The sequence below is a fragment of the Glycine soja genome, chromosome 13, assembly GCF_004193775.1.
Source record: "Glycine soja cultivar W05 chromosome 13, ASM419377v2, whole genome shotgun sequence".
Classification (NCBI taxonomy): domain Eukaryota; kingdom Viridiplantae; phylum Streptophyta; class Magnoliopsida; order Fabales; family Fabaceae; genus Glycine; species Glycine soja.
The window spans coordinates 28,697,608-28,769,696 of record NC_041014.1 but is presented as its reverse complement, the minus strand read 5'-3'; the positions used below and the strand labels follow the sequence as shown (position 1 = coordinate 28,769,696).

General features: G+C 31.0%; 5 protein-coding genes across 6 annotated transcripts; 3 read left to right on the top strand and 2 right to left on the bottom strand.

The window, feature by feature from the left end:
- Positions 1-1,112: 1,112 nt before the first annotated feature.
- LOC114380926 lies at positions 1,113-1,684 on the top strand. Its single transcript, XM_028340057.1, has one exon. It carries the CDS (start codon positions 1,169-1,171, stop codon positions 1,502-1,504), a length of 336 nt encoding a protein of 111 aa, XP_028195858.1. The 5' UTR covers positions 1,113-1,168; the 3' UTR covers positions 1,505-1,684.
- Positions 1,685-5,078: 3,394 nt separating this feature from the next.
- On the top strand, positions 5,079-5,414 carry LOC114381761. Its single transcript, XM_028340979.1, has one exon. The coding sequence runs from the start codon at positions 5,079-5,081 to the stop codon at positions 5,412-5,414; it is 336 nt and encodes a 111-aa protein (XP_028196780.1).
- A 3,508-nt stretch (positions 5,415-8,922) lies between these two features.
- On the bottom strand, positions 8,923-12,587 carry LOC114381893. The gene is made up of 6 exons (XM_028341117.1): positions 12,108-12,587; positions 11,300-11,357; positions 10,925-11,109; positions 10,003-10,081; positions 9,813-9,872; positions 8,923-9,321 (listed from the first exon to the last, which is right to left on the bottom strand). The coding sequence occupies exons 1-5, from the start codon at positions 12,258-12,260 to the stop codon at positions 9,856-9,858; spliced, it is 492 nt and encodes a 163-aa protein (XP_028196918.1). The 5' UTR covers positions 12,261-12,587; the 3' UTR covers positions 8,923-9,321; positions 9,813-9,855.
- Positions 12,588-35,423: 22,836 nt separating this feature from the next.
- On the bottom strand, positions 35,424-40,212 carry LOC114382379 (cucumisin-like). 2 transcript variants are annotated; one of them, XM_028341756.1, is made up of 10 exons: positions 39,955-40,205; positions 39,707-39,795; positions 38,860-38,954; positions 38,515-38,758; positions 37,877-38,390; positions 37,435-37,538; positions 37,066-37,284; positions 36,858-36,969; positions 36,243-36,456; positions 35,424-36,140 (listed from the first exon to the last, which is right to left on the bottom strand). In XM_028341756.1, the coding sequence occupies exons 1-10, from the start codon at positions 40,048-40,050 to the stop codon at positions 35,611-35,613; spliced, it is 2,217 nt and encodes a 738-aa protein (XP_028197557.1). In that variant the 5' UTR covers positions 40,051-40,205; the 3' UTR covers positions 35,424-35,610. The 2 variants fall into 2 exon arrangements, with proteins under 2 accessions (XP_028197557.1, XP_028197556.1); XM_028341755.1 differs by having other exon boundaries at positions 36,858-37,284; positions 39,955-40,212.
- Positions 40,213-55,707: 15,495 nt separating this feature from the next.
- Positions 55,708-58,666, top strand: LOC114381190 (protein NRT1/ PTR FAMILY 5.6-like). Its single transcript, XM_028340383.1, has 4 exons — positions 55,708-55,972; positions 56,478-56,695; positions 56,888-57,432; positions 57,709-58,666. The coding sequence occupies exons 1-4, from the start codon at positions 55,828-55,830 to the stop codon at positions 58,553-58,555; spliced, it is 1,755 nt and encodes a 584-aa protein (XP_028196184.1). The 5' UTR covers positions 55,708-55,827; the 3' UTR covers positions 58,556-58,666.
- The last annotated feature ends 13,423 nt before the right edge of the window (positions 58,667-72,089 follow it).

Sequence of the window (72,089 nt, the reverse complement as noted above, 5' to 3'; positions counted from 1 at the left end):
ACGTTAATCCAAAAGGTAAAAAAACTTTCCAGACAGAGTGCATGAAATAACTCGAGAAGTGCAGAAAGCTACTACCGTTAAACATTCAAGTTAAATGCAAATTCACAAATCAATCTGTTTATTTGCATGATTTTTTAACTACTAAAATCATTTTAATATAAAACAAAATGTTAGTTTGGGATGTCTTTGGGATGCACAAAATTCATTTATATAAAAACAACATGCGGACCAATCCAGGAACTAGTTTGTTTAATTTTGGACTCACGTGAGCTTGTTAAATATATTAGTAAATACGGCCCATGCAGATTAATTTGTTTAATTGGAATGAAATTTTTTTTATCCGTAAGACTTGGTTGGCTCTATTTTTCTAAATTAGGAATAATGCTTTCAATATCTGTTTATTAAAGTTTAAAATTTACACAATGTTTGCTTGATTATATATTAAAAAAAATGGAGAAAAGGATGATAGGATAAAAATATTAAATTTTTAATATTTATTAAGAGAAAAAAAATAAGGATAGATAACTTTTTGTGGACCTCCAAATTTGAGTGAAATGGAGGAGTAAAGTTAATTCTTTTTCATTTTTTTTTTGTTTTAGAGTATTTTTAGAAAATTAAACAACTCTTTAGAAGATAAAAATAATAAAGAAAAAATTATGGAGTAACAAAAAATTGAAGTTTAATTTATTTTTTAATCAACATAAAATTATTTTAATGTGATATTTTTTTCTACATATTCAAATAAGTGGAGAGATTTTTTTTGCAGTTCCTTCTTATTTCTCTCAATTCAAACATCACACACACAGATATATATATATATATATATATATATATATATATATATATATATATATATATATATATATATATATATTCTAATACCAAGTATATAGACCCGTGCTTCCTGATTCAAAATATTCCCAGGCCTGCTTCTTCTCTTCAGTAAGAATCTGCGGGCATGAAGCTGTAATCCTTCTTCCATGAAATTAAAGAATGCGGGCAGAAACCAAATGCTTTGGAACGAGGTTTTGTACATAGTTGCCTGTTTATTTTTCCAATCTAGCAATATATATAGACCATAGTGCTAGACAATTTTAATATGTGAGTTGCATTATTCCAAGCTTTAAGCTACTTAAAAAGAGGAAATAATAAAATCCATTCAGTTAAGATGAGTAAGTTCGTTGGGTTGTTCCTGCTGGTTTTGGTCAGTGTGGCCGTTGCTGCTGAATTCGACCATGGTCCTGTGTATCCTCCTGAACACGACAAACAGGGTCCATGTGGAAAGTTCAGCACCCTTAGAATTTTGACGCATAAGCTGCGTCACTGTGAAAAGCCTGCACGAAACCTGAGGGCTCCTGTTTCTTCACAATGCTGCAATGACCTTTTAAATGTCAGCATCCCTTGCCTCTATGCTGTTTTCTCCTCTGATGCTTTCAAGAAAGTTGGTGTTGATCCCAAAATCGCAATCACCATTCCCCATCGTTGCCATTTCATCAAGCCATAGAGCACTAGTTAGTTACCAATCTAGCATACATGCCAATATATATATGTATATATTTACAGTATGCTTCTGTATTGCATGTTGTCGTTAATAATTTGAGCTCTTTATAAAGACTCATAAATAAGTTACATTGTAACAACTTCTTTATTATCTATCAAATAAATTTTATATCTTTCTGCAAAATATCCTTTTGGGTTGTTCAAAATTTAATTTTAATTGGATGGGAGTATCGTATCTGTGATGTTGGTTTGCGACAATGCTTTATACATATCGAACTGTTTGCAATATAGCTTCTTGGCCATGCTACATAAAACAAACTTGTCTAAGAAACATTTCTCTAATTGAATTTAATTATCGTATAGTTTCCTTGACCTTTTGACTACGCTCTTGATCACTGCGTTAGCGACACAATATCAGAGTATGCGTTGTGGTTGCTACAAATTTCTATAAAACGTAATACTACAAAAAGAAGAAAAATGTTCAAGAGAATTCTATAACCGTGTATGCATATAACATGATTTCTCTAGATAATAAATTCCTGGAAAGTTAAAGGTATATAGTCGGTGGAAAATCAATACAACTTTTGCAGATGAAATTGCTCTTAGCTAGCTTTTGCGAACTTGAGTGGTACGAGTAGTGGAACATGAAGGTGGATGTCTTGGCATCAATCTTATGATTTATGAAGATGTCTCTGAACCTACGCTATAGGAGGCTGTTTTGCAGCTCAGACTCGAGGACAATTGTTGACTTGATCATTAAGTGTGCGTTTGGTTTGAGATTATAGAATTAATTATGGATTTGAAATTAATTTTTAAATACATTTACATATGTTTAGTTTTCTTTAGAGAGGAATTTAAAATTAATTCTTGACTAAATCAACTTTGAGTAATTTTTATGTTAAATTCAAAATTTTGTATTAAATTTTACTCAACTTAATTTTATAATAAAACATCTAAACATAAACTACATTATTTCAGAATTAATTTTAATCAAAATCAATTATATAAACCCCATCAAAGACACACTATGACACTTCCCACGTTATGCCATTAAGCTACGTTGGTGAACCAATTCACAAAAACTATTTAGATCAATTCATAAAAATTCAATTTTTTATATGAATAAACAAAAACTAAATGCAACTGGCCTGGTTATTATTCTTGAACTCACGAACTCATTGAATATATAGGCTCATTCAAATGCAACCTATGCAAACTGATTAGTTTAACCAAGAATTTAAACGGGGTAACTCTTATTTTACGAATAATTTTTTTTAAAGTATATATTCTTCTTATATAAGTAGGATTTCGTGTTTTAACTTTATGTCTATCTTTTCCTTGATGACATCAAATAAATAGGAAATTAATCAACATCTTGAAACAAGGTTGAGCTGATGAAATGCCTTACTATGAATGGTTTAATTTCCTAATTAATGAGGTTGCACATGTATTATATGAGGATCTTATTCCTCCAAAATGAGTAACTCATTTTAGAGCATTTCCAAATCTCAAAGAGTTACTTAATTATTTTCAAATACCGTTACTTTTTTTTTTTTTTTTTATCATTGGAGGTGATCTATGTGTTATATTAGATTGCTTTGAGCATGTTTAATGGGTGAAATTTAAGTAACCTATTTTAAATTTCTTATCTTATGTTAATCGATTCTTACAATGTGACATCATAATTAAACAACTCATATATTTTGTTCTAATGTTATAATTTTAAGCAACTCTTAAATTATTCCCTTAAATGAACCTTAATGGCAATAAAATGTTTTTTCCCAATAGAAACCGTTGCTTATATAAGCAAGAGAGACTTATTTAAACAACCTAATATGATACATAAATCATTTCCAATGGTAAAAAAAATTAAGCAACAATATCTAAAAATAAGCAATTCGTTAAGCAACCAGCATTAGAGATGTTCTTATATAAGCAATGGTTACTTATGAGTGAAAAAATATTTTATTACTATTTAAAGATCATTTAAGGAGAATAATTTAAGCGTTGCTTAAAACTTACAACTATATGTACCATTGAAACAAAATATGAGTTACTTATGTATGATGTAGTAATATAGGAATCAATTAACATAAAGTAAAAAATCCAAAATGAGTTATTTAAATTTCATCCATTAGAGATGCAGTTAGTAATTTAAATAATTAATCTCAACATTGATGAAAAAACTACTTTTCCTCTTATTTACTTTAGAAAAAGAAAATTACATCCATTACACGCAATGGAGACTGGACTGTAATTGAGTGTTACGAGCTACAAAGCCAATAAAGTTAAAGTTTGACAACATTTAGCACACGCTGAACTTATTTACAGCCCAATCCAATGGCCCTAAAACAACGAAAAGTTGGCAAACTATACTTTTGTGTAACGTGTAGGTTTTAAAATAGAATAATATTTCAGTTTTATGATACCGCGGCTAATTAATTTAGCAATTTCCTTTGAAAAATTAAAAATTTTCTTTATTAAGAAGTTAGAGAATATAAATACAATTTTTTTTAATCAACGTGACATTAATACGAAATATTTCTTTTTGCTTATGAGTAATGTTCCTAAAGAATTTAATTGATCATCTATTTTTCTTAATTTATATATATATATATATATATATATATATATATATATATATATAAAATTAGTATATGAGATCTTATTTAAAAATATGAAGTTAAATTTCACTCGAATCAATGTGTTGGAGTATAATAATTTTTTTCGTCAACTATATGAGACTCTTGTTTTTTAAATAATATACAGAAACTAAAAGTTTATTTTTAATGAAAAACATAGAAGGGGTGTCGGTATCAAAAGGACAACCAATCAGATTTTGACTATTTTTTTATCCATTTAAATTCGTACGATTAAACATTTTTCTTGATTTATTATGACCTTCTTATAATTTGTTATGAATTTATTTCAATAAATCTCAGAATTAAATTTATGAATAAAATTCTCTTATGATAAGCATCCTCCTTAAACAAAGGTTAGAACACATTTGAGATCAACTTTCGAGCGTATCCCTAGTTTGACTTCCGCATGCATGTGGCAACCTCCAAGGTATGCCTTCACTTATCTTATTAATAAACCATGGACTGTCTAAGTATATATAGCATGACGTTTCACAAAATAGCATCGTTGAAAAAGTATATTTATTTTTCGATTCTTTATATATATATATATATATATATATATATATATAAAAGAGAAAGCCTCCATAATAAGTAAGACATGTATACAGGGTGTGCATTAAGATATTGTAAAACCAACTACGTACCAAAGCTGTGCAGTGCTTCCTGATTCAAAATATTCCCAGCGCCTGTTTTCTTTTCTACGGTAAGAATCTGCGGGCATGAAGCTGTAACCCTAGCTATACCTTCTCCCATGAAATTAAAGAATGCAAAATCCAGATGCTTGTGAACATAGTTTACTTGTTTATTTTGCTAATCTAGCAATATATATAGAGCATAGAGCTAGGCAATTTTTTGTGAGTTGTATTCCAAAGCTTGAAGCTACTTACAAAAAAGAAAAAAAAAAAAGAAAACCAAATTCTTCATTTAATTAAGATGATGAACAACTTCGTTGGTTTCTTCCTGCTTCTTTTGATCACTGTGGCCGTTGCTGAATACGATCATGGTCCTAAATATCCTGAATCTGAACACGAGAAACATGGTCCATGCGGAAAGTTCAGCACACTTAGAATTTTGACGCATAAACTGCGTCACTGTGAAAAGGCTGCACGAGATGTGAGGGCTCCTGTTTCTTCACAGTGTTGCAAAGACCTTGTAAATGTCAGCATCCCTTGCCTCTATGATGTCTTCTCTTCCGATGCTTTCAAGAAAGTTGGTGTTGATCCCAAAATCGCAATCACCATTCCCCATCGTTGCCATTTCGCCAAGCCATAGAGCACAAGTTATCACTAATTACCTATCATAAATGTCCACATATTAATCAGGTATATATATGAACATCTCTATGAAGTATAATTATTTATTTTTCACAAACTTTATCTAGAAGCTGATAAATGGTTATATTTCTAAACTGAACTAATTAAATTAAACATGTATATACTCATCACATTTGGCTGTTATAAAGTATACCATGTGCTCATTGTTTTTCTCTAATGTAATTGCAGCTCTTACAAGGCTGAAAAAGTCTGTTAGGCAACCTGAGGATTTTACAAGTCGTCAAAGCTTCAGGAAATACATTGTGTGTTGTCGTTAATAATTTGAGCATGTTATAAAGCCTCATAAATAAGTTACGTACCTTGTAACAATTTTATTATCTAAATTCACGTTTTCTTAAAACATTTTGGTTGTTTCTAATTTAATTTTATTTGGATGGGCGCCTGTATCGTAAAGATTACGAGTATGTTTGAGTAAACATTGGAAAACATCAAATTTTTGTTTGTAAATGAATCTCTCGACCCTTATTTTTGCAATATTAATCCGCTAGATATGTATTGAAACAAGTATTGTCGCCTTTTCCACAACAACTCAAACATGCCCTATATTGTTGGTTTGCCACAGTACTAATGCGGAGGACATACTTTCTATATTGAACTGTTCACCATTTAGCTTCCTCGGCTTAGCTGCATAAATCTTCTGCATATGCAGTCATTCACAGTACGAGAGTTTCTATAGTATCTCATAAATTTAGGTTTTTTGGCGTAGTTAACTTTTAGACTTACTATTATTTGGTGGACTCTACAATATTACATGAGATTTAAGAATTTTAATAAGTATTTTCACTTATGCATATGCAGATCATTCACAGTACTAGAGTTTTTACGGTATCTCATAAATTTAGGTTTTTTGATCGAATTAAAAAGTTGGGATAAAAAATATAATTAAGTCAAATAAATAATTTTTATCAAGAAAATATAATGGAATAGAAAAATAGTTTTTGGAGTTAAGTTTATTTTTTAATCAATATAAAAAATATTTTAACTAGTCAGTCAACACCTCTACCATCAACATCTCCACATCAACCTTCTCCTCCACAAGCATGACATGTTTTTGAGTCATCTAGTAAAAATGGATGTGTCAACTTTTTAATTTCTGTATTGATGAGGTTAGGATGTGTGGAAAGCCTACGAAAGAGAATGTGCACATGAGACGCTTTTAGCGAGATTTTGGTGATGGTGAGGAGGATGCTGGTGATGATGTTGCAGTTGAGAAGGCCAAGCCCTCATTGATGAGGAAGAGAATTGTAGTAGATGAGTTGCCAAAACTCTTTTCCAGAAAAGTCAAGAGGTGTACAGCATTTAACATAAATTTGGAACTTATTCAGATGTCCAATGTAATTTTTGATGGACAAAGATTTAAGTTAATAATAAAATTATTCTTTTTTTTTTTCCCAAGTAGACTAAGCAAACATTATTATTAAAGAAAAAGGAAAATTTTAGTAATGATTCTAACTGCACCAAAAGGGCGCCTCTTTATATAGGCTAAGTGTGGAAGCCAAAAGGAAAGGAAGACCCTCCCAACGAGGGACTTGGGTGTAAGACTTCAAATATCTATATCTTCATAGGGCCGGAGATGCTCACTGAAGAGTGATCTGATTCAAACACATAAATTGAGTAAGCTTTTTATTTTATTTAACATTTCATACCATTCAATTTATTATTAGTATTATTATTCTAAAATAAATGTTGCAAATTAATGAGATATACTCTTTTCGTATCTTATTACGATGGGAGAAGATAAGTAACAATTAGCTAGCTGAGAAACAATTTAGTGAAAAAGAAAGATGATTAATTTAAAAATTAATTAAGATAATTTTTGAAAGAATGTTATAAATTATTGATAAATTTAATGTTATTAACTTAATTAATTAATTTTTTAAAGAGTAAAAATTAGTTGAATGGACCTTATAAAAAGGGATGGAGAGAGCATATAGTTAAATATTTTTTATTTTATTTTATTTTATTATAATCTTTATATAACTTTTTACTAATTTATTTCATATATATATATAGTCAAACTTCATCTAATTAACAAATATATATATATATATATATATATATATATATATATATATATATATATTAGGTTAATTAGATGAAGTTTGACTTATGTGATAATCAACCAACCAGTAGAAGATAGAACCTGCATTTATCTTATCTTCTTCTTATAAATAAACCACAGAACGTCCATGTATAGCATGACGTGTCACAAGATAGCAAAGTTGAAAAATGAAAATGTAGTAGCTTTTATATTCTTTTAATGCAAGAGAAAGCCTCCATTGATCCAGTATTTGTTTCCAGATAAGATATACAGTCTGCAGTTAATTACCAAGACCCTGTGCTTCCTGATTCAATATATATATATATATATATATATATATATATATATATATGGGTGCTTCTTTGGTAAGAACCTGCGTGCACAAAACTAGCTTGTCCCGAGAAATTAAAGAATGCATAATTCACATGCTTCCTAACGTGGTTTTGTGAATGGTTGCTTGTTTATTTTGCTGATCTATGAATATATAGAGAGCATTGCGCTAGGCAATTTTTGTGAGTTGCATTCAAAGCCTTAGAAAACAGAAATTAATTTTAGTCACGAAGATGAGCAAGTTCGTAGGGTTGCTCCTGCTGCTTTTGATCACTGTGGCCGTTGGGTATCCTGAACATGAGGAACGTGGTCCATGTGGGAAGTTCAGCACATAAGGGCTTCTGTTTCTTCACAGTGATGCAAAGAGCTTTCTAAGGTCAGCATCCCTTACTTGCATGCTGTCTTCTCTTCCCACGCCTTCAAGAAAGTCGACGTTGATCCCAAAATCGCAATCACAATTCCCTATCGTTGCCATTTCTTCAAGCCCTAATACATCAGCTTAATGTAATGATTAGTCTCATGACTCATTTGTGTTGCAAACTTGCAATGAACGTGCTTGGGCAATAGTGGTTGACGTCGCTGGACCGGAGATCAAGAGAAAAGAGAAAGTAATTTTTTTTTTGTTTTAATTTGGATCGAGAGAAAAAGAAAAAATAAAATTTCTCTCTATTCATTTGGTGGAATAAAAAGGTAAAATATAGTATTTTAATAAAAATAAAAAAGACTTTTTAGCCTTATGTGAACTAATAAATAATGTTATAAATTCTTAATAAACTAAAAATTAAAAATTATTATTTAACATTGTTAAAACTTAAAATTGTTAAAGTCTAATTTTAAATGTAATGAACAACATTATAATCGATTATTGATAATAATATATTTTATGTTTTTAGTAAAAGTTTTTTTTCCCTTAACTTGAATTTCAAAATCTTATTAGGATTATGATATGTCTTAAGTTTAAATTATTCATTAATAAAATTCTTACCTGAGAATAAAAAATACATCTTTTTGGATATGATCGAGTTCATTCCTTGTCAACACCAACATTTGTTGGTTGTTTTTAGTAAAGTGAACCTTAGAAATATATAACTCTTATTTATAAGTCACAGTATGCATGCTACATGCTACAGCGGGTAGAACGGGAACCATAAAGTACATTTAACAAGATCACATGATTCTAAAACACTAATACTAAAAGTCAGTTACCCACACCAAACTTTTTCTATGAAATAAAAGCACAACAGGGAGTAATTATGGCTTCAAGCTACTACTAATTAAATAGAAGGGTTGACTTATATATATGTTCTACTAACTTTATATATATATATATATGCGCGCGAGCGAGCTGTGACAAAAAGGACCCAACACATGCTGAAGAGTACTAGTGTCCGCTACCATGTCTTTATTTCCGTAGTTAATTAGAGTACTGCTACTGCGTACAACGTACGTGGTCGATGATCATATCATTATCATCCTGCAACGTGAACAAAGTCCATGTTTGAAAGCTGAGTTAAAGAGTGAATCAATTAATATACATATAATTCCACCAGGGTGTGTGCCAAAGAATTTTATTCAATTTGTTTGTATATGAGAATTTGGATATAAAGTAGCAATGTTTCTCCTTGCACGCCAAAGAAATGAGGACAGAAAGTGGAGCTTAGAAGAAGGACGTGATGCATTAATTATAATTGTAAATACAAATACACAGAATTTGACTACTCTGCGGTAGCTATATATTAATCTTTGAGAGAAAAATAAAAACACAAATTGTAATTGTTACTTATGCAATCTGCAATTGAAAATTTTATAAAATGCATACGTACACGTATTAGGTTATTAATTTTTGTTTTGCTAATTTTTTAATCAATCATATAATTATATATTTTTCTTTAAAATGCATTCTTCGCTTTACTTCTGTTTAATTAGCAGGAAAAGATACAGAAGTTATATTTAAATTTCAAATACCTGCTATAATACAGGATGGCGAGGTTGCATATTTTGGCAGACGTTAATAATAAAGAGAACCTGCGGAAACCGAAAATAATATAGGTATAATAAAGTCAGTAAACTTTGTGCTTCAGTAATTAGAATGTCTGTTTTTATTTTTATTTTTATTATTATTGTTTTTGCTACTAGGCAACCAAGATTATCCTACCTTGCCACCAGTTCCCTCTTGAAGCACTGTTTGAATCATTACCATTTGGATCATCATCATCCTTCTTGTCTTTCTTAAACTGCAAAGATTCCAGATATGATTTTATTAAAAAAAAAACACAACACGCATATATGTATGTCAACTAAAAACAATTAATAAAGTTTTAATTTATTCATCAATGCGCGCGCGCGCATATATATATATATATATATATATATATATATATATATATATATATATATATATATATATATATATATATATATAGCCAATGAGCCTTGCTGCATAAATGAAAAATATAAATCATGTATATGCCAGTAGTTAAATTTCCATGGTTTCTCGTTAAACTTCTATATGTTATTTTTTATATTTTCTCTCCTTTTGCTACAAATAACCATAAAAATTTATATTCAAATAATGGTAATCAATTTAAGTAGAATTTTAGAGTATTGGTTAAGAAAATATCATATCATTTTAGACTTGACTTTATCTAGCTACTTTGCTTTTTTACATTTATCTTTTAAGTAAAAAGGAAAGATAAAAAAAGTTTAATTTTGTCTCTTTCTTTAGCATATAAAAGCAAGCTTATGAGCTACTAAAACATACTAGTATGTGTTACCAAAGAAATGCTTTGAACACATTAATTTTTATTATTTAAAATTTATTGAAAATCATAAATTTTAATTTGATGGATCTCATATCTTATTTAATAATTTTTTAATTTTTAATAAATTTTAACCAATAAAAAAATGTATTCAGATGAAGAGTGTTCATGACCCTTCTCGTATCACTAAATGTAATTGAATTCAAACTGTGGGAGGTTGTACTTAATAATAATATTATATATTAGGTAATTATCCTTTTGGCAAAACAAGAGCATGCATGGACCATCATGATAAAGGATAGGAATTAAGGCACTCACACTATGGTGGGATTCAGTGGTCCTGGTTCTTGGGGAATAATTTTCTTGACCACCATAATAGATTGATGAACTGTAGTAGCTGGGCTCCACTGTCTCATTCTGATGATGATAATTGGTACTAGTAGTATTCTTGCTGTTGGAGACGACACCGCTAGCGCTGCTTTCACCTTTGTAACTGTAATTTCCTGAAACGTATAATCCAACTACTCAAGCTTTACTAAATAAGCCTAGACATTTAAAATTTTGATTGAAAAAAGCCACATGCATGTTCCCTGTATATAGACAAGATTTGAGTTGAGATGAACTGAAGAAAGAGAAGGGCATATTTAGTACTCTAGTCAAAGTGGTATATATATATATATATATAATACGAACCTGGTGCTCCATAATTTTTGCATCCCATGTCCTGTTTTGTTGAATCTCTCCCTCCAACCTAAAGTTATATAGTCAGTCACAAAAGAGTAGTTGTAACAGGGTTAAGTATATATATGTGTTATGTCAATTATTTTTCACAAATTAGCAGTATATGCTATATATATTGCTCAGAGATCAAAGCTGATGATAGTTAACTTTAGTCCAAGAGTACTGATGCAAGAACATATTCATTCATGCTTAAAGTTGTGATTAATGGTAAACTTTAGACGACACATAGAAGAGCTAGACCCAAAGAATTTTAGAAATCCATACTCATCAGGTTGCTTGCTAGCTAGCTCAAATAACATCTACAAATTATTATGCTCCATTTTGTGCAAGAATATATCATGGTAAAAAATAGATCAGCTATAAATGAAAAGTTTTTTTTTTTAAGACATGCAGTTATAGTTAGTTAGTTACCTAGATAGAAGAGTTTGACCAAAATGCTTTCAATAACTATCATGTAAAAAGGTGCTAGTGATACATACTGACTCAAACGAATCAAGGACCTAAAACCATTGAAGTTAGTAATTCTTTTGCTATTATACCAACTAACTAAAGCTATCATATTCCCGAAAAAATTAACCTGTTGGTCAAGTCAGAAACAATAACTATGCCATATTGCCAATCTCAAATTAAATAAAAATAAAAACAAAAACATGTAGGGATGCTATGTAAGTGATTAATATAAGATTGAGCAAAATTAATTAACCCATGCATGTACATAAAAAATAAATAAAAGAAGAAAGTAGGAGGGAGACATGCATACAGTGGAAGGAGGGGGTGGGAAAATGGAGCCAAAGATGCTGGTGGATGAAGATGAAGTGGTGGATGGGTCCTTGGGACCAAAAAGATGATCAAAGTTGGTGAATGATGATGAGGAAGGGCCTCCTCCTACTACTTTCTTTTTGTTGTTCTCCATGTCTGCTGGGGTGGGGTGTGTGAGTGTGAGTGTCACTTACGACTAGCTAGTAATTTAGCTAGGGAAGCTTAATTACTTAGCTTTTATGTTTTTGGAGAGGTATGATAAAAAGCTAGCCTTTTCTTTTTTCTTTGTCAACCAACGAACAAAACTACTATAGTTTGATAAGTATATATCCTATAACGACCAAAAGATTGGATATTTGCAGGTTGGGAAGAAGGCAACAAAATTAAAGAGATAACGAAGGGTGGGAAAAAGAGTAGAGAGAGAGAGAGAGAGAGGGTGGTGGAAGAGGGCAGAGACGAGGGAGAGGAGAGCACGTGATGGTAGCAGATGATGTGTATAACATTATACGTATAAGAGTGCTATTTATAAGCCCAAAAATATGCTGCGCCCATGTGCCCCTCATTCAATTTCCATCCCTTTCCCTATCTTAGACACATCGACACCCACTTGGGCCCCACGTGGACATGATAAATTCAAACCCCTCCTACCATATGTCTTGCTCCTCCATCTTTCACTTTCTACGCTCTATTTTACCTACTCAAGTGTATTAAAGCAATAATTTATTTAGTTTTTGAAATTGAACACCATACCAAAAAATTTACAATATTGATTTATCGTGCTCAAACAATTAATCTATTTTTTTTTTATTAAAACAAAGATTTGAGTAATGAATTTTGAAAATATAGAATGATAATTGAGTCCTTAGAGATCTCGATTCATTCATCATTTAATTTAATTGTGATTAAATTTAAATGAGTAATAGTAAAATATATTATTGATATAAATTTAAATTCAAATATGTAACTTAAAAACTTGCTTGGATTTGACCAATTTTTCATTAGGTCAACAATTTTCAAAATTTGTCTTTTTAATTTGAGATTCTTAATTATCAAGCTTTAAAAATCAAATCAATACATTCTTGATAGATTATCGGTTTTTCTTTTACATAAATGGGTTAATTTTTTTTTAAAATTACAAAAAATAGATAAATTTTAAAAATATTACAAGTAATGAGTAAGTCATGTTTTAAAACATGATTATATAAAAAAAGTTGTGTTTTAAAACACGACTTCAAAAAGAAGTATTTTTTAAAAAATATACTAAAGTTGTGTTTTAAAACATGACTTTAAGTATTTTCTATTTTTTTATATAGAAGTTGTATTATCATAAACAATTTTAGTATCATTTCATAATAATTAAGTCATATATATAAGCATGGCTTTAGTTTTATTTGTCTATTTTTTTTTTTTAAAATATTGAAGTCATGATTGTTTAGTTTTTTTTTAAAGTATTGAGTTTTAAAAAAAATAATATTTAAAGTCGTATTTTAAAACATGATTTCATTTTTTTAAAATGAATTTCTAAAGTAAAACACGACTTTCTTTATATGAAGTTGTGTTTTAAAATACAACTTATCCATATTCATAATATTTTTAAAATCTACCCATTCCTATAATTTTCAAAGCACCTCAGGAAAAAGATAGTCAAAAGAAGGAAGGTAAAATGGTTTTCATGAAAACTAACCAACAGATAGATCCCAAGCCCTCTTTAGGTGCAAAGTTTCTAAATTGTTTCAAATTGACTCAAAATTCTTTCGAAATCCAATAATTTAATTAACAGTTTTATAAATATTAATATGTGTGAGTTTAAGTGATACTAAGCTTGAATCTCTTAAGTAAAATTTGAATTTTGAGCCTTATAAAAGAAAAATAATATATCAATAACATTTTTTGATAAAGATTAATTAATGAAAAAGTTGGTGAATAATTCAAATCAATATATCACGAGATAAAAGAAATTTTCCTAAATAAATTAAAAGTATTTTCAAAAAGATATTTTTAGTGATTTTTTAAAAAAAATACTTTGATAGGCAAATAATTTTTAAAGTCATCCTCCCAAATTTTTTACAAGTGTATTTAAATTACTATAAAAATAATTTTACACCCCTAAAATTTATAAAAAAAATTGAAAAATAATGTATAGACATCATCATGCTAGTTGACACCTAAGGTAAGAAAGAGAAATAAATATATGCAAGATATGTAACATAATATTACAAAGAGAGAGAAAAAGAAAAAATGATAAATGTTAATAGTGTGTGACATAAAAAATACTTCTAACTTTTTTTTTTCACATGCTTTTTAATCTTTCATCACGTTTTTTTTTTCTTTTTCCTTTTTGGTTTTGGTTCTATTTTCTTATTCTTCTCCATCTACTCTTTTATCTATCATTCTTCATCTACCTTCTATTGGTATCACCGTCCGTCTTCTTTCTTTATGCTTTCATATTTTTCTGGATGAGAATAAAATCTATTTACATTTTCTTATACTTCTTCATCGATCAAACTCGTTATTTGTCATTCTTCATCTGCGTTTCATTTTCTAATAGCTTTGTTTTCCATCTTTATTTAGGCTTTCGTATTTTTTAGACGAGAATATAACTCTTCTAGAAGGCGCTTTATGAACTAGAGTTTTAGCAATTTTTTCTTCCTTTTCTCGGTCCCTCTTATATTTAATTTTGTTCTAATAATTACATTTTAAACAAATTAAAATATGTTAAGTGTACTCTCCAAGAATATATGCAAACAAATGCACCTATATTTTAAAGTGGAAATAAAAATCTAATATAAGTTTATCATATAATTTTGTAAGAGATAATATATTGATCATTTTTATCTCTCGTTATGTGTTGAATAATATTTGGAGTGTCGAAAAACATATCTATTAATGGGCTACAAGCTAATTGACCACACATTAATGAAATTAATACCACATCTAACCTAGCTAGCTATAACCTTAAAGTAGTAGAATTATGGTTCATTCATTTATATTCTACTTAACTTGCCCATGCCGTGGAACTTTTTCAATCACATATCAATATTTTTCTTCCGGGTGCAAGTCTCTTCGATTTAACTTGCACATTCATTTATATTACGAGCATTTCCCTAACTAGCTATCAATGGGCTACAAACTGATAGACCACATATTAATGAACTTAATAGTTAATACCACATCTAATCTAACCTAGCCAGCTATAATCTTAAAGTATTAGAATTGTGGTTCATTCATTTATATTCTACTTAACTTGCACATGCCGTGGAACTTTTTCAATCACATATCAATAATTTTTCATCCGGGTGCAAGTCTCTTCTTTTTTATTACGAGCATTTCCCTAATAAGTGGAATTAGATAGAAGAGCAAGGGTGCGAATCCTTGTATGGAAAGTCTTTTTAATAGTAAGATCGGTCCATGATTTTAAATTACAGTCACACAGTAATGATTACAGTCACGTTACAATGAGTCAGAAAACCTTTATTATGGATAATTACAGAAAAATGTAACTACAATTGTAATTACTGTTACGTCGTGGTGAATCAAAATACTTTAATACTGCAGTCATCATTGCAGGTGAAAAATGCTATTTAAAATCATGTCGTTGGTTTAATGATGTTGATGAATGACGATATAGAAAGAATGCAACATTATGGAGACTCACATTTAAAAAAGAGATTGTTAAAAAATCAAGTGATGAGTGATTACTTTCATATTTGGCTAAAAAATGGCTCAATAAAAAGATATATAAGAAATGTAACTCATATATGCTTTATGTTTGAAGATTTTGAGTAGAAATGTGGTGTATGATTCTCTTAGTTGGTCTGTTATCGGAACAGTGTGCCTTGTCTAACACAGTAACAACTGATAATAATATCCATCTTTTCTGTTATTGAAATGCCAATAATTCCTGCGGAAACCATATGGTCCACGAAAGGTTGGAAATCAAACGCAACTACTGCATCTTACTGTTTGAACAGATCATGTTTGCACCCGGGCAGTGTCCGAAATGCACATGCACGTTCACCCTTCATTTATTCGAATGCCAAGAGGAGAGGCGAATCACAAGAATAAAAAACTGCTTCTTTATTCTTATAAGAAGTGAATTTTTTTGTCGGCGACCATGAACACATGCAATACAATTTATTTTATGGTTAAGAGTTGATCATAATATAAACTTAAATAACTTGGTTAAAAAATATAAGTTATTACTATTTGTATCAACCGTTCTTGTTATTTCTTTAAGATGTACAAGAAATTTTTTTTAGCCAACTCTCTAGTAGAATCTTAAGCTATTCCCATAAACTTTGTTTGTTTGAATTGGATAATTGAATATGAAATTAATTCTCCATCTGAGTTTTCGTCACATTTAAGTTCCTGGCCCCTTCCGAAGAAGCTCAAGAAATGATTTTTGATTGAATATTCAATTAAAATAAAATAAAATATTAACATTTCATAATTGATGATTAACGGATTTCATATTTATTTATTTATTATTTTGGATGTGAGAGTATTAATATTCTTTATTACTGTACCAAAAAATAAAATCTTTATTAATAATAATTTAGTAATTACAGTACAAATCAATGGAAAGAAATTTAATTACTACCACGATTTTCACCCCACATTTTAATTTTTTCTAATTGTATTATTATTATATTAATGATTAGTAATTATAGTACAAAATTAATGTAAACAGATTTCAATCACTACGTACTACAGTACAACTTTTAACCCATATTTTTACCTTTTTATTGATTTAATTTTTACCAATTTACTTCAAAATAGTTTTTAACAGTAATGAACTAGTGATCACACTACAAAATTAATGGAGAGAAAATTCAAACACTATCTCGTCATTTACTTCCAATTTTTATTTTCTGTTGTATTGATTTAATTTCTGGAAAAAGTATTGAAAATAATTATTAAAAATAATGGATTGCTAATTACTACATTGCAAAAAAAAAAAAAAAATCTTTATCTAAATTCTTTTTTGGTTGAATTTACTGAATCCTAATTTCGAAAGAGACAAATCGGAATTCTGACCTTATACAGTACATAGTATTTGATAACACTTTGCAGCTTTGCTTGAGCGAGGTAGAGTTACAGATTGAAAGCAAAAGATGAAGTCCTAATAATGACACGCACAACGAGAAAAAAAAGATGGATAAGGTGGTTACATTGTCTCCTTGGCTTTTCATATACGACCCACAGTTGATTTATTTTGTATAGTGAGTACTGAATGCTTTTAATGGTTTTAGGATTTCTAACATACTAATAAATATATATACATAAATGATGATATGATGATTTGTATCTATTAATTAAATAATTTAGGATTTGAATTTTAATTCATTTTTGGATATAAAATAAATTATATTAGAAAAAGAATATTCTTTTATATGTATTTATGATCTTTAATAAAAATTAGTCATTATAGTTAATTTTGAGTTTTAAACATGAAACTACATTAAATATTTGAATAGATCATTTTGACGCCTATAATAATTATACCTAATTTAAACAAAATTGTTTTTATTTTGAATTTCAATAAAAATTAATTATCATCAAAATTAGGGAATATTTCACACTAATAATATAATAATAAAAAATAATAGAGATTAAATACCAACATTTCGTTGGTGAGAGTAAAGCTAAACTCAAATCATTTAAGGAATAATTTGAATTCGATACTTAAGAATAAAAAAGAATATAATTAAAAGAAATGATTCACTAAAAAAGTTTAATCAATTTTTTGGCCGATCTTTATTATCAACAAAATTGATTAATATTATTTCTTGTCGACACGGTGATTCAAAAAATAAGAGACCAAATGAAAGTGATTTAATTTTAATATAGTATATATATCTAAATATTATTTTAAGTATATAAACTAAAAATATCTTTAACCCAAATTGTTATCAATTGTTGATTTGCTCTTTATAAAGTGTATTCTCCTACTTTTCTATAACACCCCCAACCCATGGTTAAGTTATGTTCTATCAAATCTTTGAAAGAATCGTTGTGATTTTGGGCCAGAGATACCATTTCTCTGGTTGGATGCAGTTATAGAATTTCTATTTGTCTATTAAATGTTGGCCTGAGTGACATGGGAATCATATATATGCATCACGATGTTTCTGGTATATTTTTATTATACCCTAAACACAAATTGGCATTCTTCAACATGGTATAACGTATGAAGATTCTTGAGAAAATGTTTGGCCAGATATTATAAGAAAATTAGTATAGATACACACTCAACATGGAAAAACAATATCTTTTTCATTCTCTAAATAGAAATGGTCCAATCAGGCCCACAACCAATATCGAAAAGAAAAGAAAAAAAGCTATATATTAGATCTATGCATTATGGAGGTTTGTCAAATGAAGTATGAGTAATTTTAATTTGCATGACAATATTTATGAACAGTACATGAACAAATTCAAATTTAAATTTTATTAAGATAATACTAAACTTAAAGTGCTTTTTCATGGAGGTTCATGAAGGGAGTATAAAGATTATCCTTAAGACAACGGTTATTGTACGACTTTTTTTTTAATTAATTATACTTACAAATACCTTGTTTTTACCTAAAAATTTGTTAATGTATCAGATTTGAGGTTCATGTTTTAACGAAGTGTTTGTGGCGTTGAAATATAATGAACCACATGGCTCATTTGCTACGGTAGCTAGGAGCATTAATTGCTACTTTAATCTACTACTGTAATGAATACCTCACAGACTAATGATTGTTACAACTTAGTTCCAATGTAAATGGTCAATCGATATGGTGGAATCTAGATACCACTAGCTAGTTTTTGAATAATCTTGACAATAGATATTACAGCCTAGAATCTTCAATGTAAAGGAACTATTTAAATGCATCGAACTTGATATGCGTTAAGGCTTTACTAGATTGCTAGTTTGGAAAGGTATCCGAAAAAGCAAAATATGCATGATTAGCTAGATAGCCTACTTTAATATCCTTAATTAACGATAAGACCATAATCTATTGTTAATCAGCGCGCAGCTAATATTATAATTAGTTAATACCCTTAAATAAAGGTTGCAAAAGGTCACATGGGGAATGGTCTTAAAGAGGGTCTAAAGTGGACAGAAGAACATATATATGGAAGGGATGTATGAGAATTTTAACAAGAGTATATATACATTGGTGTACTTAAAGAATTCCCTTCATTCTCTCAGGTTCGTTTTGGATAACTAAGGATAAGGACCTGCATGGGAGAATTTCATGGAGGGTGTAATATATGCTGGAACAAAGTTAAAGTACTTTTTCATCACATCAAATATGGTCGGAAGGGTTAGTATTATGGAATATGCCACGAAGCGCTGGAAGGTTCTCTTTCAAGCAATCTAACAAAGGAGCCTTCCCTTTTGGCCACCCTTCCCAAAGGATAATTTCATTCCTTATTCCTAATAATGTATCAGTAAAATTTGACTTTTAAATATTTAGGTAGCATTTAATTTGAACCAATTTTCTTGTATTTTAAAAGTTATTTAAACCTAAAGTTAAAAACAACAGATTAAAAAACTTTTCTTTTTTGTGATTTTTATTTTTTTTAAACTTAAAAACTACTTTGAATTGCCTTCTTTACATCGTACAAAAAATAGGGCACCCACTTCCTCACAAGAAAATCCTGACCTCCCCATTTCAAAGTTTCAGAATCATCAAAATGGCAAAGTTATTTTTTCAATGTTAAAAAAAAAATAGAGCAAGAGTTGCAAGAAAATATATAGATCGGTCATACATACATACATATCTGAAACACAAACACTTTAGAGCCAGAATTTGGGTAGCCACACATTTTTGTTCCTTGGGATATTTTTGAGAATTAGGTTTTGAAGGTAAAAAAGGACAAAATTTACATTATTAATAAATATTTTTTTAAAAATTTTGATAGCTAGCCTGTTAAAATGAAAGAAATAAAATGGTAGATTGGCACAAACTTAATGTTTTCACACCTTAAATATGGCTTCATGTGGTTGCGGTTTGATGTGCATGGTTCACAGGATGTGGGTTTGCGACTTGGTGGCTTGGGTGATGGTTTGACGGATCAGATAGACGATTCTAAATTCTAATAGCTGAGGTTTAATAGGAAGTGGACTATGGTGGTTGTTGGATCACTGTGGTGAGTTAAGTAAAGATGGTCTTTACATGGTGGTGGATGCGGCTGAGATGGTGGCTCAACCAAATTTGAAACTATAGAGGGTGGTTCAAATGAGTAGTATTGGCAAATGTCAGTTCTGTTAGATCAACTTAGATGTAAGCTTCATCTAGATTGCGTTTAACTTGGATCAGCCTATGACTGGATCAAGTTAAATAGATTAATACATGTTTAATTCAAACTCAAAATTTAAAGTCTAAATTCTATATTTCATTGACTGGTTCTATAAATTCTAAAAGTCCCAAAAATACATTTACTCACAATTAAAAGTTAAAAAAACATTCGAATAAATCTCAAATCGAAATACTACAAAGATCAAAATAATTTTTCCACTAACAACTGTACGGCCTGAACAGATTAAATTGATTTGATTTCTCTACGTGAACAGAAAGATATATTATAGTTGTGTTTGAGGTCGATCTTTGACATTTGGAAAATCATCCTTGATCAGAACATTTGAAAATGATTTCTCTAGAGCTAGCTGTGTTTGACATTGGGAAAATGATCCTTAGAACAGGTAAAAAAGTTGCAAAGGTTTCATTTAAAGATTTGTTGAACAAATTGGGGACGAAGGTGAAGATATTAAATATACTCTGTTGTTGATACTTTTCTTTCATTCCCCGGCATATAGGTTTATGTTTTTTTTTTTATCTGCAAAAATTATATGATGGAGAGGTATAAGAGAAACCCCAGAAAATAAATACAAACAGCACTATAGCTTTATGTATTCACAGAAATATGTCTTCATCTTACAAGAAGCTTCGCTGAAAGTTGGAATTTTGTGTCTTATGTGTAGAGTTTGTCGTCTTAGTTGATTTTTTTTTCCTTTTGACTCTATTTATTTTGACATATGAAACTACTAGATAGTTAGAATTCTCTTATTTAGAGTACTTGTTAGAATGACTTTGCATTGATATGAATATTGGATAAATGACACTACTAAAAAAATCTTATTTTACGACGTACATTCTATGTTGGTCGTATATAACCCGTCGTAGTAGTGTACGCGGTGACATTTACGCAAATATATAACTTTTTTATGTGCTGCATTTCGTTTACAACGATGTTTCTTTGTAACACTGTCTTTGTAGCTTTGGCAGAGGCATTTTGGAATTTATCTAAGACGGTGCATTTCTAGACACAGTCATAGAAATAGTCAGCTACAAAGACGGTGTTAGAAATACACCATCGTTAAGTTGCGCGGTAATTGAACACGCGTACCTCCAAAAACCTTTTGTCTGAAAAATCTCGTATAAGCTCCCATCATCTGTTTCGCCTGAATGTCCCTCGCACTACTCTGACATTGTGCCGTTTTCCTGACCTCCACAAAAGGAACCCTACATTGTCGCGTTTCCCGACCTCCGCACCTCGTGTTGTTCCCACCACCGCCACATAGGCAAAGTCGTGCCCTTTTGAGTGGTGTCGCCACTTGCAACTGTTCGTGAATGTAAGATTTTCCATGTTTTTGTTCTCTTGTTTTGTAATGCTTGAAGAAGTCATAGTATTAAGGGTTTACTTAAGTAAGAGTGTTAAAATGTGATTATCGAATTGTTGAGTTGCCCTCACAAAGTCATTTTTGAATATGCGAAAAGGATTTGAAGCAAAATAAGTTAAAATTGTGCCCTTTTGTGTTTAATTGCTTGTGGTTGTACCTTTAAATGTTACATAAACTGAAAACCCTCTTTCCCATTTGGTATACCTAGACATGTATTATGTGTTTTTCAAAAACTTTAAAACATAAAGGCCCAGTCAGTGAACAAGATTTCGAATTAGTGGAGCCTTGGGAGGAAGACAACCTTGGCCACTTAAGATGCCTATCATCGGAGAAACATAGTTATCATGGCAAGTTCAAATGAGAGATAACCCCCTGGAAAGTTGATGAGCTCCAAGCTTGAAACATTGGAAACCTTGGCTTCAGGCACCATCTTCCGGCTGGATCTTCCCACTTAGAGTGACCAAGGGAAACTTCATGAAGAAGCAGAAACTAATAAATTAGTTTTAATATAGATTTTGAATTAAGATACTGTTTCTGTAAAGACATTAATTGAATGGTATTGAGTTGACTGGTGCAGCTATTTTGTACTCAAAAGAAGCCAAATAGAAGTCATCAAGTTTTTTGTTTGGTATGATAAACTAGGCATAACACTTTTGGCCAATAGTAGTTGATTTTAGTTGCTTGTTAGCATATAATGGATTCACTATAATTGCTGGTAAAATAGTCTACTAATTTAAACTTATCAAACAACCATTATATACGAAATCTCAATTTACAAATTAAATTTTAAATAGTTGAATTTTGTCAACTTTATGGCTGTGCATATAAATTTATATTATGATTCTGTATATTTCAAATATTTGAACTGATGCTTAGAAATAGGTTGAATTTCAACGCCTAATAAATAAATTTATGACTAACTATAACTGCATGTGCTGCACTGAAGCAAACATTATGGAAAAATAATTGTTAAACCTAGGGAATGAGTTATAATATTGCGATGAAGTCTGGTCTTAACATAAGTCAATAAATAATAAAATGAAAAATAATGGAATTCAAGGGTTTGACAAAAATCAAATTTAGTGTTTTTTTTGTTGTTGAGGAAATCACAATTGGTACTGATTTTAGGCTTTTCTTCTCGTTTATCTGCACCTTCATTCATACATGTAATATGAATATTGACGAAGCCACGTGTCTTAAGCTGAGTTGTTAAATAATAAAATTAAAAAAGAATATTTAAAAACACGGTTGGTACTGCAGGTTATAGGCTTTTGGTCACCTTTTTTTTTCAATTTAATTCCATTCATACATTTTAGCATTTTTCTTACGGAAGAGAACTATTATAAACCCTACGATGAGTTTATACTACAAATTTTAAAGAATTCACATGCCTTAATCTGAGGGTTTGAATTAAAAAAATTAAAGGAATTCATGGGTTTGGCAAAAATAAAGGATGCTATTACTTCTAGGCTTTAATTTGCATTACCTTTCATCTCTTTCCATTCACACTCTTTATAATTATGGTTTTTCTTTTATTAATGAGAACTGCTAAGCTAAACCGAAAGAATGACTTTTAGTATGAATTTTGATGAAGCCACATAGCTTAATTTAAGTGGTTAGATACTAAAAGGAATTCAAGGGTTTGGCGAAAATCACGCGGTTTTGGTTATGGTTATACTTTTTTTTTTTTTTTTTCAATTTTCGTCTATCTCGATTCATACTCTTTTGCATTTATAGAAGAAAACTATTGAACTGTGAGAATGAATTATAGTACGACTTTTGACGAAGCCACACATGTTTTAATATAAGTGGTTAGATATTAAAAGAAAAAGAAAAAGAGGAGAGAAATTCAAGGATATGGCAGAAATCATATTTAGTACTGCCTAGCTATTTATAAGCTTCTTTGAATTACAGTTGATATTTAATATACTTCTTTTTGCCTTTTAAAAAAAGCTTCTTTGAGTGATAAAGCAGTAGTTTAACCATAAAAATATATCTCCGCTCTACACATGATATATTTCAATCATTATTTCTTTTAAAACATATTTCAATCTTTATCATCATATATTAATCACCAACTAATCTCTAATAAAGTTGAATTTAAAACTTTTAAGTTGTTAAAGAAACTCACTACTCTAACAATCACTTAATATTAAGACTGGTTCTCTGCTGGGGGCAGTAAAGATGGCGCTGAATGTGATGAGTAATTTGCATCATAGTATGTATTAATTATGCAGGGATTATTAATATACCGGTTCATGGGAATTTGATAGAGTCATTGTGTAAAATTCTTGACTTTGTATTCACAATTGGTACTACTGGTAGCCTCTAATAATATTGTTTTGCTGATAAAAAAAACTTAATATTAAGACATTAATGATAACAAGTATCACTATTGTAAAATATGTTTTTAATATCGGTTATTTATGACTTTTAACATCGATTTTTAATCAATGTTAAAAGTGTCAATGTTGAATGTATTATCGTTAACATTAGTTTTAAAAAACCGATGTTAACGTTAAATTTACAACATCGATTATTTAAATAACCAATGTTGATAATAAGAATTACACCCAAAAAAATATATTAATGTTGACAGTTAACATCGGTTTTTTGAAAAAACCGATGTTAACGTAACTTAACATCGATTTTTTTTTACAGAAAATCGATGTTAACGTATGTGTTAATATTGACAGTTAACATTGATTTTTTTAGAAAAAAATCGATGTTAACATATGTGTTAATGTTGACAGTTAACATAACATCAATTTTTTGTCTATTACACTAAATACATAATAAAATTTGGATATTAATTAACCGTTTACTACAATTAGTGCACACACACATAAGCAGTATATATAAGTAGAAGTTTTATTTAAATCATGTACCTTAACAACAATCCACCTAGCAACAGTTTTGGATTTAGGTTGTGGAGTATTATCAAGTCCTTTCAAAGCACTGTTGACGACCATTTGCCAGTGTCAGCTGCAATGGAGACGAATATGGGTTATTGTAGTAGTATAGATTATTTAAATTCAGTTGTTGTGTTTGACTTACCCATTCAGGTAGGCTCCAAGGTAGACATCGCGTTTTGAACTCTGCATCCAACTCTTGATGTAAATTTCCGATTCAAATTGCGATTGCCCAGATCTCTACATGAACTGTGGCTCGAGGAATCCATACACATCAGAATTCCCCGCTCGCATACTTGCCCAAATCTTTAATATGACTTGTTTATGTACTATGTTAGTAGTATATTGCTCTAATTCATATTGATTTATGTAGTCATTTGGACCAAGGAATCATTCAACATTAGGATTTACTTGCTTATTATCTAGAATAGAATATATCTAATACATGATGTTTCTATTAATAATATAGCTTATCAGTCACACTAAAAGAATAGAACAACATTGTTAGTTACCTCAAACTTGAAGAGTGCAATTGATGAATGAACAACTAGAAAAAAGCAAACCACCAAGGTAGAGGTACTCCCTATATACGCCTTGCAACTAAATCTGCCGCAGAGAAGCAACCAAAAGCCAAAGAAGAGAAAATAAATATTAGAACTTGGCATCAACATAAAGATATACTTGCTTGAGAGGTAATTTGTTGAATTAAATGAATAATACTGCCAATAATTATAATGTCATCAATATACCCAAGGAGATATACAAGGCAAATTGACCAAATTGAGTTATTTATAGAATAACAAAACTTGAAACTTTTGGAAAAATCGGTGGTTGAATCTTAAATCTTATTTTTCACTTACATCAAGTAGTTAACATCGGTTTTTAAAAAATCGATGTTAACTAACTCGACTTATTTACAAAAATGCCACTGTGTTTTTCTTAATATCAATTTTTTGAAAAATCGATGTTAATCGTGCAATGTTAAATTTATATTTTGTAGTAGTGTATTAAAGGTTGATATAATTAATATAATATAAAAAACTTGAAGTGCAGGAGCTTTGATTAATTATAATTATACTATATGATGATCATAACACACGAGGCATATTAATTTTGATTATTCATTAATAAAGATATATAGAGTAAGATTATAAGTGGCTATCAACCCCTAATAATATTTCCACGGATTGCACACGAGGTTGGAGCAAGCATCATCCTCCCATGTGCTTCTACATTCGCCACCTTTACCATCAAAGCATTTGCACATGAGCCCCAGAGTGGAATAAACTTGATGCTTTGTGTACCCTACATGTATTAATCAACATGCATTTTTGTGTTAAACATATGTATATGCAAGCACACACGTACACATATATTGATAGAGAGATTCACCTTTATGGATGGTTAGAACCTGAGTATAGCTTCCACACCATTTGGGTTGGGAGATAAAATGGGAGCAATTATTAGGAGACAAGCAAAGAATAGCATAAACAACATTTGGGTCAGCATTTTTCTTTCTTTCTGAACGTTCTTCAATGACCACAAGCTAATAAAGAGCAGAAAAGAGAAAAAAAGAACAAGTTATAATAAGTAGACACGAAAGAAGTGAGGGAGCAGAAGAAAACTTGGGAACAAAATTATTAATGAACACTTGAATGTTGGTTTAGTTTTTTATAGAATGGGGAATGTACATTCTGATTCCTTTGTCCTATTGAAGTGAATGAAACTGCAAAGAATTTCTAGAATAGTGGAATTGTGGTGATAGTCAAAACGCCACGTGTTTGATGTCACACGCGGGGTTCAAAACGGGTCTTCTTCTATGATCGAAATTTCGTTACCGTCTAGGAAGGTGACATTGAAATTCAAGGTGCTTTTGCTTAATTTCTTTGAATTTTCACGTACTAGTAATAATTGATATTGAAGTCACTTGCAACTTTCCAAGGTATTAGTATAATTTGGAAGAAGAATATTTTGGAGATTCATGGTGCATATACAAACTTTTGGTTTTAATCAGTAGTGTACAAATGTGTAATTTACCGATAAATTATTCAAGGAGTCTCATTATATTTTCATAAATAACATGTAACATTTAAACTCTTTTATAAGCAAAATGAATTTCATTATAAGATTAAAAAAAATTAGCATTAATGTGGTACTAAGAAAATCTGATATGCATATATATCCTCGGCACCAAATAAAAACAGCGATGAAAATCCTTAACACCATACCAATTACCTAACGAATTGGGATATGTACCCTTTTATGTATCGACAAATAAGAGAAATCTCTTTCTTGGAGGTGCTGTAGGATCAGCACCCAAAAATTAACCTTTCCTCAATGTAAATTGTAATAGTATTTCTTTTCCAATATTTCATTTTCTAGATCAAACTTCTAAAGCACGTTACAAGACTTTCACAGCTGTCCTTTTCGTTGTCGTAGATTATTGCATGTATTTAATGTGATTAGATGTATTTATTCCTTTATACTCAATTTCTTCCTGATTATAAGAATTATTAAGTTTAAAATAATATTATTAGTTTCTATTTATATGATGCAATTTATAATATTAATTATTTTTAGATTAAAAATATATCTTATTAAAAGAAGAAATAAAATGTATTGACAAATTATTAGAAGAGAGAAATATTAATCATAATGATAATTTTAAATTTTTTTTATAAATTTAAGATAAATTTAATACTATTAATTAAACTAATCATTTTTATTAATATTGATGAATAAGATATTTGAGTCTTATATATAAAGAATAGAGGAATCACTGCATTTATGCGTTTCCTTGTTGTAGATTACATGCATTTAATGCAATATTGTGATTAATTAGATGTATTTATTCATTTATACTATTAGTTGCATGTTTGGATGTGTGTTATTAATGTAATTTTTCACGTTTAATTAAAAGTTAATAGTTTTTTAGAGGATTAAAAGTTTTTTTAAAAAATGAATAGAGGATTAAAAATAATAGTTAGTATTCATATTTTTAGGCCAAATTGACATGATGTTATGAGTTTCTAAACATGTACTACATCCTTGTGTTTAGATGGAATAATAGATAATTCATTTTTTTAAGGAATTTAAAATGATTTATAATAAAATAGCTTGTTTGGATAGAGTATTTGAAAAGAGATTGAATTTTTGGTATTTTGATGAATAATTTTGATTGACTAAAATAATGAGATTTCAAATTCTCTCAAAAAATATAAAATTTGAAATTCTTTTTTCGGAGATGTTTACTCTAACTCACGTTCTTGCTCGCGACCTTTTTTCGCTCAACACTCACAACTACGGATGACCAAAGTTTTTAAGGCCGATATCGACATAAATTGTTTTTCCCTGACATTGGCCGAGGTTTTTCCGGTCAAAATTTTTTTTGTATGATGTCAACCAAAGCTATTTTTTGCCGATATCGACTAAATTTTTTTTTAGATGATGTTGGTTAGGGTTATTTTTTCACTGACGTCACTCATGATAAATTTTTGCTAATATCGGCCAAGGATTTTTTTGGCCGTTGTCATCTAGGTTTTTTCAGTTGATGTTGATCAATGATTTTTTTTTGCCAACGTTGGCTAGATTTTTTCTACTGACATCGATCATGACTAACTTTTGAGTAAACACGTGTTAGGGTTTTTCAGCTGACGTCAACTAGGTTTTTCCAGTCAACATCAGCCTAAACTATTTTTAGCCAATATCAGTTAAGGTTATTTTTTAGCCGATGTTAACTAGGGTGTTTTGGCTGATGTCAACTAGATTTTCTTAGCCGATGTCGGTTAGGATTTTTTTGCTGACATCGACTAGGATTTTCTGGCTGACATTAGCCAGAGCTATTTCTTAACCACATTAGCTAGGTTTTTTGGTTGATGTTGGCTATAATTTTTTCTGCTAACACCAACTAGGTATTTTTTACCAACATCAGACATGACTATTTTTAGTTGACATCGACTAGTTTCTTACGGTCGACATCCACTAGAGTTTTTTCGGTCGACATCGGTCAGAACAATTTTTTAGCCAACATCAGCCAAGACTATTTTATATCCGATGTTGGGTAGGATTTTTTGTCCGACATTGATCATGGCTATTTTTTTAGCCAACTTCGACTAGGGATTTTTTGGCTAATGTTGACCAATGATGTTTTTCGATCGACATCGGATAGGTTCTATCGATCGGCATCGACTAAGCTATTTTTTAGCTTATATTTGGTAGATTTTTTTGTCAACGCATACTAGAATTTTTTAGGCCGACGTTGGCCAAAAATAGCCTTGGTCAATGTCGTTCGAAAAGACCTTAGCCGATGTTGGCCAAAAAAACCCTAGTTGATGTTAGTAAAAAAAATCTAGTCAACATCGGTTGAAAAATAGATTCAACCAACTTAGCAAAAAATATAGCCCTAGTTGATGTCAAGTGACAATGTTCCCAGCATACTTTGACAAAATAATTCTATTTGATGTCGACCGAAAAATAGCCTTAATTGATGTTAGTTTAAAAACATCACTGGTTGTGGTCAAATAAAATAACCCTAGTAAAAATTATCAATATTTTATATTTATAAATTATTAAAAATTGAAAATATTTTTTAATTAATATTTCAAAATTAGATTGTGTTTATTTTCTATAAAGTTTAATATTAAAATTTCATTTATTTAAAATATAAAATTAAAATTTTGTATATGAAAGAAATTAAATTGTCCTATCCAAACAAAGAATTTAAAAGGAAAGAAATTTGAATTGATTTATCTAAATAAAACATTTAAAAAATTAAAAAATTAAAATCAAAACAATTCAAATTTTAAATTTTTAATTCTTTAAAATTTTAAAATTCCTCGTCCAAACATAAGGTAATAGAAGAGCAAATGCCTGAGTTAACTTCTCGCTTTTCATCTGAATGCTCAGAGGGTTTCTTATAGTTTTCTATTTATTAATTAAAAGAAATAGCAGAAAGCAAAATACCTGAGAGAAAAAAGGTTACGCGCCAAAGAAGTCATAAGATTTACCTAATGAAATAAAGAGAATTCATATTTGATTTTTAACCATGTTTGAAATGCCTGAAAAAAGAAATGTATAAAGAAAAGTGGAAATGTGGAATATTCCACTGTTATACGATACATACCTAATTTTGCCAGGAAATTACCCCAACCAAGTGATTTGCACATGCGTGCATTCCATCAATTTGAAAAGAATTGAAAATGAAATCTCTTTCAGACAAGGAAAAATCAGTCTTATCTTCCCAAGTCAAGGAGGGAAACGAATACTATTTGCTAGAAGACCAAAAGAGCTTTGTCGCTATGTAATTGAACTCATTAATTACTACATAAAAAGATCTTACCAGAGGAGTTGATTTCTTTTGCAATCTTTTAATATTTTGTCTTTTTTAAAATGAACCATACAGAATCAATTTATAAAAAATATATTTTTTTCCATTACAATATCACATTACATATAATCTCATAATATTAATTATTCCATGGTTAACATAATAAAAGTATAATATGAAAGTATAAAACACAAACAACTACTTTTTGTATTTAATCAACAGGACAACTCCCATCTAGCTAAGATGCAAAACATTCTATTCTGGAAAAAGATATTAAAAAGATAAAAAAAGCTTTTAAGGTAGATTTTTAAATGATTCCAAGGTGAACATCAGATTTATAAGGTCATAACAAAATATGAAGATGAAAAAATATAATAGTTTGTAACATAATTTGATGTTAACTAAACTAGACTAAGAAGAGAACAAGTTCCATGTCAACCAAAATTTCATAGAATCCTAGTTGAGGTTGCATTTTGTTAACCGGATATTCTGGTTTCACCCAAGGTTCTTGGATATTCTTGCTTTCTGTTCATCGGATGAAACATTTTCTTCAACAATACTTCTCAAATAACTAGAAAAAAATAAAGAAAATTTCAAAACAGTAATATAGTTGAAGTCTTGATGAAACAGACCCAAGTGAAACAAAAACAGCCAAAATCAAGACCTGAGTAAGCATCTGAGAAGCTGGATATCCCTCTACAATGAAATTGTTGACTTACTTGTTTGCCAAACAGAAATTAGATTCTCTGAAGAAATTGAAGATCCAAATAAGCGAGCTGCAGACTATAATGCTAAAACCAAGTTAGTTCAAAAAATAAATAGGATATACATATAATCCCTTTATTTTCAGTATGACTGCCGTGATTTAGGAAATAAATAAACATTTCATGGGGATAGTATGATTTTTATGAAATTATAGCACACAAGATAATTCCATTTTGTGCTCAAACTCAAACTATATTAATGCATGTGACAAATATTACATAACCAATCAATATATATATATATATATATATATATATATATATATATATATATATATATATATATAATGATGATAAGTACTTTACTAAATTTTGGTTATGGATTTGATTTCGATATACTACTATTAACGAATCTGGACCCTTGGATTAAATCTGATTTATTGAAATGACATGTAAGATGTCCATTTTCATCTACTGTTATGATTCACCACCAGACAAATACATGTCTGAATCATCTCATCCATCTATAATTTTTAAATATAAATTTTTTGGACAGTAATATGATAAATATTACAATGACTTAGCTCACTATAATCAAAATAAGGGTTCAGTGGGTTAAAACCACTAAATTTATTTTTTAATTTTTTAAAATTAACAAAATTAAAACCTAAAAACTTCCTCCCTCATTCAGCCTAAAACAGCGCGTATTCCTCTCCCAGTTAGCTGCACAACATCTCAAAACCTAAAACTTATGTCACTCTATCGCGCAACACATCAAAACCGCTACCATCGGCATCAGAGCCGGACCCCTCCGCACATCTTCGCACACCTTCAGACATCGTCGCAATCATGCAAGGGTTCTACAACTTCCCTCGAGTTCATCAATTGGGACATTCTGCTTTAGATATAAGCTAATAAATAACATTTTTCTGAATTTGTTTGTACCAGTGCCACAATGTTTTATTATGTTCTTGGATTTTTTTTATTATTGAGTTTTGTTTTATTTTTAGAAACATTAGGAAGATTGTGATGACTTGAACTTAAGCAAGCTTTGAGGTATTGCTCTCATTTGTGCTTGTTAGCTGCTTCTTTGATTGGAACCTGAAAAGATAACCTTGGAGCTTTGTATTATATAAGTCATAATCATAACCATACCTCAAAGACTAATCGCAGTGATTGAAAATGAACACGAAATCAATCAAATCATTCATATATATATATATATATATATAAGGAGGGGAATTTTAGAGTTATTTCTTATCTTTATCATTATTTTTTTAATATTTAATAGTTGTAATAAGTAGTTAATCTTAATCATTAGATTTCAAGAAAATCAATGGTTAGGATGAATAGTAACTCTTTGAAAATTATTTCTAGAGTAACTTGATCCCAAATGAGACATTAATTATAAGGTAAAATTATAAATTTAATCTCTCTAGTTGTCTTCAATTTTGATTTTAGTTTTCCTTTAAAATTATTCACGCATTTAATCATCCTTTTTATATCCAATCATGCAACTTTGGTTTCCTAACCCAGATTTAGACGTTGACCATTACAAACGAACGTTGACTGTCATGTGTCACATTCTGATTCGTCCGTTAATGGGTGTGTCATTTTAACCAAGTGTAGTAAAAAAAATTTACCCTAACCCTAAAACCTTATTAGAACACAAAAAATTAACATTTCAATCCGAAAAGGGAAAAGAAATAAACAAAAGAATGAGTGGTGAAACTTGCAATTGGCGACAATGACAGCAAGTCCATTAGTGGTGAAACCCTCGCAAGAGGTGAAAACCAAGACCTGGATGTTCTTAAACAATTTGACAATGAGTTCCAAGCATTCGTTGGAGATAACCATCCTCTTGAGCTTGATCTCTTGAAGCCAGGGGTAGGCAGCGACCATGGTCGTGATCCAATGGCCCACATAAGCGCCCCAACCCTCGAGGACCAAATTGAAGTTGGCGAAGTGCGGCTTCCCCTTGATGGCGATGGATCTAACCTTGGGGAAGCGGTTGACGACGGTGGCCGGAGAGACGGTGTAGCAGTTTTGGACGAAGACTCTTCGACGGCACTAGTGCTTAATCTTGTACTAGGACTTGCAGATGAGAGAGATCGAGCCTCGGTCCTTGTCATAGTCGATGAAGGAGAACACGTGCTCCAGCACCTCCTCAGGGAACGAGTAATTTACTCTTGGGCGCATGTCTAATGGAATACAACAACCCTACCCAAAACGCTGTTGTTTTTTGAATGAAGCAGTAGTGAAACCTGACAGTATAGCAGCAACGCTTAGATAATTAGATTTGAGAAGACGACATTGGAAGAGCGAGGAGGTTGTGTTTGTGTTGTGAAGTAGTTGTTGTAGTAAAAATTTTTTTACCACACTCGGTTAAAATGACACACCCATTAACGGACGAATTAGAATGTGACACGTAACAGACAATGTTTGTTTGTAACGATCAACATCCAAATTTGGACTAGAAGACCAAAATTGCGTGATTGACTATAAAAGAAGGACTAAATACATGAATAATTTTAAAGTTGAACCATAATCGAAATTGGAGACAATTAGGGGGACCAAATTTGCAGTTTTGCCTAATTATAATAAGACACTTGAAGTAACTTTTTTAAAATGTTAGCTTTCAACTTTTTATATTTTTCTATTTTTATCCTCAATGTATTTATTCAATTTCCTAGCTATCATTTTTAAATAAATCATGATTTTATTCTTTTTTTACTATTTTACATTTTTCAACTATTTCAACAATTAATTTTGCCAAACATGTATATTTTATTAAGCTAATTTTTCAATTTCCAATTATCAATTTCTAACTTTTAGCTTCCAGCTAATTTTCAACTTGCTTTGTTGAACATATTCATAATTAGCATACTATAAAGTAGAAATCTAACACTTAAATCATTAATTCAGTCACTGTAATGTGGATCATAGATGAGATTATTGGTTTAATCATAGTTTTTTTCTTCAAATAATCAAATTCTGTTCAACACAAAAACTCTGCCACATTTTAGTTTTAGACGGAAAGAAATAGGTTCATATTAACCAAGTGGGTAAAGAATCTGCTCCTCTTAGTGGATGCTCTCTAGCTTCTTCCTTGAATATGCTAAAGAACACTTCAAACGACTGGCTACATAGCGGGAATACTTACAACAAGCACTACAATTAACTTACTAGTTACCAAAAGAAGGATAGGTTAGGTGTTTATGCTGGAATGAAGATATCTAACAAGAGTAATGAGATACAAATCATATTTATATTTTGAACATCTCATTAATATTTCTTATTTCTCTTTATCTTTCTCTTCTTATCACATCATAAATTTTACCATACTTATATTTTTTTTTTACTTCATCTCTAGATGTTGAATAACATATATTAAATATCTATCAAACATTTTTCATCTAAGAAGATACCTACATGGTGTTCATGAATAGAGAAGACTTATTGCGTGAATGCGTGGTGACTGGGGAGTCTATAATAAAGGGAAGATTCACCATCTCCCACGTGATTTTGGAGAGAATCCTGAATGCTGAATTGTTTTGGGAGTTTGGTATGGGTTGTGGAATGAAATCACTCAGTTTATTTTATATTCCCTTCCTTTGTCTCCTAAATAAAATATAGCTTGCTATAAAATAAGAAACTTTCTCCCTCTTACATATGAGTGGTGAATGGAGAAACAAAGAAAGAAAACGATAAAGAGAATAATTAATTTGAGTCATGTGGTGGAATCCCCCTTCGTTAAAACTTAATTGGATATGCAGACCAAAGTTAATTTATTTTAGCTCAAGTCAAGGGATCTATAAACTAGTTAGAAAATAAATAAATTGTTAGTAATTTATATTAGTGATTATTTTAAAAAGTGTTTTGTTTTTTTCACACATTAACATATAATTAAAAAAATGACCTTGGATATTTGATATCTGGAATCATGAAAAGGAAACTTTAAAGGAGAGTGGACTAGTTAAATTCCTTGATTTTCACTGTCTCCGAAATATTGATTAAGTTGTTGCTATGCCAGGATTAACCATCTAGTAGAAATAGTTGTCGTTACATATTTTTTCCTCTATTAGTTTTGTTTCTTTTACAGACCATTAAAATATGGAAACCACATCTTTTTGGTGTCCTATTGTATAGGTTCTACCCATGTGTTTATGTATCTTTAGTTATTGTTAAAAAAAAGTAGCATATGCTTATCTGTTAAAAATGTAGCATATAATGTGTTTCCCCTTTACTGATGTCAAGCTACAGTAATGGATACGGGAAGAACGAATTATTAAAATTGGAATACGTAACAAAGATTGTATAAATTATAAAACAATATAAAGTTGGAGAGGTTTTATTAAATCTTTTTTTAACCACCAAATCAGTTTATCTTGTCAGGGGTGATACATACCGTCTAAACATAATGACAATGTCGTTTCAGACATTATTGGGACCAAAACAAAAATTAAAAAAGAGATTCCTAAGCAACGGAAACCTATTTCATAAATAATTCATTGATAAAAAATTTCATAAATTTATCAATTCAATAAAAAAAGAATAATACACGAAACTCTTATATATTAAAAAATTCACCAAAATGAAGTTAATAATTTTTTTTTCAAATTTTTAAAAGTTATAGGACCTTTTAAAATGAGAATCCTAAACCGTCATCATCTTGCGTATGTGTTCAAGACCATATTGCTTAATGAACGTGTAGATGAGTTATTAGAACTTGTGAAGTGTTAAGATAACTTGTCTATCAGGTATCAACTTTAATGCCTCACTCAACTCTTGCCACTTAGAATACTTTCAAATTTCAATATTACATTATCAATAAAATGAGAGCAGCCATTTTTGCTTCAAGTTATTTAATGGATTAACCTTAGCCATTATGCTGTATTGAACACAACAATGGGGCTCCTCACTTGGTACTTACCATCATCCCAAACCAAAGAGCCTGAAACTATAGGTCCTTCTAGTTTTCCCGTAATTGTGAGCACAAATGTTTGCTTTTGGTTAAGAGAAGTGAATGGTAGAACACTGGGGTTCACCTCAATTTTCAGTCCCTTGGGAGAAGTCACAGTAGCTTTATATGTTGACTTTGGTGACCCAACATTTGTAACAGTCCTGTTAAAACTGCCACTTACACTATTGGAGTTGGAGGGTGGGACAAAGAGTGCAAATGAAGCATAGTTTAGATCCCTTGCTGAACCATTCTTTGTTTCAGGGCAGCTACTGTTATCTCCTGTGATGAGTTGTAAAGTCCTTGTACTATACCCTTGTCCACATAAAAATCTTACATAGTCTATTTCACCAGCATCATATACTAAACCAGGGTACACAGCCTTGGAAGGATCAATTTGGCCTGCGCCGTATGCAAATTCTGCCAGAAGATGGGTCTTGGGACTAAGTTGTTTAGCTGCAATGTGCACAAAGAAGAGTTAGCTAAGAGTATGATTCCAAATTCAAATACTAATTCAGATGTGTATTCACTCATCGCTTATTTCATTTCTATTATCACCTGTTGTCATTAGAGCTGAACGAATAGCAGCAGGAGACCATGTTGGATGAAATGATTTAACATACGCTGCGGCCCCAGAAACATGTGGACAAGCCATTGAAGTTCCTGAGATAATATTGAAATTCAATGTTCTGTTGTCACCTTCAATGTCAGAAGGAGGGGAAGCTGGAGACCAACTAGCTAGAATGGAAACTCCGGGAGCCACTAAATCCGGCTACAAAATGTTAAAAAAAGAAGAAAAAAAGATTTAGGAAAGATAATATCACCAGAATGCTGAAAAATTACTGTATGGACCATTACATGTCTATAGTTCTAGTCAATCTCTATCTGATATTTGACTGAGTTTTATTAACTCTTACTTGTAAATTAAAAAACTTGACTATGTATCTTTTGGTCAAGGGGATCTAGCTCAGTTGGTAGAGTAAGGTGCGTGAATTATTGTAAATCTCTAAACACTGTCTTTTAATTCTCACACATAAAAAAAAAAGAGACCATGCACCCTTTGGAGATTGTCGAGGACTATAGATATGTGGTGGTATGGGACTATACAGTAGTTTATCCAAAATGCTAGATAAAGATAAATTTAATTCAGTACAGAAAAACTAATAAAGGTACCTTGAGAATTTCAGGTGTAACAATGTTTGGACCCCTTGAAGAGAAAGAAGCCACAACAGGAGCTATTGTATCCTTTGTCTCATCAGTCTTAAATATGGTTGCAATTGGAGTCCTGTAAGAAAAAGAAAAAGAAAAAGAATCCATATTAGGCAAGTATATATGGTTCTCTACACTCTTGGTTAATGTAAGTGGCATCTTTAGTTGATACCTTGTAGAGTTTATGTAGTCATATACAGAGGCACCATCCTGCAAGGCAAGGTAAGATCCAGGCAATGGAAGAGAGGGAGGAAGATCTCTAAAACCTTGTCCTTGTATCAATGCCCCAACAGCACCAGCATCGAAAGGGCCTAGTGCTTTGCTTCTGCTCTCACAGAGAACAATTTTACCCTTAACTAATTTTTTGTCCAACGAACCGCTGGAGCAATACCTGCACTTAGGAAACAGTTTACATTAACAAATTAAGAGTATTTTAGAGCATCGTTTGGAATTGGAACTCACAGCACTATTAGCACTTGTATAATTGTTTGTTAGGACATGATGTTATACATGTTGAAGGATATCAGGGCCATGATGTTACCTTGATGATGATCCATCTATGCCTTCGCCTTTGTTTGGTGCATCTCCACCATAAATTATAGGATACAATTCTCCCTTGAGATCAAATGTATTTATTGAGGTACCCTAAACATGGAACGGAGAAATTGAATTTTTTGTGATGTTATAATTTATAGAATAAATAATATATGTATGACTGTGTAAATATTTTTTTACATTATCATCTAATAACAAATTATTGTTTATGGTAAATTTGCTACCTTTTGTGATAAATATCTTAAAATTTATACTAATGATCATTTCTGAATAATTAACAATATAAAATGTATAGAAAGTTTGTTAATTTTTATAATGACTCTCTTAAAAATTATACAAATAATGATGTTTTATTGATTGATAATATAAAAAGACAGTATTTTAAGTAAATATTCATATCATCAGATAGGATAGAGAAGGTAATTTACCTCATAGGTGATTTTGTTACCTAATTCAACCTTGGTAACAAACTTCCTGTCTATGGTACTAGCAGCCACACTAATTGACCAAGGTGAAAAGTTGGACAGGGAGGAAGGTCTTGGACCACTGTTTCCAGCTGAAGTTACTGTCAATACTCCATTTCTCACAGCATGAAATGCTCCAATGGCTATTCCATCTCTAAAGTAGTTTTCATCACTGAACCCTCCAAGAGAAACTGTTATTATGTCAACCCCATCTGCAATTGCATCATCAAATGCAGCAAGTATGTCTGCATCAGTACAACCATCAAACCAACACACTTTGTACACAGCAATGCGTGCTTTTGTCACGCCACCTCTTGATGTTCCCTGACCAAGGCCTAACATGCTAGCTGTGCTAACTGGATTCCCAGCCGCTGTTGATGCTACATGAGTGCCATGACCATCTATATCCCTCACAGATTTTGGATCATCCTTGCTAAAAAATCCATCTACTTTGTAAATCTTAGCCCCAATGATTTTACTACAAAGAACATAGCAAAAACTGTTAATAATAGTGTACGTTTTTTGTGTGCCTCTAAATATTTTGAATGATATCTGCGTAATTGTGTATGGACTAGACTACAAGTTTACAACTAACTACATACTTATTGCATGTGAAATTTTTAGAAGTTTGGCAGGTGCCCTTCCATTTACTAGGTGGTGGACCGAAACCTTTGTCATTGAAGCTCTCAGATTCTGGCCAGATTCCAGAGTCAAATACTGCAATGATGACATCACTTTCAGCTGGTGCTCTATTTGCTTGTAGTGGAAAGCCAATAAAATCCCATGACCTTGTTGTATGGAGTTGCTTCTTTTTATTAGGAAAGACTGCTACAACTCTATCATGTCCTGCATTGAGAGTGTTCTTGGTTGGCAAATGTGTGAATCCAAGAAGAAAAGACATGTGAGGTTCGAAGAGGATAAAAGATAGAATAGTTTTGTGTGCATACTAGCCATTCTATTGGCTTCCTCCTCTGTTAGCATAGCAACAAAGCCACTGAAACTACGCTTGAAGTGGTGCTGTACTAACTTGGGCTCAGCATTGCTGAAATTGTGAGTACAAATCAAGAAAGAAGTCAAGACAAAGAAGCCAATTAACCTTGCATTTTTAGTTCTCTTTATAGTCTCTTCAAATAATGACACTTTACATTGGCTACTTTTCAATTTTCCTTTTGTTAATGAAGAAAACAAGGAGGAAAAATGATAGGCGGTTTCCACTTTTGACTCACTGCTTTATTATTTTCTAAAAAACTTTCCCTACCCAACAAATACAAGGAAAAAACAGGCTTCACTATTAAGTATGGCGTAATGTAGTTACACTGTAGTTATCACTTCTATTAATTGTATTATTTAACAGGTAATCTATAAGTGAGACAGAGTGCTAATGCTATAACAAAAACAGCAATATAATGAACACGTATACAACAGCCTAGTATCGATGACCAAATAAGAAAATGGAGCTTTCTTATGTACCAAGTTGTTTAGCTAATAATTGGAGTCAAAATCAGAACATGAGACACTCAGTTTTCATTTTCCTTTTCATTAGAAATTTAGGAAAGCACTTAAATTCAAATTTAATTTTATAGAGTCTCTATCTTTAACACTAGAATCATTTCTGTCGTGAGTCGTGACATATTTGGCCAGTTTGTTATTGTGACATTAAATCATACTTCTATCACGAGGTCAATTTTAAGCGGATTTACTCTCAATTGATTGATTGCTACAATTTTGGAACTGATCAACCATCTGATTCAGAATTTTGATGTCTAAAATATTTTTTTTATATAACGTAATTACCTGTCTGCAACTTCTTGTAGCATGTCTGAATAAAGAGTCAACGCAGAAGCCTCATCATTCATGCTATTGCCAGTGTAGATAATGTAGCTCTGCATTCAGAACATAGTTATAAAAAAATAAGACACATACTCTTCTCCTTAATCATTAGCTAAAGCCAAGAATAACATGGACCATAAGAATTTCAAAACCAGAGAAAAACATAGGGGAAAAAACTCAGAATAGCAAACAAAACAATGATATAGATTTGCCTTTTGTTGGGATGCTGAATGACATAGTTGGAGAAATGAAGCAAAGCAAAGAAGTATCAGCAAATGTGGAGAGGTTTTACAAGTATCCATTGTCATGTTAGTTATGACTCAGAAAGTTGCAGGCAAGTGGTTGGTGCTGTGTTGGTTTATATATACGTCCATTGACAGAGACATACTATCCATCATCCATGCTTGATATTCCATTGCAGCATTACGAGTTATCTATTTTTTCTCCAAAAATCTCCCACCAATCAAGGCAAAACGTGTTTTAAGATAAAATATCAAAGGTTTGTATCTCATTTGAATGGTTCAAACTCATGATAGAAAAGTCTACCAACACAAAAAGGAAACAATAAAACATTGGCCACTGGGGCTTTAGCTCCATTAACTGAGAGTGACGTCAATCCTAGCAATTACACCATGATAAGCGTAACTTGTTAACTACATCCATCTATTCTTACACGCTTAACATTAACAACAAATCAAATCAAGGAAAAGCATGCTTATTTTGTCTATCCTTTACGCTTAACAGTTAACATCAACACTACATATCATAGTAATGGAAAGCATTTTCTTTTGGACCGAAGTCACATGGCATGTACAGCTTGCAGCCAAAGCTAGTGGGGTTGAGGTCAATATCAGACACATAATTTCATCCACATCTAAATTAAAAAAGATGTTCTATACATCCGTGAATGTTGTTAGATTAGATTGGAACATGCTTAGTGAGTTATACACATTGAAGAGGCTGTTAAATGATGAGATGGCTAAAAAGTTAAAATTTTTTTTATTGCGAAAAGTTTAGATGAGTTGGATAAAAGGACTCACCAATGCCAGGACATACTTAAGACTAAAAAACAACTACATTAGACCTTCTGGAAATTGTTTTTAGCATGGGACCATCTGCTATTTTTCAACCAGTTAGCAAAAGAACAAAATTAGTTGTTGGCAGCTTTGCTTCTGATGATCATATTCTATTGATTATTACTTTTCTCAGTTCCTACTAGGGAATCGTTTTAAGTCAATTCTCTCTCCATCCAAATCATAGTTATTTATCCACGTAATGGTTTACTGCTATTGGTCAATTAGTGACAAGAATAGTCATTGTAATAAAGACAACCAATATTTTCTGTGAGTGAGTGATCAACCGATCAATATCCAAAAAGTTGTACAACTTGGATTAACGTTTATCATTTTTCATTAACACTGATGACGAATTGAACAATGGCAAAACAAATTGATCTATTAATATAGACCATTAGATATTTAGATATGATGAGCAAATGTTATGTAGCTAATTGGAATAAAGCCGAACAGGAAATCGGCTAAAAGTTTCTTATCCAACAAAAGGAGATGGGGTATTTAATTCAATTTTGTTATGTCATCATAAAAAAGATTTCAATATCTTTTTCATCATTTAGTATTTTTTTTATTCTTGTAATTTTTTTTAATTCTTATAAAATATATTTATTTTGTTTTTTAAAGTCCTTTAGATGATACTTTTGAATAATAAAAATATTTTAAACAGTGAAAAAATATTATTTAAAATACTTTAAGGATAAAAAATAAAACAAAACACATTTTGTAATAACTAACAAAATCTCACAAAAATATATTTTATTGGAAAAAAAATATTTAAACTTTGTAGAGAAAGACATAACATCGTGCTTACGTAACACTGTAGGCAATTATCTACACTTTTTTTATTATTTTTATATACACTCATATTCAAAAGTGAAGTACATGATCATCAACACTTATATGCGAAATATTGGAATTTCTTGCTTATACACACGCCTTTAGAGAGGACAATTGGCTAAAATGGGGAACTTTGTCACTGGAGTCCCTCCCTGGTTATGTATGCTTCATGATCCCCTCAGCTAGTTTTGATCTCTTGGACATAGAGCTGTAAAATGAGTAGGTCCGGTGGGCCAAAGTATAGAAAGCGAGCTGGGCTGACTGGGCCTGTTACTCGTCAGACTAGGTTAAATTGGCCCATTATTTTTGTCTATTTGCCATTTAAATTCTAATTAATTTATTTTCAAGTTATCTTTTCAATTATTTCATTATTTTTTCTTCTGACTTTACGATTCTTTACATCTTTTTATTTGCTTTCATTGATCTAATTGGATGAATAGTCCATATCTACAATTTGGTTTCTTCAATATTAAAATGAACAAATATTTTTCCCCCCTAAACATGATATTAATTTGCTGTGATTATTCCCTGAATATGGTATTAATTTGCTGTGAATGCATACAAGATGAATATTTCATTTTCAAAACATATTTTTTTCATACCCAAGGACTAGCAAGAATTCAAATCCTAAATCACATCCTAAATCACATGGTTAAAGAACATAAACCGTTATTACTTGTGTCAATCATTGTTGGTAAAAAAGTGAATAAATGTTTCTTTTACAAGTATTTATGTGTTCAAGAAAGCTAAGTTTTCTTGTTAGTTGTATTTAGTTGGTTGATAACCAAATCAAAATTGGTTATTACTTGTGTTAACCATTGGTAAAAAAAAAAAAGAATAAATATTTTATTTGCAAGTATTTATATGTGTTCAAGAAAGCTAAGTTATCTAGTTGTATTTAATTGGTTGATAACCAAATCGAAATTGGTTATATAATTCTTGTTTTGCTAGTTAAGATCTTAATCAAGATTTTGATTCATGTACATTTCATAAGTTGAAAGTCAAATATTAATTATTGACTAATCAAAACCCTTAAAAAAGGATTATGACTTGTTAAAACCCTTAAAATTAAACTTTTTTTTTTTTCATCAAGCCGCCTAACGCGCAGGTTTATTTTTAGGGTCGATGAAAACATCGGTTACTTTCAATTGAGCTGGTTGATGAAGATTGGAGAGGAAGTGGAAAAGGACCGTTGCTTTGGTTTAAAGTTCAGAAAGTGACAAATTCAACTCGGCAAGGGACCTGAGAGTGAAATAATGGAAGAGAAAAAACAAAGGTTGCCATGTTGGTGGGGTGGGAGAACAGTCTATATATACAATACAATGCCTAGTCTAATATTAGCAATCCTCTGGCTATTTGCTTTCAGGACAGGGAGGAATTGGAATTAATGTTTTGAAGTTCCATTTAAATTAGTTTTAGGGGGAAATCATTTAGTTTTTAATCTTCAATTTATTTTTTTCTCCCAAATAAAAAAATAATTTTTCAATCACCATATTTTAGAAATAGTTCACTTTTTGGTCTCTAATTTGCAATGATTCTAGTCGTCTCTAATAAGGATTCAAAGTGAAATATTTCCAAATTAGGAAACTAAAATAATCACTTTTATTTAAGAGAAACAAAAAATTAACACACACATTGTGGTGTGGAGTAAGGGCTAAAAGAAATCAATTAATATTTTTAATGATGTGAGAGAGAAATGTTGAAATAATTAAGAAAGAAATATTAGGAAAAAAGATTAAATTGAAAATTTGTTTTCATATTATTTTTTATTTGATTTTTACAGTATGATTAAATTAATGTAACTATTCAGTCATTAAAGGATTATGTATTTATTTATTCTTTTAGAATAATTCAATGTTTTATTGTACTTAAACTCATTAGTTTAATATGCAGTAATTAATAAATGAAAAAATATTTTTAAAAATTGAGTTGAAAATTTAATTTTGTTAATAAGCACATAAATTATTTGCGTTAAGATATCATTCCTATGCCTATTAATTTGGAATTAGAATTTACATCAATATAATTGGTAACTTGATAAAAGCTCCTCTAAAGTGAGTCAGTAAAGTAATTTCATTTAATGATAAAAAAAGACATGTACCTAGAGAGAGAAGAAAAAAATAATTGTATTTGATAAAAGAAAAGATGTTTTTCTTTTCCAACATGACTATATGACGTTCGCTAAACAATATGGAATGAATTTATTAATTTGATATTATGTGTGAAAATATAAATATTGATTTTTAAATTCAAATTTAAATGGTCTAAATTTAAGTAATAATAATTATCAAAATTAAAAATAAATTATGAAATACTCAATGTAAGAGAAACTACATAATATAATTTAAATACACTAACACCGTAAATTTTTTTATATTGTTATTTCATAATAAATGATCATGTATATAATATTATTGAATTTTCTAATAATTACTTACAAATTTATTTTTAACATGATTTTTAATTGATAAATATTGTAAAAATCTTTACATTAACACTGCATAAACTCTATTTTATTTTGAGAATTTTTTTTCTCATTTAAAAATGAATATTTTAATTTATTATGTAAGAATAAAAGGTAAAATACCCTCTTATGAATTTTCACTCAAAAAAACTAATAATAGATGATTATAGTAGGGGATAAAAAAAAGGATCAACACCACGTTGATCCGAGAAAAATCAACTATGAATTTCTTAAAAGTCTCGGATTCAAATTTATAAATGAAAAAAAAATAATTAGAAAGAAATATCTCATTAAAAGTGACTAATTAGATTCTTCGATATAAATAAGTCATCGTTGTTATAGAAAAAGATATAAAGAAAAAGAAAAGAATAAAATTTTTCTTTAAAAACAACAAAAGCCCAAATAAATAACCCTTTTGATTTGAGGTTATTTTCAATTTTCTCTCATTCTTTTTCACTTAATTTCACCTATGAGTATCTCCAATACAAAGTTGGTTAAATGAATTATTTATCTTAATTTTATAGGTCTTATAATTTATCTTAGCTTTAAACACTCTATACAAGAATTCATTCTAACACTAAGGTTGCTAAAATAAGTGTTTAACTTAATTTTGTGGATCTTACAATGTTTAAAAATATGTTATTCATAATATAAACTTGTTAAAGAACAATTATTTATATAAGTAACATACTTATATTAGCAACACTATGTCATATGTTATAGTAAAAAAAAGTTAAGTAGCATTGCTTAAAGTTAAACAATTTGTGTAAGCACCCTCATTGGAAATGCTCCCGGTCACAATTTTTTCCTTAAATTCGATAAATTTTGTTATATGTTAATAAATTCAAACAATTATCGTTATAGTCAAGATTTTTTTTGGATTACCGTAAATTGGTTTCGAGTATGAATATTCATTAGCACTGTTGACGGATCACTATTAAAAAATTCACCGAGAGCTGGATCACTCAAATCAATGAAATGATATGTTGGTATAGTCAAATTTTATTAAGAATATGACATTTAGAAGAAGAAAAAAAATGATTGGTGTGTATGTGTTGTGAGAAATAAAAAAAAAAAAAAAGTGATTGGCAGAGCAGTGCAAGAGAAGAAGAGAGATGGAGAGAAACATTGGAAGGAACATCATTATTCTAACTTTTACGTGCACATGATAAAAAAACCCTAAAGGAAATGGAAAAGTAACAGTGCCGAGGTTCGCGTAATGTATTCCACACGAATGGCAGTTCAAAATGCTTGTCCGTTTATTCTGTTTGCACCAACTCGTTGTCGGCCTTTCAAAGTGCATTTTGTTCTCTCTCTTTCTCGCCCAACTTTGAATCTTCAATCACTGCATTCATCCGTCATCATCACCCCACTTTGCTTTCACCACCTTTTTATATGGTTAGTACCCTTCATCATCTTTTCCATTGTTTTGGTAGTTACACTTGCTAGTGTCACAATAATTCATCTTAATTTCTCTCTCGTTATCTCTTTTGTTATGTTTTGAATCTTTTGATGATGTGATTGTTGACATGCATGTATGTATGTGTACTTGATTTTGGAAAATCATTTTCCAATGGGGCAGGTCTCGGGTGGTGGAAGCATGGCATACATAGTGGACAATGAATACGACTTATCTCTTCAAGATCGTAGTCATTGGAGATTCTGGTGTTGAAAATCCAATATCCTCTCTAGGTTTACCCGAAATGAGTTCTGCTTGGAGTCTAAGTCTACCATTGGGGTTGAATTCGGAACAAGAACATTACTGGCTGTTTTTCTTGTTTTTTTTTTTCCTGAAATTTTGTGAAACATCGACAATGATTCTGTTATTCTCCATTTGGGTGATGGTGGGGGTAGTTCAAAAACTGAAATTTATGTAATTTTATCATCGGGATTCTTGTTGATTACCCTCTGTTAGTTTGGTGGTAACCAGCCATGCTAATAATGTGATAAGAACTATAGAAGCATGCATGCAGCTTGATGGCCATGATAAAATAATGTAAATGCTAATGGTACATATATTTTGTATACATAATGTCACATATATAGGATGTGCACCATTGAAATTGATGAATAAAGGTTCGAGAAAGAAAAATAATGGACGACGATGATGATACTATATGGATTAATTATGTTTATGAAAAGTAGCTTTCTTGTGTGAGGTAATAATATTATCCCAAGATAAGTACCATAAACTTTTCAAACTTGATAAGTTTTTTTTGTGGCCTCCACGACTGTATCATGATCATAATCATAATTGTTGTAGATTGATTGCATTTATCTGTAATTTTTCATACATGATGAAACTGTTACCATGACAATGATTATAATAATCTGTTGTGAAATTACGTTTATAAAACTCTTAACCGTCTCATTTATAATTGTATTCACCTTTGAGTTGTGTGGATGAAAATTCAAACACCTATAAATCTTTGTGCACTTACACATTCCAAAACTACAATTAGAGAAGTAGTAATACTATTAGATTCGGAAAAATGAGGATTATGTTCAGCCTAATACTTTTTTAAACACATCCTATACTCTGATTGATTGATTTTGTACTTGATTACAAATACAATAGGTAATGAATCAAGAAAAAAGGTAATTGTTAATCAGAATTCTTATGACATTAAAATTCATTGAAAAATATTTATGATATTAAAAACACACGTTATCTAATATTTGTCTTCTTAAGTATTAAAAGTATTTAATAGTGTTTAGTGTTCCTCAATTAAATTTTTTTAGGTCCTTGATTACCAATATATTAAAAAAAGTATTAAATAAAATAAATCATTTAATAATAATATCATCTGTAAAATGCGAGTTTGTCTGATATTATTTTTTCATTAATTAGTATATCTTAACTAGCTGTTAAAATTTCTTTTAACTATATATTAACCAGAAAAAAATTTGACAGTTCTCATAAACTGAATAATATTGCTAGCTACTCTGAAAAAAATACGGTACTGAACAACTTCCATATAATTATATTGTGAGAGGGCTTTCGTTTTTCTTGTGAACACTTTCAGAGTGCATTAGAGTACTGGACAACTATTTGAAAGCAGTTTTCTTTTATTAATTGATATGTAAAAATGGTGAAGAATTTTTTAAAAATGATTCCATTAATGCGTAAAAATGTTGGTAATTTTTTTTATCTGCATAGATAATATTTGATAAAATGTGCGGAAATAAAAAATTTGTTTTTGATATAAACGGAGTGTCTGTTCTTGAGAGAATTAGTAGTCCAAAAACTCGCCATCTTAGAGTAATTTCTTTAGTTACTAAAAAATAGTTATTTTCAGAAAAAAAAGAGAAAACATTTACTCTGAAGTCCTTTAATAGAATTTTTTTTTTTTCTCTTTCCTCTTCTTCAAATAAGCGTATCCAAATTATGGCTATTGCTTCTTACACTTCTCAGTTGTTTTCCTGCACTTTCTTTTGTCTTTCAGAATTAATTCTCTTTTTGGCTCCGAGAATGATCAATCTAAAAGATTGAAAAAATATTTAAAAAAAATGCAGGAAGCAACTTGAAGCTTGGGAAGTGCCAGGAAGCAGCAGTCCCAAATTGTTGATCTTTCGTGTTACAAGCTAACCGGGCTAGTTGTGTAAAAAAAAAAAGCTAACTGGGCTAGCATCACTCCTAATTGATTTCTTATGGGTTGAGAAATGAAGGCCCAATAAAGTTCAATTAATGCGAGACATATATATAAGTTATAAACGACAAAAAAAAAAGTTACAAAGGTGGATTTTCTGGGTAGCATTTTTCTTTGAAATTAATATTTTAAGCATGAATTTTAGGAGAAAAAATGAAAAAGAAATGACATAATATTGTTTTGCAATAGGGATTAGATTTATAGTAAATGTTTTGATAAAAAAATTATATAATTTCGTTAGAAATTATATAATTTATTAAATATATGCTTTTTAATAATATTAATAATATTTTTTTTTATAAATTTGGTAGGTTTTAATAAAATTTTAAGATGAAAAGTAACCAAAATTTTTTGAGACGAAAAATAAAACTTGAGTTATCAAACACATTTTTTTTTTGGGTAGGCTTAGATAAACATCTTTTTTTTTTTCATCTTGGAATTACTATTCAAGAATTGTTCCGATTCGTGTGAAACACGTTCTGTCAAACAGCTACAAAGAGGTTTTATGTAAAAAAATATGTTGATCTCGTACCATAAAAAAACTGTCCAGGCGTGGAATAATCTACTATACTATCAGTGTTTTTCTCAACACTTTTTTTTTTTTTTTTTGTACTGAGGAGGATTTGTGTCAACACTTTGAATATATGCCATAGAACTTAAAAATAAATAATCACCGTAGCAGATGTTTTCACAATATGGGTTCTCTTTTTCTAATAAAGTATCAAGAATGATACCATACCAGCTCCTTTTGTCTAGAACCATAAAATAATAACTAAAATATAATTAACATTCAATAATTTGGAAGAATCCAATCCATTGGTAGATATGGCTCTATGAAATGTCAATCTAAAACATTATATATTTACGAATATTCAAGTACGTAAGTATAGCCGCAAAATAATTGTAAACCTCTTAAAAAAAAAAACCCATTCGAATAATTTGTAATTAGAGCCCTTAGTTAATCATATCCGAGAAGGCGAGGTTGGAATTGGCCAACATTATGATAAGAAAGTTATTATAATTAAGTACTAATTCGAGAATAGAATATTAAGTGTGAACCACATTGGTAAAACTTTATCATATAATCTCTTCTTAGATTCCTCTAATTTCATTATTAAGAATACATTTAACAGAGGAGATGCAGCAATAAGTGTTGTTAATTAGAGCCCTTATTCCACTTGACAATTTTATTTCCCTTTAAATGTAGGGCTTCCCTCAGGCCGGCCGTGACCTTAAAATAATTATGGATGTAGTTTCTATGATAACGTAGGTAGTTTATATTATTGATTACACTTTAGGCTGATAATTAAGGAATCTAGACTTAGAAAAAGGGTTGGGAATATAAAATATCTTGTAATTAACATCCACTGTGATTTTTAGTTAAAGAACAGGCTCTGTTAAAGCTTTATGCGTGGCATCTGCTTCGGAAGGAACCATGTTCCCTTTTCTTGTCACAAAATAGATATATGATCAGGTTTTCTGAAATGTCATGGAAATAATGAAACTCAAATGGATCGGGTACCGTGTTCTTTCTGACATGATGAGGCTATAATTCTCAGCTTCGTCGGAATTCTTTCTTTTATATATTTTTTGTAACTATGGCGAATTAAAGAAGGCATATTAATATCTTCATGTTATATTTCCCGGTATGTAAGGTGAAAATAACAATGCATGATTTTTTTAATTCAAATATTAAGTGACATTTGATTTGATAAAATATTTTGTATTTTTAAAAAAAGTAGTTTTCGTATTTTTGAAAATTGGAAAATATGTTTAGTTTGATTTTCTAATCTCTGATTTGAAAAAAATCTTAAAAATGTGTTTGATTGATTTCTTTTAAAGGTCAATAGAAAAAATTTTGAGATTAAGAATTCTCCAATTTTTCCTTTTCCTGTCGTCTTCGTTGGTGTTTTGTTTATCCCAACAATCACGTAACCTTATTAGCTTAACCAACTTAGAGTAATAAAATAAAATAGAAGAAAAAAATGTGACCATATGGATCACCTGGTGTTTTGTTTATCCCAACAATCACGTAACCTTATTAGCTTAACCAACTTAGAGTAATAAAATAAAATAAAATAAAAAAATGTGACCATATGGATCACCTGGCTATTATCTCTTCGACTTGATGTTATCTGTTTATGTTCGTTTAACGTGACTTCAAGTTTTTGGTTTTTAAATATGTAAATTTCAAAATTAAATATTTTTGAATCTGAGGTGCTGACTATTTAAGTGGGAGAACTTCTTAATGGTCTATGGGAAAACACAACCTATCTTCCAATTCCCCCCTTAAGTTGGAACAATTCATCTGGGTTTACCTTATTAACATTGCATATAGTGCTTCTCATATAATTTTGGAGAAGAGAGATGAATCATGTTTCACTAATAAAAATTAATAAATTATTAATTAATATTTATCAATAAATAAATAATAATAATTTTATATGAGAAACAATACATATCATATGAAAGTGTTGTGATTAGATCTAAATTATATAATCAAACATCAATTATCAAAATTTAATGTTATATAATCACTTAAAAAATTATATGACTTTTTTTTACTTTTTATATTAAGTCTGAATCCTTTATGTATTCTTAATTATCCATTTTTTTCCGATCTATCATCTTTATTTTTAAATAAAAATTTAACATTTGTTTCAAAATTATTAATAATTAAAAACAATATTATATCACAATTTAAATTATTTATGATAAATCTAAAATATAATTTATGTACTGAAATATATCTATTTATTATACACTTTAATTATATTATAATTTATATATATTAAAAATATTTAATTACTACAAATTTTAGTTATAGGAAAAAAAAGTACTAAAATAGCGTAGATGATTTGCATACTGAAGTTTTTCTTTCGAGGTTATTATCTATTACTGTTAGTGTGATTGACATTATGATATATGCATACACTAAAGATTGTGGGGGACGAAAAATGAATTTTGATTATTCTTGTTTGGACTTTGGGAATTGATAGGACGAACATATGCACTCTCACTGTCGGACTCCATCTCCACCCGCAGATTTCATCCCAAGAACCAAAACTCAACGTTTCATTCTCCATTTATGTCCACCCTTAATTCAAATTGGTGTTTGTTTTTCCATTCATCTATAATGTCATGCATGTATAACTAATTATGACCTTGCTAACTTGCTCTTGTTTCCCCTCCACTCAAATTTATTTAGTCAAATTTTATTATCCATCCAAAGTCATAGTGCTGTCATCCACTAACCCACATCCAATCCAATTCCCAAACTCTCACCTTTTAGTTACCCACCACACTTTTCCCAAATTCCTTATCTTTTATTGGTAACCTTAATGGTATTTTTTTAGGAGAAGTGGTAGAATAGTTTACAGGACTCTATCAGAAACCAAACAGAAAACATTTTTTTTTTCTTTTTTCTTGAATCATTGGATATCAATTTTCTTTTCTGTTTAACTTATCAATGACAGTGATTGCTCTATGTGAAGTGTTTGATTTTGACATGCGGGCTATGCGTATTAAATGATTTAGACCCCATATGGTGCAAGAGTGCATCATGTGCTTTAAATTTAAGAGAAGAATCTGATTCAATTTGGAGAAAGAACGTAGGGCGCATCTACTGTGTCAGAGTCAGAGACAGGAGCTTCTTCTAAATGAATTTGAATATGCTTTTATCCCTGATTAATAGGAAATGGTGATGTTATACATAAAAAAGAAGTTGCATAACTACATGCATTCAAAACAACAAAACATATTCAATTATAATTCAAATTCATTTTTATGCAATTAATATAATACAAAACAAATATAAGAGCTGTATTTGCCAGACAATTAAGCATTCCTATCACAGTGGATGATTATTTAACGGGATAATTCACTGTAAATACTAGCTTGACTCATTATTGCAAGATAATGGTCTACTTCTTCGTATATACACTGTGCAATGCTTGTAGTTATTGACAGACAAAAGAACCATGATATGCACTTTCGTGTACTAGTTAAAGCATTATGTTTATATGGAGATATAAGATTGAAATTTGATGAAAGGAAAAAAGAAGAGATTGTTTGGTCGAATCATCATTTTGCTAATAAAAATTAATATATTTTTATTTTTATTTTTATTTATAAGATCAGGAGTTAGAAGTAGTATTGGTTTCTTTTTATAAGATTTAATCGTTTCTTTTATTAAATATTTTTAAACTAAAAATATCGCTCAAAAGAAGAAAGAAAACATATTAATAAAAAGAGAAAGGTATTAATGACAAATATATTTTTAGAATACAATGAGTGAACGATAGAAATAAAAAATAATTATGAATTATGTAAGGTAAAAATAAAAATAAATAAAAATTATATATATGTAAGAGATTCTAGTTTAAAAAATCATGAAATACTGTTTTTAATTATATTTTTAATTTAAAACTTAAATTCAAATAATGAGTAAGATTCAGGTAAGATATTATAGTATTGGTTTTTATACTCATACTTTTAAAATGTTATTATATTTACACTCATACCCGTGTCTATTTCTCACATTTTAATTAATATGAAAAATTAATAAATAAATAAATAATATTATTTATAAAAATGATATTAATCAAACTAATATTTGATAAATATTAAATATGAGTTATTTTTTATAATAAAAATATATTAAAAATATTTATTTAATAGTTATTTTTGACTTAAATGATAAAAATTGATATTTTTATTATTTGTGGCTTGCAAATATGAAAAAAATAAATTAAAAGAGAAAAAGATAAAAAATATATGAAAAAGAAAGATTTTTAGCGTCAAGACCCAAGTCCACTACAACAAACTATAAAAAGGAAGTCAAGTCAAGCACAAAGGACACCACACAAAACCTGTAAGGGAAATCATTTTCTTCCTTTCTTTCACTCCTCTCGTTGTAAAGTCGTTAATGGTCATGAGGATGAGTAGATAAACCACTAGTTAGGGTCTGACAAGCTTAAAAAGTCAAAGTAATGTATGATGTACTTCATATTTATCAATGCAACATGATTCTTTTTCATATTTTTCTATTCTATTATCTTGCATTATTTGTCTTTATATTCTGTTAGGGATTATACGTTCGAGAGAGGATAACTTTTAAATAAGATTCAAAGTAAATATGCATGCATTAAGTTTAGGGGTTAGAGATTCAGAAGAGAATAACTTCTAATATAACAAAAAAAAAAGAATTTCATAAGAAAGTCATTCTAGACATAAAATGATTATTTTATGTCCATGCATTCTTGCACAAACATTTTACCTTAAATCTTTTATCTTTTCTTTTAAGTCTTTATCTTATCTTCTATCTTTCCTTATCTTTTATTTTAAATTTCTTATCTCTTGCTTGCAAATTGAATTTACATTAATATAAGTATAAAGTCCTTGTGGATTTGACACTCGTATTTCTAAGTATTTTACCACTTGTGACAAATTTGATATAATTGTCAAAGAGTTAACAATGTGTCATTCAAATTTTTTAAAATTATAATATCCTTTTTATAATTAAATTTAAATATATATCCATGAACATCTTATAAAAAATGTAAAAAAATTATTCACATCTTACAAATAAAATGAATAATAATTAATTTTTTTTATAGCTTCACTTGTAAAAAATCCATGTATCCATACTGATACCTGTACAAATTGTGTCCTTATTACCCCATGAGTAACTAAATACACATACCCGTGTTGATTACATGCATTTTAATTAATATAAAAAAATGATAAATAAATAGTAGTAATTATAAAAATGATATTAATTAAATTAATATCTCATTAAAATATTTTTTTAATTATAAAAAAATGTGTATAATAAATATTTATAACAAATGCATAATAAATTATTCTAACCGCATAAATTACTCTAACTTAATTATCTTAATTTTTTTTATTATTAATTATTATAAAAATGTATAAAAATTATTGACATCATAAAAATAAAATAAAATAATTGAATTTTTATGCTCGGAATTTTAAAAATATTTGTACTCATACCGTGTGAGTTGTGTTCTTAAAAATCTTTGTATCCATACTCATACTCGTGTGAGTTGTGTTCTTACCCCATGGGTATCTAAATGCACATACCGTGTCTATCATCCACATCTAATAATATAAAAAAAAAATCATTTCATCATTGTCTTTGAAATTATTGTTGATTGATAATTTTTTCAACCCCTTACCTTATTTTGACATCCCTTCTTAGCTTGACTATTGCATTCTATTTAAAAAATCTATGTATTCATACTCATACGTGTAAGCAAACTTGCATAATAGTCAACCATTAAAAGATATCATGTGACTTCGTCTTAGCTAAAGAATAATTATTTTTCGCTGATATAAATATTGTTCACATGTTTTTTTGGGTAAGCCAAATAGTAATAATAAGAGAGAACATAAAGTTTGTAATACAAAAGGGATGTGTAAGGAATGCTCCCTTACAAAGGTGCAAATGCAGTTCTATAACAATGTAGCTCTTTCTTTTTTATGTTTGCTCTACATGGAAAAACAAATAAAAGAACATAAAAATGAATTAAAATTCTTTATGACCAAAATTAATAAAAAAAATGATTGATTAATATTCTTTAAGTATAAAAAAATATGGTATATGAAAGTGAGAACTATAGCAATAACATTGACAATAAATATGAATTTATGACGAGTGAGTTGTTCTCTCTTCTCCTATTTAAGTTACAAAGAATATTCATATGAGCATCAAGATGAATCTTCCAAAGGAGTATGCAAGAAGACTTTGTAATATAATTTTGCTAAAGGAGAAAATGGGAAAGACTTGTAATAATTTTTTGTTGAAATGAATAAATAAAAAAACAACCGTAGAATATATATGGATTATGACCTATAATTTTGCTTGCCACGAAGGAGGAAAAAACTTATGAAAAACAAATTAAGAGAAAAAATTGTAAACATCATCTTCATTCAATTTTCTGGTGACGATTAAAGCGTGAAGTGAGAATTGACATTAAGAGCATTTATGAGAGGGAGAAAACAAATACAATGTTTGACAACTTAATTTAGGTTTAAATTTAAAATCAAATGGGTGTTTAAAATTTTTTTAATATGTCAAAATAGGTCAGTAATTTAACTACAATAAGTTCATGACTTTTATTATGATAAGAAAATGTTATATAATTACCTTTTTTTTATAAAAACTCTCAAAAGAAATTGTTGTCAAAATTTTCAAATGCAAATTTAAATTAATTAATTTAATTTCATTAAAATAATAATTAATTTTCATAAATTAATGTAATTAATTTTTTATATTTAATGTATTAATATATAATATATACTGTTCTTAACCGAATCAAACATTTACAAATATCACATTATGACACGTGTTTTACGAACTCCTCTCTCTCTCGTCTATTGTATACTTCAAGCGAAAGCAACTATCTGATCATGACGTGGGTACCGAACCCGAACAAAAAAGTTATTTACAAATTTTATTATATTAGATTAGATGTAAAAAAAGTTCAGTAATTTAATTAGAGTACTGAAATAATTAATTCATGACTTTTATTATGATAAGAAAATGTGCTGGAGTTATTTTCTTAAAAAAATCTCTAAAACAATTTTTTTTCCAAATTTTTAAATTTAAATTCATATTAATATAATTTCATTTAAATGTTATTTGATGTAATTAATGTATTAATATAGAATATAAATGATTCATAATTCAATTAAATTTTTATAGAGTATCACATAAAATAAGTGTCTGCGAATCCTCTTTCTTTAATGGATATCGATATTCTATAAATCATGAAAATGATTATAATCACCACCTATATATATATATAAAAAAATTATTCACAAATTGTATTATATTAATATATTAGATAATTGGATTTATATATACATGGAGTAACAATTAACATTACTAACAACTTGATAAAAAAACTAAATGCATTTAAGTGTACCAAGTGTACCAACCAAAGGCATAGACAAGCTATTAACCTTTTTCCTATGTCTATATAACGTTCCATCCCAAGCGAGGACCCTTTTACTTTGCACTTTCCATTTGTAAAGATGGAGCAAGAAATGGAGAAGAGAAATGAAGGCAGAATTGAAGAAAGTGAAGAGAAATGGGTGCATGATGCATCTGTGGATTATAAAGGCAGAGTTCCCCTCCGTGCTTCCACTGGTGTATGGAAAGCCTCCCTCTTTGTCCTCAGTAAGATACCTGCTCACATGAGCTTAGTTTAATGTACCAACATTTTCATTTCAAGTTTGCAACTATGGTTTTAAAAAAGTAAAACAATAATTTCAACACTGCTTCGTAGTTCATTTTATAGCGCTTTATTTCCATCATAAATTAATAAAAGGTGTTCATGAATGTCAAAAAGACAAGTGGCAGCTCAATGATCTCATAGAAGATTTGGACTTTTATTGGCCACCCATATGAACAATTCAGGGATCAAAGTTAGAAACCAGTTTTCAGCGAAAAAAGTGTTAGCATAGAAATGATCTTCAAAGCAAAGATGCATTCAAAAACTAGAGAAAATAAAATATTCCTCTTTTCCGTCTAATCCTCTGCACAATTTCAGGAAAAATTTCTTATTCTTTTATTGGTTATGTTCTTGGTTTTGGACTAGTAGATATATAAAAATGTGTAATAAATGTGTTTGACTAACATGAGCACAACATTAACTTGGCGGTTTTGTTGCAATTTGGAACAGCAATTGAATTTAGTGAAAGGGTAAGCTACTTTAGTATAGCCAGTAATCTTATCTCGTACCTGACTAAAGTGATGCATGAAGACCTCAGTACAGCAAGCAAGAATGTGAACTACTGGTCAGGAACAACAACCCTTATGCCTCTGGTTGGGGGATTTGTTGCTGATGCTTACACTGGTCGATTTTATATGGTCCTGTTTTCTTCCTTTGTATACCTTATGGTAAATCAATCTACTTTTCCCCCCTATTCATTGCTCTACATCTTTTATTATAACTTTGTAACTTATCCTTTTACACATATTATATCTATTGTTTGATCAATTTGGCACACCTCAGGCTGTAATTTTTGTTTATATAATTATATACTCTAGTCATGGAAAATATATATGGTTCATTTCATGATGTCAAACCAGGGATTAAGCCTGTTGATCATGTCTCAATTCATCCCAAGTCTAAAGCCTTGCAACACTAAGATATGCCAAGAGCCTAGGAAGGTTCATGAAGTGGTTTTCTTCCTTGCCCTTTACTGCATCTCCTTTGGTACTGGAGGATACAAACCATGCTTGGAAAGCTTTGGAGCTGATCAATTTGATGATGACCACTTGGAAGAAAGGAAGAAGAAGATGTCTTTCTTTAACTGGTGGAACTTTGCACTGTGCTTTGCATTGCTGCTTGGTGCAACGGTGATTGTTTATGTTCAAGATTTTGTCAGCTGGGGAGTTGCTACTCTTATCCTCGCTATTCTTATGGCTCTCACTGTCGTAGCTTTCTGTGTGGGAAAACCTTTTTACAGGTACAGGAGGGCAGAAGGAAACCCTTTAACACCGATTTTTCAGGTCTTAATTGCAGCAATAAGGAAAAGGAATCTTTCTTGTCCTTCAAATCCTTCATTATTACATGAGGTCCCTGAGTTAGAGAGGACCCAAGGAAGGCTTCTGAGCCACACTAACAGGCTCAGGTATATATCGCCTATTTACCTTGTCTGATTGAGACAATTTTTTTTATTATTAGAATTTAATGAAAGATGTCGGTGTAAAGGTCTTCTTTTACACTTTTATCTAATCACAATCAGAATGAATCGTATTAGTTTGTTTGTTGATTTTTATAATAATTATCTTAAAAGTTAATAGAAACATGATTTTTGATTGGTTGCCCGTATAAAAACTTTCATATTGACAATGCATGTCTATTAAATTCATTCATCGAAAGTAATGCAAATCAATTAAATGAATAGGTTTCTTGACAAGGCTGCAATAATTGAAGAAAAACGTGTTGAGCAGAAGTACAATCCATGGAGATTAGCAACAGTGAGTAGAGTGGAGGAAACAAAACTTGTTCTAAATATAATTCCCATATGGCTAACTTCATTAACAATTGGAGTATGTGTGGGACAAGGCCAGACACTCTTTGTTAAACAAGCAGCCGCTACCAACTTAGAGATAAGCGACAGTTTCAAAATCCCACCAGCTTCCATGGCCTCTGTTGCAGCAGTTGGTACCTTAATAGCTGTCCCAATATATGATAGGATTGTTGTTCCAATTCTGAGGAAAGTCACGGGTAATGAAAGAGGCATCAACATCCTTAGGAGGATTGGCATTGGCATGACATTATCAGTCATACTCATGGTTGTTGCTGCCTTAGTAGAAAAAAAGAGATTAAGATTAATGGTTGGACATGAGACTATGAGTGTGTTGTGGTTGATACCCCAATACTTGATTCTAGGCGTTGGAGATTCGTTTTCTCTAGTTGGCTTGCAAGAGTATTTCTATGACGAAGTTCCTGACTCAATGAGAAGCATAGGAATGGCCTTGTATCTTAGTGTACTTGGAGTAGGATTTTTCTTAAGTAGCTTTTTAATCATCATTGTGGAACATGTCACGGGGAAAACTGGCAAAAGTTGGATTGGAAAGGACATAAATTCAAGCCGTTTGGATAAGTTTTATTGGATGCTAGCTGTCATAAATGCTTTTGTTCTGTGTGTCTTTCTCTTGGTGTCCAAAAGGTACACCTATAAGACTGTACAGAGAAGAGCTATGGAAACTGATTCTTGTAAGAGTGATGGGGTTGAGATGGTGGCTTGATGAGAGCTTCTCAGCTGTACCTCTCACTGCTATATTTTCAGCTGAATCAAATGTTTAATGTATTGTTTCCATATATTTACTGGAATTTAAATTGTAAGTTATTGTTGCATATTACTCAAAGTATGACTAACTAAACAATACCATAAACAAGTGCAGATGACTTCCTGTTAAGTTACCAAAAATATTAGTTACAGGATATAATCTCTTAAATTTCTTAAGTATGGGAAAAAAGCTTAAATAATTTTTAGATTCTTAATATATATCTGATTTTTGTTTTAAGTCTATGATATATTATAAGTTTTATTATGAGTTTCTGTTGTTATTTAAGTGATGATGTAGCATCATTCATAATGACTAATATATATTGAAAGAACGGTTGAGATTGAGATCCGAATCTTCTAACGTGAAGATGCCAAAGTTAAACCTTTGTTCCAATTACATGGGTTGTTAGATTAATATCTTGTTTTAGATGTTGACACGTGTATTGGAAGCTTTAATATTAATTTTAAGTTTTTAACTTTTGTTTCTTCCTCACTTTGACCCAGCACACATGTTTGTTATCTTTGTTCATAAGTCATCACTTAAAGTGATCAGGTGACATCATTTTCAATTGTTGATATATATTAAAAGAACGGTTAAGATTGAGATCCTACGTTAAGGCAGGAAAGTTAGACTGGGTTTTTTTTACCATACTACACTCTCTCTCTCCAAAAAATGCCTAATATACATTAGTTTGGGAATATTTTCCCAAACTACATCTGTTTGAAGCTTTTCACGGAAGTCGGGTACTGGCACCCCGACTTCCCTTCTTCCTTTTTTTTTATAAATAAGTTTGTATTTTATTAAAATTAAATATTATATTATATAAAATTATTTTTAATTGATTTTAAAATTATTTATTAAATTAATTTATGTAATATTATTTTATAATTTTTTTAAAGAGAAATATATATATAAAGAAAAATATAAAAATTGGATAAAATTAGAGTATATTTTTTTATTTATGTTATATGTAATTGTGTAGTTAAATTTATGTTTTGTTAATTTTTGTATGTTCTTGTAATTAAAAAATAATAAAATTAGTTAGTAGTAACTGAAATGATACTCAAATTATAGTAACTGAAATGATACTCGACAATAATGAAACATATTGAAAATTACAATTACAACGCAAATATAACAAAACTAACGAGGATCTGAAATATGTTGTGCAGAATACATGTCTTCTTCTATTTAGATTACTTAAAGGAGTAACCCAAAAACTCACCTTGACGTGGTATGTTCCACTTCCTGTTGTAATACATAATTGCATCATGAGTAGGAGTGATGGTTGATTGAAGCAGGTTGAGTATAGCATTCGGTGTTCTAATAATGGTACATAATAATTCTATAGGGCCAACACATGAGTATTGCTCATTGCACATTAACATTGTGTAAACATCATCATCATTTTTCAATTGTAAAGATTGAAAAAAATATTGTTGACTTGCATCTATGAATGGTTGTCGGTAGTAGATTTCATCCAGTAATTGATCATTGGTTAGTTGAAGGGTGTTGTGCATTCTACGCTTGAGTGTATCAAAAGAACAGTTGTTAGGAACTCGCATTGGTGTTGGAATGAGACTTTGAAAATAAACACCAGTTTGGTTGTGACTGATTGATCCATTTGGAAAAATGAAAGCTAATCTGGAGTTAGTAATGGTCTGACTGCTTGTTTCTCCCAAAAATGACATAGTAATAAGATTGAATTTGGTTTGTGAAATTATGTTGTATGAGATTATGTATTTGTATTGTGTCTGTGTTATGTTATTTATAGTTGTATGAGTATTCTGTCACGTTGATGTGTATTGGAATCCAATGTTTCTTTTTTCCTAGTAAGTGATGTAGCAGACGTTCATTATAATTTCAGAGTGAACAAAGAGATTATGAGTTGTCCATCTCATGTCAGTTTTGCACACGTCTCTAAAAATTAAATGTATCACCTGTAAAACTGACATGAAATGGACAACTCATAATGCAGAGTGTTGTTAATTTGGACTGTGATTTTTCCCATGTAATTAAAGCAGCAGACGTTCATGATGATTTTAAGAGTGAATAAAGAGATTATGAGCTGTCCATTTCATGGCAGTTTTGCAAGTGAGACATTTAATTTTTAAAGACGTGTGCAAATTGCAGAGTATTGTCAATTTGGATTGTGATTTTTTCCTTATAATTAAAGCAGCAAACATCCATAATTATTTTCAAAGTGAATAAAGAGATTATGAGTTGTCCATTTCATGTCAGTTTTGTCGATGAAACATTTAATTTTTAAAACAGTGTAGTGTAAATGACAAAGTATTGTGAATTTTGACAGTTATGTTACCATGTCAACTACTACAGTAAAAGTGGGTAAACTGAAAATTGCTAATTTAAATTTAAAGGAAAAGTTATTTCAATACGTAAAGTGATAACTGAAGACAGACATAAGACATTACATGAAAATCTCAAAGAAGAAATAACTTAGACATGAATGATCTGTAGATTACCAATCCCGTTTGAATATAGGTTCGTGGGATGGAGACTGGTTACTTCCTTCGGGCCCGAAAGAGGAGTCCGTATCACTATCATGGTTTTTGAGCCAACAAATCTCGTATTCATCTGAGAAGTCCTTAAGATTAGAGGTTGAGCCATGTTGGTTGCCTGGTGGGTTATTATTGTGACAGATTATGGCAAATAACTCCACAAATAATAGTGATGGGTTGTTGTAAAAAATGTTGAACATTTGTCGAACATCAACATCATCTCGCAGAATAAAAGATATGTACATATAACGTTGTCCTGACTCAAATATAGGGCACCGAAAATGGAGATGTTGGATATGTTGTTCTGGGTCAATGTTTAATTTTTGGTGAACAAGTTCAAGCAATTGTGTAAAGGTTATGACCTTGTCGACCATGAAAGTTTTTGTGTTGTTACTAACGAAGGTGGTGCCCTCATTAGTATTGCAAATTTGGTCGTCGTAGTAAACACAAACATATGCAGAAGTGTGTAAATTGCTGAGTGTTGTCAATTTCAACTGTGATTTATCCCTGGTAATTGATGGAACAAAAGTCCATTATAATTATCAGAGTGAAAAAAATTGAGTTGTCCATGTCATATCAGTTTTACTGGTGCGACATTTATTTTTTTAGAGACGTGTGTAAATTGCTGAGTGTTGCCAAATATAATCATTGCAATACAGTCATCAATTATGGATAATGGTGTTACGCCTATAATTAATGCCTTTTGGTATCATTGTCCTGTATATCAATTAAATGGTGAAGTTCAATATAGGGCAATTCAAATTATTGACGAAGAAGGTGTCTCATGCATGTTTCATACATTTCTCAATATGAGAAGTGTAATATGTATGGAACTTAAAGTTGATGTTCATAATTCATTATCACCTACTCAAGTTAATGACCTAAGTTGGGCCGACATGGAACGAAGCTGGAGAATACCATGAAATTAGAATGAATAATTTAATATATTTTGTTGTTGTATTGCATTGAAGTTTTTCTCCATCTTTATTATCTAGTTGTAGTTGTTGCATGCTTTGAAGTTGTTATTTTTAATTTACTTCAGTAATAATAGTCTACATATGCATCATTTCAGAGATATGGAGCAATGTCAGACCTAACCCTCACATGCACTGACACCCCATTAAAGTGTGGTATTGCACACTATTCACTCACATGTGTATGTTTATCCCATTAACATGTTTCTGAACAATCCATGTGACCTTGGCATGCGATACGGAACACTGTGGTCAACAATCATGATTAAACAAACAGTCTGTCATGTATATTAATGTGTGAGGTTGCATACTGTTCACTCATATGTGTACACTAATTTACTCACATGCACTTAATGTCCTACCTAACTCTCCTACCTAACCGTCGTAACTAACTTTGCTGTCTAACCCTCCCACCTAACCTTCCGATCTAACTATCTTACCTAACCTTCCAATCTAACTCTTCCACCTAACATTTCAATCTAACTCTGGTACTAAACTTTCTCAGCCTATATATAATATCACCATTTGACAACAACATATCACACACAAAAATTTTCTCACAAAACAAAACTCGATTCGTAACTCTCACACCATTTCCACCACCATGGCTCCACCTAAAGAAATTGCGACCATCATTTACCAAAATGGTCACATTGTAGACGATCCAGTTCAAGGATCGACGTACACATGTACGACCCCAATATTTTTTTACGCTAGTCGTTCTATTACGTTTACACAATTCATCCAAAAAATTAACAATCGTCTCCCTACTCGAGCAACTGAACAAGTTGCTCAATTGTTATTTCGTGTCCCTATTTCATTTCATCTCGGTCAGACACGTTTTATTTCAGCTCAACTATTCGACAATGATGATCTTAGAGGCGCGATGGAAACAATTCTCCTGAATCCACAATTGAATTCTGCCGAATTCTATGTTGTTACTGAGCTTATTCCTCAACCACAACCATCATCTCCATAACCCTCATGTCCACAACTACAACTACCGCCTCCACAACAGACCGTACAACAACATAGATCTCAATAATCCAGTATCTTCATACAACAACCTTGAATCACAAGACCCTTTTGACATTTATACTTCATACACACAAATATTATTCGAGAACGATTCCTTTTTTATGGCCAACAAACCTCCTTTGACCAACAAAACCATCCTTCATCCCCCTTTACGCCACCTTCACAACTACCACAAACGCAAACATCAAACCGAGATGAACATCCCATTGCTAACGAAGATCCCATTATACGATTTCATGATGAAAACATGGATGATTTTACTGAGGATGAGGATCAACAGTTCTTTGATCACACCAATCACCAAAGCGATGACCAAACTGATGACCAAACTGATGACGAGGGTGTTGGCAAACCACGACACCTCCGTCACCTCCGTTGCAATATCAGCAACCTAGGTGTCCAGTAGATTTGAACTTTGATCACCTACCACACTACATTGATCGACACCATTTTGTTCATCAGCAACACAATGTACAACCACCAGTCGGTATACTCGAGGTTGGCATGGCCTTCGATGACAAAGCACAATGTATTCGAGCAATCAAAAAATACAACATCAGAAATCATTTTGATTGCAGAACAATTTACTCTGACCAGAGAAGGCTAAACTTCGTCTACAAGTTACATGAAAATGGTTGTACATGGAGCTTGGGCGCATACAATTCAAGGAGGCATAACAAATGGATTGTCAAGAGTATCAGAGGTCATCACACTTGTCTCGTGCCGATGCTCAGACAAGATCATCTCCAACTCGACAAACACGTCATAGCATAGATCATCCAACCAATTGTCAAAACAAACCCAACTGTCTCCATCAAGACGTTGATTGCAGAGATCAAAACGCTCATGAATTATATCCCATCCTACAAGAAGACATGGTTAGCAAAGCAAAGAGCATTGGAGATGATTCATGGAAACTGGGAAGAATCATATGCCAAACTGCCAAAACTTTTTGGAGCTTTGCAATCTTGTGTTCCCGGGATTGTGGTCGCTGCTCAAACAGAATCCTTATATGAGGGGGGAGAAATAGTATCAGATAAAAGATTGTTTAAACGTGTCTTTTGGTCATTTGGTCCATGCATTAATGGTTTTGCATATTGCAAACCCATAGTACAAGTAGATGGTACATGACTTTACGGAAAGTATATTGGTACATTGTTGATAGCTACCGCACAAGATGGAACTAACCATATCTTCCCGATTGCCTATGCCATTGTAGAAGGGGAGACAACTTTAGCTTGAGGTTTTTTTTCTAAAGAATTTGAGAAGACATGTTACTCCGCAAATTAACATTTCTCTTATTTCAGACCGACACCCCTCAATTATAAGTGCCTACAACAACCCAAGTAACTTATGGGTCCAGGACACATCCCATTTCTTTTGCATGCGCCACATTGCACAAAACTTTCTTCGCGGTAACTCAAACTGCTAACATTTAAAGAAACCACTCATGTTGGCTGGTGAGAATCTATTTTATTTATTCGTTATAATTTTCTTTCAATCAAATTTTATAACATAAATACATTGATTGAATATTTACAGGTTACGCATACACGGAGAAGATGCACTGGCGACATCTTGGGGATATTTGTGCAAATAAGCCAAGTGCAGCTGAATGGCTTGATCAATTACCCAAACAAAAATGGGTACAATGCTTCGATGAGGGAAAACGTTGGGGACATATAACTACCAATTTGTCGGAGTCTGTTAATTCCATGTTAAAAAACACAAGACATTTTCCGATATCATCGTTGGTTGAGGAGACCTATTTCAAGACCACACAACTCTTTGCTAATAGAGGTCGACAAACTCAGGCAATGATCAACTCCGATTCACAGTATTCTGAAGTCGTCTTCGATACAATGAATGGTGGTCAACAAGAATCTAATACACACATTGTAAATGAATTCGACAGACACAATCACACTTTTATTATAACAGAGACTCAATCCCCACTTGAAACACCGAGACCACCTGGAAGGTTTAGAGTAATGTTACAATCCCAAAAGTGTGATTGTGGTGAATATCAGGCTAAACATTTACCGTGTTCTCACGTCATGGCTGCCTGTAAATCTGTCAATGTTGATCCCATGACCTATGTGCTGATGTTATTCACTTTACAACACATTTTGCACATCTACGACAACTCCTTTGGTTTATTGTCACACGAATCAATGTAGCAAGAATCTAAAATAAATATATTATTATACAAAATTCAGATTTTAAAACATATATTCACCCAAAAAATATCTTAAATAATTTAAATAATATAACAAAAATACCTAAATTTAATAAGATCATTTTCTTAATAACAAAATTATATTACATAAATTAATTTAATAAATAAATAATTTTAAAATCAATTAAAAATAATTTTATATAATATAATATTTAATTTTAATAATATATAAACTTATTTATAAAAAAAAGGAAGAAGGGAAGTCGGGGTGCCAGAACCCGACTTTCGTGAAAAGCTTCAAACTGGTGTAGTTTGGGAAAATATTCCCAAACTAGTGTATATTAGGCATTTTTTTTGGAGAGAGAGGGTGTAGTACGGTAAAAAAACCGTTAGACTGTGGTTCCAGTTATTTGGGATGTTAGATTAATACCTTGTTTTAGATGTTCACAGGTGCATTGAAAGCTTTAATTTTAATTTTTTAACTATTTTAACTTTTGTTTTCTCCTTACCCTGGCACACATCATCTTTGCCTCCACAAGCACAACACTTCGACCCTGACACGGCGGAGGCGTTGCTGGTGGATCCAAAAGCCTCTGCCGCTGCCAACCCTAACGCGATTGTGATTCTGTTGCCGCTGGATTCAAAAGCCCAACCCCGACATGGAGGCAACCTGCTCCTTGATCCTAAAACTCTGTCGCTGCTAACCCCGACGCGATGCCACTGTTGGTGGATGCGAAAACCCAACCCCACCGACCCAATTGGTCTTTCTTGCAACTAATGCCAACAAAGCTCAAACAACATATGAAACATTTACACATTTGATGAAGTTTCTTTTCGGTTGGATCTTCTCATTGTAAAATATGCAATTGATTCTTCTTCTTTGGTTGAATACATTCCAATACTTTGGATTTGGTTTACTGGTTTATAATAACATCCGATTCTGGTTTACTAGTTGAATTTTCTGATTACTTTAACCCCAATTATAATGACATTTGTTTTTGGTTTACTGATTGCATTTTATGATAACTTACCCATTACAATCTCATAAAAATCAACATGGTTTTGTATCTATACCAGGTTTTCTTAAAAATAAAGTATGTTGTGAACTTTCTCAAATACACTGAAAATAATGGTCAATATATCAACATTCTTGGGTCTGTCATAGAAAACATAGAAATAGAATTGTGAAAGTTTATAATGAAACTATAAAATAATATTGTTACTGATAACCTATAACAACAAATTCCTTCAATGATAACCAACCATCTTACTAACTTGTGCAGAAAACAGAATTGTGCATAAACAGTATTATGTAGAAAACACTAAACTTCTTCCAATAAGACAACAAAAAAATTCTTTGATTATTACTAACCACTAAACAAAAAATACACTATGCAGAAATAGTATTATGTAGAAAACACTAAACAAAATTATGCAGTGCTAAAAAAATGGACTTACTAGACATGAGTCCCAAGGTTTCAACACCAATTCACCAAAAAATTACAACACCAAATAGTTATAATAATGCCCTTGACTAGCTTCAATTCTTTGAATGTTGGTTAAGGATTGAAGACATGTCTCCTAATGGTGGAGTTCTCGTATCATTAAGGGGTGCCTACATTATAACAAAAACTAATCAACATCTTCACAAGTAAACAAAAGAAAGATTGATTAGACAAATGATATTACCATAAAAAAACTCAGTGAAACTAAATTGACTTTGTAGTGTTTGAGGGGGCTCATAAGCTGGAGGCAACGAACAAGATACCATGTTGTGATGACTTGTTAATTCTTTATCCTAAAATGAATATATAAGTTTTAAAAAATTAACGATACATGAAAGAGAGAATATTAAAAATAATATGATCATCAACTTATATACCTAAGATTCTTTAGCCTTTTTTCTTCTATTGAATTGAAGTTGGACCCTACTCTTTAGTCGTTTAGGTCTCTTTAAGCCAGGTTTATGTTTGAATCCCTTTGGTTGCTTAACACCATCACTTACCAATGTGAGATTATCATTGTTGTGACTATCATCAATGTTTTTGGCTTGTAAAGAAAAACAAGCAACACAAGATCAAAGAAAAACGGAAAACACAGCAAAGCAAGCAACCAAGGATCAACACCAGATTTAATGTGGTTCAACAATGTGCCTACATCCACGAGAAATGGCAGCTCATCATCATCACATTGATCATGAAAAATACAAGTTCAATACAAGCAGCAACTAGCTTGATCTCTCTCGGTTTCACTTTTTCAAAACCTCTGTCAATCTCCTAGCTCTCCTTTTTTGTTGAACTCTCTCTCTGTTTTTCTACAAAGGAAAAACTCTCTCTGAATTACATGATCAAGAGTATATATACTCTAGTTGCTAGCTCTAGGGACAAAGCTTTTCCTTTAGTGTCAAGTCACCAATTCAGTTATGACAACTGAATTAAGTTATGATAACTGAAATTCAGTTATGACATCAACAATTCAATCCTTCACATATGTGGCTTTGGTGATTTTGAGTCACATACCACAAATCTCCACCTTGACTCTAAATCAACAAGTGTCTATCTTGTGATTCCGAGTTGCATTTCTGCTAATCTTCCTTAGGCATCTTCAAAATTGATCAAGTCCAGACAGTGCTTGAACTTGACATTAGATAGGGACTTTGTGGACATGTCAGCCGGGTTTTCTTCTGTTGAAACCTTCTCCACCTTCACCTTCTCAGATTCAATCACATCTCTGATGAAGCGTAGTTTCACATCTATGTGTTTTGTCCTCTCATGGTAAATTTGGTGATTTGCTAAGTGAATGACACTTTGACTGTCACAGTGAATTGTGACACAAGGTTGTGTTATTCCAAGTTCATTTACCATTCCTTTTAGCCAAATTGTTTCCTTCACTCCTTCAACTAGGGTCATGTACTCTGCTTTAGTTTTTGAAAGAGCAACAACTGATTGCTGATTTGCTTTCCAACTGATTTTTGTTCCAAACAAAGTAAACACATATTCAGTTAAGGACTTTCTTGTGTCTACATTTCCTGCAAAATCTGCATCTACATAGCCTGTGATTGCTGCCTCATGTGCTGTCTTCTTGTACCTTAATCCAGCTTTCAAAGATCCATTTAGATACCTTAGTGTCCACTTCAAAGCCTCCCAGTGTGCACTGCCAGGATCTCCCTTTAACCTGCTTATTATACTTACTGCATGAGCCAAATCAGGTCTACTGCAAACCATTCCATACATTATGCTTCCAACACCACTGGCATAGGGTGTTTGATTCATTTTAGACCTTTCTTCAGTTGTCTCTGGTGCTTGAATAATAGATAGCTTTGTATGATGGCCAAGTGGTGTGCTAACATGTTTGCTTTGATGCATCGTAAACCTTTCCACCACTTTCTTGAGGTAATTGCTTTGGGACAAGAATAGTTCACCCTTTGCCCTTTCCACCACTTTCTTTCATCTCAAATTCTATGTTCAAGCTTTCTTTGAGTTGTATAATCTCTTCCTTGTTAGCACTTGCTATGAGGATGTCATCCACATACAAGAGAAGGTAGAGAACACACTCTTTCTTCCTTTTCAGGATATATACACAGTTGTCATACCTATTTCTGATGAAGCCGTACCTGATCAAGAACTCGTCAAACTTTAGATACCACATTCGAGGGCTTTGCTTCAATCCATACAAAGATTTTTTCAACAAACACACCTTGTTCTCCCCTTCTTCAAAACCTTCAAGCTGATTCATGTAAATGGTTTCCTTCAGATTTCCATGAAGAAAAGCAATTTTAAAATCTAGCTGTTCAAGTTCCAAATCATATTGATTTACCAGACCTAGTATGATTCTTATTAAGCAATGCTTCACAACTGGTGAAAAAATCTCATTGTAATCAATTCCTTCAACCTATGTAAAGCCTTTTGCTACCAATCTTGCCTTGAATTTAGGCCTTTCTACTCCTGGAATACCTTCTTTCTTCTTGAAAATCCACTTACATCCAATAGCCTTGTGCTTCTTGGATTGATCCACAAGTATTCATGCCTTGTTCTTTCTTAAGGATTCCATTTCTTCATTCATTGCTTAAAGCCACAACTGACTATCTTCACTTTCAATTGCTTCCCTCCAGGTCTTTGGTTTTGAATTTTGAATCTCCTCAGTAACATTCAAGGAATAGCAGATAATGTCAGCATGACCATACCTCTTTGTAGGCTTTGTCACCCTTTTTGCTCTATCTCTAGCCAGTTGATAATTGGACAAGTCATGCTGAGTAGCCAATTCCTCATTATCACCAGTTACTGCTTGATTAGTGTGATCAATAGTATCTCCACTGCCATGATCTAAAATCTCTTAATGCTCCACCTCAAATCTAGTACTCTCATTACTTGAGTTGTTATCCTTCTGCTCTTTACTCAGCATTGTCATTCTGCTCTCATCAAAGGTTACATCTCTGCTGATAATGCATTTTGACTCAGCAGGTTCCAATTTCCACAGCTTGTACCCTTTAACTCCTTCAGGATAGCCAATGAACACACACTTTACAACCCTTACATCAAGCTTTCCTTGTTTAACATGAGAAAAGGCCAGTGATCCAAACACCTTCAATCTTGAGTAATCAGGTGGTTCACCACTCCAAGCTTCCATTGGTGTCTTGAAGTCTAAAGCTGATGATGGACATTTGTTAATCACATAGGCTGTTGTGTTTGTAGCTTTTCCCCAAAAGGTCTTTGGCAGTCCTGCACTTAGCAGCATGCACCTCACTCTTTCCAAAATGGTCCTGTTCATTCTTTCTGCTAATCCATTATGCTGTGGTGTATGAGGGACTATTTTGTGCCTTTTTATACCTATTTTCCTACAAAAATCATTGAATTGCTCTGAAACAAACTCCAGGCCATTGTTAGTCCTTAAAACTTTTAGTTTTGTACTGAGTTGATTTCCAATAAGAGTATGCCCCTCTCTGAATTTTTGAAAAGCTTCTGACTTATTTTTCAAAATACACAACCATACTCTTCGTGAGAAATCATCTATGATGGTGAGAAAGTATGAGCTTCCACCATGAGTTTTCACTCTAGATGGTCCCCATAAATCAGAATGCATATACTCAAAAGGCCTAGATGAAACATGAATACCAGTGCCTAAGCTTATTCTATGTGATTTACCAAGCACACAATGATCACAAAATTCAAGTTTATCTAGTTTATCACCACCTAACAAATTTTGTTTCTCAAGTTCATGTAATCCTCTTTCACTAACATGACCTAATCTCAAATGCCAAAGTTTTGTTTTATCAATCAATGTATTACTAGCTACTGATGCATGTCCAATAATAGTGGAACCTTCAAGAATAAACAAGCCACTATTTTTGTTCTTGTTATTTCAAACCTTAAGAACACCATCTAAAGTTCTAGTTGAATATCCTAGATCATCAAACATGTTTATGGAAATAAGATTTCTTTTGAGTTTTGGAATGTACCTTACATTTTTCAGTAGGTACTCTCTGTTATCAAACATCTTCAGTCTCACAGTTCCAATGCCTTGTACCTTGCAAGGGTGGTTGTCTCCTAGCAGTGCAGTTCCTGCTGGTTTTAGTTCCAGGGTTTCAAAATAGTCCTTTCTCGGGCTTCCGTGATATGAGCATCCAGAATCCATAATCCATTCTGTTTGTGTTTTGGTATTTGAAGCTACTAAAACATTTGCACTCTCATAACCTTAAGAGGCTTCAACTATGTCAGTAGAGTCCATAGATACTTTCTTAATCCTGTTTGGGCAGTCTTTCTTGAAATGACCAGTCTTGTGACAATTAAAGCATTTGAACTTTGTTTTCTGGCCATTCTTTGAATCCAAGACCTTGATCTGGACTTCTTTCCTCTTGGTCCCTTCTTTTCACTCATTCCCCTTGAAATATTCAGGCTTTCACCATTATCCTCAGATTTGGAGTCTTGCTGTTTTTGCATCTCCTTGGTCCTTATTGAGGTCTGGACTTCTTCTAGGGTAATGTCTTGGTCTTTGCCATAAAGAATTGCATCCTTGAAATATTCAAAGGATTTTGGTAAGGAATTCATAAGCAAAAGAGCTTTATCCTCCTCTTCAAGCTTTACTTCAATATTTTCCAAATCATCAAGGATCTTAGTGAAATCAGCCAATTGCTCAGTGACTGTTCTTGATTCTGTTATCTTGAAGGTGTATAGTTGTTGCTTCAAGCATAGCCAATTTGCAAGAGACTTTGTCATATACAAGGATTCCAATTTCAACCATATTGAGGTTGTTGTCCTTTCTCTTGCAACTTCTCTCAAAGCTTTATCTCCAAGGCATAGTATGATTGCACTTCTGGCTCTATCAATTATTTCTGATTTCTCCTTCGATCTTAGAGATTCAGACATCCTTTCTTCTCCTTTAAGAGCTTTTGCACAGCCATATTGAATCAAGATTGCTTCCATCCTGATCCTCCATAACCCGAAATCATTTTCCCTTGAGAACTTCTCAATATCGTACTTTGTTGTTCCCATCTTTCTTGATCTTGTCCCCACAGACAGTGCCACTTGTTGGTTTGCTACTGGTTCTGCTACCTATAGAACCTGCACAAGATCAAAGAAAAATAGAAAACACAGCAAAGCAAACAACCAAGGATCAACACCAGATTTAACGTGGTTCAGCAATGTGCCTACATCCACGAGAAATGGCAGCTCATCATCATCACATTGATCATGAAAAATACAAGCTCAATACAATCAGCAGCTAGCTTGATCTCTCTCGGTTTCACTTTTTTAAAACCTCTCTCAATCTCCTAGCTCTCCTTTTCT

Bases quoted from the DNA above. Each gene is read 5' to 3' on its own strand.
- LOC114380926 (XM_028340057.1), top strand. From the start codon at position 1,169: ATGAGTAAGTTCGTTGGGTTGTTCCTGCTGGTTTTGGTCAGTGTGGCC.
- LOC114381761 (XM_028340979.1), top strand. From the start codon at position 5,079: ATGAACAACTTCGTTGGTTTCTTCCTGCTTCTTTTGATCACTGTGGCC.
- LOC114381893 (XM_028341117.1), bottom strand. From the start codon at position 12,260: ATGGAGAACAACAAAAAGAAAGTAGTAGGAGGAGGCCCTTCCTCATCA. The intron at 11,358-12,107 runs GTATGCATGTCT...ATATAACTTTAG, and splicing joins TCCCACCCCCTCCTTCCACT to GTTGGAGGGAGAGATTCAAC. The intron at 11,110-11,299 runs GTTCGTATTATA...TATACGTTTCAG, and splicing joins CAAAAATTATGGAGCACCAG to GAAATTACAGTTACAAAGGT.
- LOC114382379 (XM_028341755.1), bottom strand. From the start codon at position 40,050: ATGACAATGGATACTTGTAAAACCTCTCCACATTTGCTGATACTTCTT. The intron at 38,391-38,514 runs GTATGTAGTTAG...TGTTCTTTGTAG, and splicing joins AAAAATTTCACATGCAATAA to TAAAATCATTGGGGCTAAGA. The intron at 36,457-36,857 runs GTACCTTTATTA...AACATTTTGTAG, and splicing joins TTACACCTGAAATTCTCAAG to CCGGATTTAGTGGCTCCCGG.
- LOC114381190 (XM_028340383.1), top strand. From the start codon at position 55,828: ATGGAGCAAGAAATGGAGAAGAGAAATGAAGGCAGAATTGAAGAAAGT. The intron at 55,973-56,477 runs GTAAGATACCTG...AATTTGGAACAG, and splicing joins AGCCTCCCTCTTTGTCCTCA to CAATTGAATTTAGTGAAAGG. The intron at 56,696-56,887 runs GTAAATCAATCT...ATGTCAAACCAG, and splicing joins CTTCCTTTGTATACCTTATG to GGATTAAGCCTGTTGATCAT.